Genomic DNA, 72,089 nt, shown 5'->3' on the forward strand with positions numbered 1-72,089 from the left:
AAGAGACCAAGACCCACCATTGTTTTTTAAAAAAGATTCTCCCGCCCCCTACTACTATACATTTCGTTTCACTATCAGTAGATCAGTACCTACTGCTTCGTCTAAAGTATCGAATAAGTGCCTGCGACTTTTCCTTTGTCGTCCAAGAAAAATAATGAGTATTCTCCACTTGTTTTGGTTGAAAATGAAATGAGGAAGTAGCTTCATCAGGAAAGTCATGAAATCAGCCATGTCAATGAAGAGGGCGCACGTATACTAGAAACACTTATGTATAACCGAGTATGCATTGCATAATCCTCTTGACAGCGTCACCGCATTTGTAGAGGAGGATGTATGCACGTGGTTACATGTACATGTATAAGCAGGGAGTATATAGAACTTTGATCAGTATGTGTGTGTGTATATATACACTTTAAATTTAGTACAAGCTTGCAATTTGAGGACTACAATAAACTTCCAACTTCTGCAAAGGCTGCCGTTGCTCTAGACTCATCACCAAAAAGTGACTCCTTTCCATCCTCCCTCTTTGAATATGGCAATCCTAGTCGACATTCGGCTTGCCTTATATCACCACTACCCAAATTAGTATCTGGGCAGGCGGCGCTAGAGGTGGCCTGATAAGCAGCCCATCGGACCGAAATTGCAGCCCGCCCGAGCATAATCGAAAAGTGTAAGAACCCGTCCCGGGATTTACATAAGAAAATAGGTATTTTTGTATTTTCACTAAGTTTGGGGATACCTTTCTTTTTAAAATTGTTTTTAAACCTTATTTGGTGAGCCCAAGGGGCCCACCCCCTGTTTTGTCCCCCCTGCCGTGACATCCTTTCCCTTCTTCTTTCTTCTTTTTCTTTTTCTTTTCTTTTCTTTTCTTTTGTTTTGGTTTGTCTGCACCTTTCTTTCTCTCCTGCTTGAGGACACAGCCACCATCATCATCACCAAACCTTAGCTCTCTCTCTCTCTCCATTGCTCACGGCGCAAAGAGGGTACGGGCACCTCCGGCGAGTTTTGGTTGTTTTTCCGGTTGGGTAAGCATGGTTTCTTCCTTTTTAGTCAAGTTAGATGTTGGTTAAATGTGGTTATTGAGTTTGGGTTCTTGATTTCCAAGGTTTTGGAGTGTTTTTGGCACGGGTGAAGGCACCCAAATTTCCGGTGAGTCGGGTGGGTTCCGAGGGCTTTTCCGGCCACCACAAGCCGTTTCACGGCGAACCCAAGGTATAAAACTACTCCTCTCGGCTAGTGCTTCATTTTGGTACCTAGATCGGGGTCTAGTTCGAGTGTTTGAAGTTGGCCGGAGCTATGGAAGCTCCGGTGTTCTTCTCCGGGCACCCAGGCCTTCGGGCCATTTCTGTTTCCCCGCGGGCCTTAGGCCTGACTTAGGTCTTTGGCCCAATACCCCCACCCTTTCCTTTTTTGTTTTTAGTTATTTCATTTTAAAAACCCAAAAGGCCTTAGGGCCTTGGTTGCAGCCCAAAACCCATTACCCTTTTTCTTATTTAAGGCCTTCGGGCCTGTTAGCCCCAAAACCCAAACCATTTTCTGTTTTTACCCAACCCAACCCACTTAAAAACCTAGCCCAAAACCCTAACCCAAAACCCTAAAGCCTGACCCGTGACCCGTGACCCATGACCCGTACCCGTTGACCCGTTTGACCCGTTGACTCTGACATGTTGACTTTGACCCGTTGAGTTTCGTGCGGGTACCCTCCTAGGCTAATTTCGACGTTCTAAACCCGTTTTCGATGTCCGTTTCCCCAAATTCAGTCGTTTGAGTAGAGTTTGACTAAATGTACCCTTTATGTGCTTAGGGGCGATTATCTGTGGCGTTTCCTTCTTCGCTAGATGGCGTGGCTTTTCGACGGCGAAGTACTGTGAGTGGACCCCTTCTAAAAATGCATGTTTTGATAGTATAAATGCATACATGAAAAGCATGATTTGATGATTATGTTTTATGAACGTTTTACGAGATAACATGCTTATCGAGGCTAGTTTGAATTATTACTATTTTTCCTATAACCCATGTTCTTATAGAATATCTGATGGATGACGATATGATATTTAGAACATGTTTAGAACACTTCTTTATAGTATAGATGATGGATGACTTTATACTATGAAGTTGATTTTCAATATACGTATGTTCACTGGTTTTGTACTTACCTAGTGGTTCTTTCCGCTACGGGACGTAGGGATAGATCCGGTCCGTCCCGGGCGACGGTTTGGTGTTGGCATAGGGCCTGAAGTGTGTTTTCCTCTGACTGTCTGCTCAGAGACGGGGAGCCGGCAAGGGGCCTGAAGTGCATTTTCCTCTGACTGTCTGCTCAGAGACGGGGAGCCGGCATGGGGCCTGAAGTGTTATATCGGACATTCACTAGTGTTTATTATTTTATACGAATTATGATTTGAGATATTGCACGACATGCTAGGTTTCGGAAAACCTATGTTTATCATTATATTTGTGTTTTCATAAAACCTGGGGGTTAGTATGTTGATAACTATTTTATTATATATATATATCAACTTGGTCCACTCATGTTTGTTTTGCGCCCCCTTCAGGACTTAGAATCGAGGCATATAATCCCGACGTCCAGGCACTTCTGCATCGGCATCTTCGAGTCCTCTCGGTGTAGGACCCACTCCTTTGTTTTATTCAATTTTATATTATTTTCTTCTAGTGTTCTAGATTAGAGGTGTGCTCTGAACATGGTCCTTATTTGCATATTAATTATTCTTTTATATTTATAAGCCTTATTTATCCCTTATTTTCAGAATTTGCACTTAATAAATGGCTTTCGTCACCCTCGGGTGTCGGCCAGCACGTGCTTATCCTGGTATTCGGGGAATATCGGGGTCGGGGCATGTCAAAAAGGGCTGCACCACTGCCTCCTACCTTGGGCAGAACAATTGGATCAGTTATGGCATTGTCTGTCCAGTAGAAGAGGAAGTTGTCGTTTGTGCTTCTGTAGGCCTTCAGGGTTGAATGCACCAAACTTGAAGGACTTGTTTGTGTAGCCAATTATGGCACATTGCCCCTTGAAGTCACAGAGTTTGTGGAAATTAGATGGCACTAAATGCGTCAATTGTGGCCTTATAGCAACACTTGAGTTCCCTACCTGCTCAAAATCATCATATGACTTAAGGGTCAATGTTACAAAAAAAATTTGGGTCATAATCGTCTATAAGATTTGAACTTAGAATCTCTATAACAAAGTAAATGACAGATTTGTTGGACTAAATGGTCAGTGGAAACAAAGAAGATAAGAATTTGATTTCTTATTATTATTAATGTGACTTAGGATTCCATTTGTACTATATAATATATGCTAATACGCACAAATCACAAATTAAATACCCTAAACTAGATGTGTTTTCATATTTTATGCCACTCACTGTGATATGTACCATTAAACCATCGTTCTGTTTGTGTTTATATCTTTTCGTGAGATACGTAATTGCTAGAGGGATTATACATAATACATTAGATGGGCACAAGAATTATTATGGAATTTCATTGTACCATTTGGACTCAATTATACATTAGAGATGCACTAGAAAAGAATTATAGACCTGTATTATATGGTTTGAACTCAATTATATACATTAACTAAATAGTTTTGTTTATATTTTAATACAAACGATATTCTATACTAGTCTACACTAAGATGAGGGGAAAATGTTTGAATTCAAGGCGTAGTGAGTTAAAGATGAAGACCCTAATCATTAAGGCAACCTACCACTACAATTATGTAATTTTCTTAATCACTAGTGTTACATGTACAACGCAATTGAGAGACAGAGAGAATAACCAAAACAAGAGCAATGTTACCTATGAACCAAAAACTGATGGATGCAAAAGTGTCTTGGGTTGAGTCGCGAACAATGTCGCTTTCTTTAAGACGTTTCGCGGCTCCACCCAAGCTGTGCAAGCAGTCTCAATGCCACGCCGTTCTCAGGATAAAACAACCCAAAAATTCCCTCTGTCTAGACCCTCACTTGCAAAAAGAAAGATCCAAAAACAATCACCCTCTTAGTTACTTAGTAAACTCAAGTTTTGGTAGCTTTTGTTTCTCAACCTTCCCTTATCTATTGACTAATGAAAAAACCCTAATATTTATAAAAAAATCTTGGAGTTTAACATTGGAAAGTTGAGGGAAAAGTGGCCAACGAATTAGGCCAACAAATGAGGAACTAAATCAACTAGTTGAAGAAAAATTGGTTTCCCACTTGAAAACAAAATTTTTTCTGTTGAACAAAAACGACTTCCCTAAAAAATAGGAAGCCAACGTCTTCCTCCAAAACTCAAAATATTAAACTAAGTTTGTGAAATAAACACAATATCCCAACAATCCCCGACTTGATTATTTAAAAACTTGTCATTGAGTAAAACATTATAAAGCTATGCATAAGTAAAGGTGTTGTTACAACTTGAACCATTGCATAGTGATATTGCTTTAGATCAACAAGAGTAACACTTGGTTTTGAACTCTACCTCTGACAACAATGCACATACAACTCTTCTTGGGTGATGTTCGAAGCCAACACAATTCGCGCATGTGCTTATATCCCAGTTTAGTGACAGTGGTAGATGTTTGCCCTAAAAACTTCATAGGAGGTGGCCTAACCTTCACCATCACAAAGGTGAAACTATCAAGGATATCCCTATAGCTAGACATCCCACTCTAAAAAAGTATAGTTTTCCTTAAGAGTTTAGTAACTCATCCTTTACAGATGTTATAGGATGTCATGTTTCCATAGAAAATTTAAAGATTACTTCTGTAAGAAGTATAACATGATCTCATATCACTTCATGACTTGTTATTACCTATTAAACATATTTCTCGAGATCTCCGATCCATAGGTTAGGTTACCATCACAAATGACTAAACTCATTAAGGGCTTTAACCTTATTCCCTTAGAGATTTTCCAAACATTGTCACGAGCTTACCCTTTTGTCAAAAGATCAGCAGTGCTGTAAACACGGAAATTCCTTGAAACAAGAACACGTGTACAAAATATATTTTGTATTAATGATTTTGGGGTTACAATCTCTTTGTAATTTGGTCCTCTGATTCGATCTCCGTAAGATGTTGGTTTGTTGACGTGTTATTGATCCAAGGATTGTCGAGGCTTGATCTTGGATGAACAGTTGGAAGTTTCTTCAAGGGCCGTTGGGGCTTGATCTTGAAGAACAGGGATGAATAGATTGTCTAGGGCTTTTGGGCTTGATCTTGAAGTTGTTGATCCAAAGGGCCGTTGGGGCTTGATCTTAGGATGAACAGGTGGGAGCTTCTTTAAGGGCCGTCGGGCTTGATCTTGAAGGTTGATGGATGAGTGGATCTTCAAGGTCTTTTGGGCTTGATCTTGAAGAACGGTTGGATGTGTGGATTTGTTGATATTGTTGATCCAAAGGGCCGTTGGGGCTTGATCTTGAGTTGGTGGAAGTTCTTCAAGGGACGTTGGGGCTTGATCTTAAAGGAGGATTTGACGAAGAATGAAGAGAGCTTTCTTGATCCTTCGGGATTTGCTTGAGAGCTTTAGAGTTTCAAAGCTTGAAGGTTTTGGTGTGATATCAATTCCTCTCATTCATGAATGCCTTGGCTTCCTATTTATAGAATTCCAAAACTTGATTTTTGGATTTAAATAATCAGATGAAATAAATCATTTCTTCCAGGTATTGACACGTGTCCTATTTGATGACTTTTCCTATTTATTTCGATTTTTCGTTAAGTCACACGCTACATATAAAATTTATGTGACACGTGACCGTTGAAATTTTATTTATTGGTCAACATTCATTTCACCAAAATTTCGATGTCTACAAATGTCCCCACTTCAAGGCGTGTCGCATACATGTGCTTAGTCACGTGTTGGAGATGCGTTTTGAAGTCCCTTAATGTAGATTTTGATCCAAGGGCCGTCGAGGCTTGATCTTGAAATGTACTGGAAATTTCTTCAAGGGCTTTTGAAGCTTGATCTTGAATTGGGCTGAAAGTTTTTTTCAAGGGTCGTCGAGGCTCGATCTTGAATGAAATTGGACCACAAGGAGTTTCACGTGGTAGATCTTTGTGCTTGTTGACTTTCTACAACTTTGATCTTGAACGGGGTTGGAGGATTTTCTAGTTTCCTCCAATCGTTGACTTTCCATAGGCTCATTCTTGAATTGGGCTGGGGGGTTTCTTCTGCTAGAGTTGCACCAAATGTCTGAATTTACTCCTTTTATCTGGAGCTGAACTTGATTCAATGGTGGTGGACATTTGATCTTGAACAGGACTTGTGATTTCTTCAAGGGCCGTCGAGGCTTAATCTTAAATGAAATTGGACCACGAGCGGTCTCACGAGTCGGACACATGGCAAGCAAGCGCGAGGTGGAGATGATGGCCTGTTTCTTTGTTCAATCTTTCCAATTCATATTGAAGAGGGTTAGGAGATGAATCGGCATGTGTTTTGTTGTGCTTGTCTCCACATGCTTCAATGTATCATTTTTGCTTGCCTCATTTGTTCTCCAGGCAGATGTGGTATCTTCTGCTGCCTTGTCTATTTCCCCAGCAGAGCGATGCTAGGTAAGTAATCAGGGAAGGGTTCCAAGCAGTTGGTTCCTGACTGGAAGTTTGACTTCAAGTTCCGAATGATTGCTCCCTTTCTCTTTATCCTGCAGTTAAGAACAAAGACAAAGAAAAGGACAGGGAAAAAAACACGATATGAGATACTCTTGCTTTCGAAGAAGTGGTGGTGATTTGACAGCGTTGCACAGCGAGGATTTGCTCTTCAGCGATGGTGCCAGCGAAAGGTTGTTGAAGCTTTTTGAGCTATTTGATTAGAGCAACGATGCCGAGCTTGGTTTTGACTTAAACTCCTCCATCTAGATTATGCCATTCTGCAGGGAAGGGCGTCGTGCTATAGTGATCTGTTCCAGCTCATCATTGATCATTATGCTTCAATCTCTTGCCGTATTTGTTCCTGATGTAGGAGTTGAATGCAATCTTTGCATTTAAATGGTGCTTAAGAACATTACTTCTCAGTGACGATGAGTACTCGAGAGCAATGCAAGGTAAGCAACCAGGCAAAGGTTCCAGGCAATCAGTTCCAGTCGGAAGTTTGATTTCAGGTTTCGACTGATTACTTTCTTTCCCCTTGTCCTGCAGGTAAGAGCAAGGGCAAAGGAAAAGATAGGGAAAAAGCATGATATGAGATACTTTTGCTTTCAACCTTGATGATATGTGATACTTTTGCTTTGGTGTCATTTGTTTGCAAGGGTATTCCCAGAGAGGAAGAAAATTGAGCATTTCGAGAAGCTCTGCTGGGAGTGTACTCTCAGAGGTGAAGAAGGGTTGGGCATTTTTTTGCAGGTCTGCCTTGCTGTGGAGGACGAAGGTCGACATATATAAGAATTTGCCAGTAGCCAGTAGTGGCGCTATTCCTTTACTTTTGTCGGCAACTGTTGGGTAATTGAAATAGTAAGATTCACGCGTTTTCAACTTTGTCAGAAATCTTTGACAAAGTTGCCCGTGATTTCTGCAAAGCTGAGGTTGCGTGTGGAAGGTGATGACAAATCTGGAAAAGCCGGTCTTTTGAAATTCGGAGAGCGGTGCCTTTTCGATCTCTGAACAAGTGGCCTTGGTGCCTCTTTGATTTCTTAACAAGTGGCCTTATTGCCTTTTTGATTTCTTAACAAGTGGCCCGGCTTTTAGAGAGGTGCCTCTTTGATTTCTGAACAACCATGCTGCCTCCTCGATTTTTGAACAGGCCCTGTTGCCTTTTTTTTTTATTTTATTTTTATTTTATTTTTTTTTTCTATAGAGGCATTAATTGTGTTCCAAAAACACACTTAGAGAGTTGATGTCTGTAGGAATTTCCCTCATTTTGTATTTCTAAGAACTCGATTTACACGACCTCTTCTTCCTTCATCATTCCTGCAAATGGCTTGCCTATCTGACCGTTGTCTTGATTTGAATGTTGAGGAAGACCCTGACATGTCTTCTCAAGACAACATATGGCACCTATCCTTCTTATCCCTTAGCGGTCCTCTAACAGTTGGGGACTCTGTGATGAAGAACAACATAACCGCCACGGTGGTTGCTAGAAATCTTCTCACCCCAAAAGATAACACGATCCTTTCCAAGCGGTCTGATGAGCTGGCTGTTCAAGACTCTTTGGCTTTCAGTGTTCAGTGTGCGAGCTCTGTATCAAACATAGGCCAACGCCTTCTTGCTTGAACTCGCCAGGTTGAATCCTTGATGGCTGAGGTGGCGAGCCTTAAGCAAGAGATTAGAGGGCTCCGGCACGAGAATAGAGAGTTGCACATGGTTGCCAATAGTTACTCAACGAGCATGAAGAGAAAGCTTGACCAGCTTCAGGAATTCGAAAGTCGGATTCAAGGTGACCATCAGATGTTTGTGGCTTTACTCTAGAGGCACTTATTGCCTTTGACCTCTAGAGTTTTACCGAGTGTTGAGGCTCCAAACAATCAACCTCCGGCGCCTTTTCTTCCTGGAGTTCCGCCGAGTAATGAGGCTCCACCTGATCAATGAAGGCTTTTTTTTTTTTTTTTTTTTATAATTATTATTTAATTATTATTATTATTATTTTATTTTTTAACTTATGTACATCCACATTTCTATAGTTTTTTTCAGAGATATCAGTAAATCAGCTTTTATTTGACTCAGTGTACATTTTTTTCTTTATTTATTTATTTATTTATTTTTTATTTTGTTTTTTGGTTATGTAAATTCTAGATTTGTTGTGAAAATGGATGGTGAATGAATGGTAAATGAATGCCCACTATGTAGTGGATGTTGTAGGTGAAGTAAGTGGATGATGTAGGTGAAATGAGTGGAGATTGTAGGTGAAGTAAGTGGATGTTGTGGGTGAAACGAGTGGAGATTGTAGGTGAAGTAAATGGATGTTGTGGGTGAAATGAGTGGAGATTGTAGGTGAAGTAAGTGGATGTTGTAGGTGAAATGAGTGGAGGTTGTAGGTGAAGTAAGTGGATGATGTAGGTGAAATGAGTGGAGATTGTAGGTGAAGTAAGTGGATGATGTAGGTGAAATGAGTGGAGGTTATAGGTGAAGTAAGTGGATGTTTTTGATTTGTCATTTTGCATCTTCATTTTCCTATATAAGAAAGACCAAATGTATGAGGAATTGTACATCTTATACATATATCTCTCTCTTGTCGTGCACATTGTCCTTGCTGCCGTCACCGTGAGTCTTGGTGCTTGGAGCTTGTTACAGTGCGCTACTTTTATAGTGTGGGGTTGTGCAAAAGACTGCAGCGAGTTTATGCTGTGTAGTGCCTTTTGATCAAAACTTTCCTCGGTGGTGACGTTGCCGTGCCTCTTGCTGCTGCTTGGAGCTTGTTACAGTGCGTCACTTTTACCGTGTGGGGTTGTGCAAAAGATTGCAGCGAGTCTATGCTGTGTAGTGCCTTTTGGTCACAACTTTCCTTGGTGGTGACGTTGCCGTGCCTCTTGCTGCTTGTTGTGGGCTCTTTGCCGCTGCTGTTTAGAGCTTGTTCCAGTGCGTCACTTTTATCATGTGGGGTTGCGCAAAAGACTGCAACAAGTTTATGCTGTGTAGTGTTTTTTGGTCACAACTTTCCTCGGTGTTGACGTTGCCGTGCACATTGACCTTGCTGCTTGTCGTGGGCTCTTTGCCGTTGCTGCTTGGAGCTTGTTCCAGCGCGTCACTTTTATCGTGTGGGGTTGTGCAAAAGACTGCAGCAAGTTTATGCTGTGTAATATCTTTTGGTCACAACTTTCCTCGGTGGTGACGTTGCCGTGCACATTGACCTTGCTGCTTGGAGCTTGTTCCAGTGCGTCACTTTTACCGTGTGGGGTTGTGCAAAAGACTGCAGCGAGTTTATGCTGTGTAGTACCTTTTGGTCACAACTTTCCTCGGTGGTGACATTGCCGTGCACATTGACTTTGCTACTTGTCGTGGGCTCTTTGTCGTTGTTGCTTAAAGCTTGTTCCAATACGTCACTTTTACCGTGTGAGGTTATGCAAAAGACTGCAGCGAGTTTATAATATTTAGTGCTTTTTGGTCACAACTTTCCTTGGTGGTGACGTTGCCGTGCACATTGACCTTATTGTTTTCTGTGGGCTCTTTGCCATTGCTGCATGGAGATTATTCCAGTGTGGGGTTGTGGGGTTGTGGGGTTATGCAAAAGACTGCAGGGAGTTTATACTGTGTAGTGCATTTTGGTCACAGTTTTCCTTCGGTGGTGCGTTGCCGTGTGGTGCTGTGCAAAAGACTGCATCGGGATTTTGCTGTGTAGTGCCTTTTGATCACAACTTTCCTCAGTGGTGACGTCGTCGTGCCTTTTGCCGCCGCTTGCTGCACCGCCATCGCTGCACAGATCGTTGCACACCATTGCACTGACCGTCGTCCTGCTGTTCATTTTTTTTTTTTGTAATAAGGCTTTGTAACCAAATCCTTCCTTTAAAGAGTAAAGTATTCATATTTTGAATTTGCTCTTTATTCTTCAAAGTGTTTGTGTTTTTGTTGATGATGTGACTGTACTTGAAGTTTTGAAGTTTCAAGTTGCCTACGTACCTTTGGTTGAGGAGGGATTAAGTCATGACGTAGTTCAAATGAGTGATGGTTTTGATGATCATTTTGCCGTACACAGTTTATGCTCTTGCGGGCCAGGAGCGTTTGTTGTCGCCTTTTACGCTCGTGTGGACAAGGAGCTTTTGGTGCCATTTGTAGTTTCAGCTCGTGCAGGCAAGGAGCTTTTGGTGCCATTTGGAGTTTCAGCTTGTGCAGACAAGGAGCGTTTGTTGCCGTTTGCAGTTTCATCTCGTGCAGGCAAGGAGCTATTGGTTGTCGCCTTTTAGGCTCGTGCGGACGAGGAGCTTTGTGAATTTGTCAAACGATCTTGGAGGGGTATTATTTGCAATCTTCATAGCAAAGAGTGTTGACCGAGTGATTGAAGAAGTCTTTGGGGAAGAAATCGCACATCGTGATGGCAATGGACGATCTTCGTGTCACAATTTCATCATCCTCAACACTTTCATGTGGCTTTGGAGGTTGACGAGAGCTGCTTTACCCCCTTTCCGATTGGTGAACTTGTGGAGGAGATGTATGCTTCTTGTGCATTTTCTTTTGACTGACATGAGTCCATCCTTCAACTTCACTTGACTTGACTGACATGGTTTTGGAGCATGCCCTCAACGGTTGAGGTGAAGATTTTGAGCCGAAAGAGCCAGAAGTGACGGTGGTATAGTTTGACTTTACCATATCGTCAAGATCTAGCTCGATGATTCCTTTCTGAGCCAGCTTCATGATGAGATCTTTTAGCATGAAACATTTTTTTGTCAGATGACTGATAAAGCAGTGGAATTTACAGTACCTTAGACTGTCAGTATGATTCATCTTTTCCGGCCATCTACACTCAGGTAGGTCGATCACCTTCTTGTCAAGCAAGTCTTTCAACATGGTAACCATATCAGAGTCGGGGAATAGATAAATCTTCTCCTCAAGCTCCTTCAAAGTGCGTCTATGCATCTTTTGATCGCGAAAAGCTTCGGTTTGAATCGCCTTACCTCGTGTAGAGATTTTGACTGGAGTTGTGTTGATTGTCATTGCTTCCTTGGTGGGTTTCCACACAGCCTTATCCACTTTTGGCCCCAAAACTTTGTCGTTCTGGTAGTCGGCGATCGATTCTTTCTTCCTATGATGGGCGATGCTTAACTCCATATCAAGGGCACGGGTGGCTAACTCCTCAAAGGTTCGTGGTTTGATGCCTTGAAGGATGTAGTGTAGTCTCTACTGCATGCCTTGAACGCACATCTCAATGGCGGAGGTTTCAAAAAGCCGATCTTTGCAATTCAGACTTAATGAATGCCATCTATTGAAGTAGTCGACGACAGGTTCATCCTTCTACTGTTTCGTACTGGTTAGCTCCAAAATGCTTACAGTGCAAAAAGTACTGTAGAAGCGGTTGAGAAATTCCTTTTCTAGCTGATCCCAACTGTTCATAGACTTGGGCTCGAGGTCGGTGTACCAGTCAAAGACGTTACCTTTCAGCGAGCGCACGAATTGTTTGACGAGGTCGTCTCCCTCCGTCCCAGCATTGTTACAAGTTTCAATGAAAGGGGCGAAATGTTGCTTTGGGTTTCTTGTCCCATCGAATTGCATGAATTTTGGCGGCTGATAACCCTTCGGCATCATCAAGGCATCAATCTTCTTGGAGTAGGGTTTCGAGTACAACATGGAGGTGTGTGAGCTCTATTCGTACTGTGCCTTGATGGTGTTAGTGATCATCTCCTGCAATTGATGGATATAAAGAGATCCCACAAGTGTTGCCACTTGGTCTGGCTCCTGTTCTTCTTTGACATTGGCTCATCTCTTTAGTGGATTAACCTTTAGGTCGAGTTTTTCGTCATCCTGCATCTCTAGTCGGTTGATGAGTACGATGATTTGCAAGTCTTTTTCCTCCACAGTCTTTGTGAGCCTTGCAATTGCTTCACTCATTTGAGCCAGTTGTTTTTCAACAGAGGTGACGCCGATGATCATGACTTGTGTAACCAATAGACACGACTTTCCTTCAGACATCCAGGGTGCTGACCATTGGCCATTTTGGGATGTCATCTTGTGTGCCTCAACAGCATGCTTTGGTGCCCCCAGCAAGGTCAGGTTGATGACCGACTCGTGCCTTTGATGCTCCTCTTGCTTGCTTAGCGGTATCAACTTTGAAGCGGCATGTTGAGGAGTGGTTGTGGCGCCAATGGAGGCTCTATTTGAGGCAGAAGTGCTCAGGCTCCTTCCCTTGGTGGTTGCAAGAACAACTTGTCCTTTACTTGATGCCATTTATTTTGGAGGTGTGCTTTGTTTTTCTTGAACGGAGAAAGAGATGAGAGGTAGAGATTGTCCCACCGGGCATGCCAAATTTGTAAACACGAATTTTCCTGACGATGAACAAGACAAGAACATGTGTACAAAGTAATATTTTGTATTAATGATTTTGGGGTCACAATCTCTTTGTAATTTGGTCATCTGATTCGATCTCCGTAAGATGTTGGTTTGTTGACGTGTTGTTGATCCAAGGGCTGTCGAGGCTTGATCTTGGATGAACAGTTGGAAGTTTCTTCAAGGGCAATCGGGGCTTGATCTTGAAGAATAGGGATGAACAGATCGTCGAGGGCTTTTGGGCTTGATCTTGAAGTTGTTGGTCCAAAGGGCTGTTGGGGCTTGATCTTAGGATGAACAGGTGGGAGCTTCTTCAAGGGCCGTCGGGGCCTGATCTTTGAATAATGGTTGTGTGAATTTCTTCAAGGGTCGTCGGGCTTGATCTTGAAGGTTGATGGATGAGCGGATCTTTAAGGGCTTTTGGGCTTAATCTTGAAGAACGGTTGGATGTGTGGATTTGTTGATGTTGTTGATCCAAAGGGCCTTGATCTTGGGATGAACGGATGATGAACGATGAACACTTTCTTCAAAGGTCGTTGGGGCTTGATCTTGAGTTGGTGGAAGTTCTTCAAGGGCCGTCGGGGCTTGATCTTGAAGGAGGATTTGACGAAGAACGAATAGAGCTTTCTTGATCCTTCGGGATTTGCTTGAGAGCTTTATAGTTTCAAAGCTTGAAGGTTTTGGGGTGATATCAATTCCTCTCATTCATGAATGCCTTGGCTTCCTATTTATAGAATTCCAAAACTTGATTTTTGGATTTAAATAATCAGATGAAATAAATCATTTCTACCAGGTATTGACATGTGTCCTATTTGATGACTTTTCCGATTTATTTCGATTTTTCATTCAGTCACACGTAACATGTAAAATTTATGTGACACTTGAGTGTTGAAATTTTATTTATTGGTCAATATTCATTTCACCAAAATTTCGATGTCTACAGTTGTCTTCAAACCTTACATGATTCACTCTAACAGCTCCAACAGAGAAAAACCCTTTGACTGTGCTCTGGTTACGACAATTTGTTGTCTCTTTCCACTGTAATACCAATTTTGAACCTTTGCAATAGCTGTTGTGCAATCACTTTGATGAGAATAGCGAGGATGGGCTTCTCCCATAGAGGAGAGTCAGACAACTGATCTTTTAACCATCCTGCTTCTTCACTAGCTGTTGCTAGAGCAATGATTTCAGACTCCATTGTTGATTAAACAAGTATGGTTTATTTATTAGATTTCCATGATACTATAACTATAGCTATATTAAAAATATAACCACTTGTGGCTTTAAAGTCTTTTGAAAGTGTATTCCAATCAGCATCGATATATCATTCAAGGACACCACGAAACTTCTCATAAAATAGACCATAATTGATGGTCCTGCTTGTAAACTTACATAGTACTCCAACTGTGTAAGCTATGTCTGACCTAGAGCAATCAGTAGTATATCGAAGGCTCACATACTCAGTTTTTCTAACACTGTCACCAATGTTCTTGAACAACTTTACACTAGAATCATATGGAGTACATACTAGTCTACATTCAAAGTAATTGAATTTCTTTAGAATCTTGTCTATGTAATGTGACTGATAAAGAGACAACCCTTTCTCAGTCTTGGTAATATGTATACCAAGGATAACATTTGATTCTCCTAAATCTTTCATAGCGAAATTGTCACATAGAATTTTTTTGACATTATTCACTACATGAATGTTAGACCCAAATACAAGCAAGTCATCAACATAGAAACATGTCACAGCACACAAATTATTTTCAGATGTAACACACATGCAATTTTTCAAAATTTGTCAAAGAAATCAACATTTTCTATTTGCCTAAAACCTTTAGCTATACTATCTTGGCCTTGAATTTGTCAACTATACCATTACACTTTAGCTTCTTTTTCAGCACCCATTTGCATCCACTTGTCTTACAACTTTGAGGAAGATCAACCAAGTGTCAAGTTCTATTTGATTCAAGTGAATCCATCTCATCATTTATGGCTTCTTGCCATAAGTTTGCATCAAGGAAGTCAAAGCTTCTTGGAGCGTTTTGGGATCTTCTCCCAGTGCATGAGCATGAAAGTCAGTTCCAAAGTCCTTGGCTACTTTTAGTTCTTTTACTTTTCCTTGGTTCGGAATCAATTTTGACCAAAACAGTGAATGTTGGTTCACTTCTCCTAGGTGGGTTCCAATGGAGTTTGAGGCCCCACTATTTCTTGACTTAAAAGGAAACTTATTCTCAAACAAATCAACATCATTTGATCAAGTAATAACATGGTTCTTTAAATCATAGAATCTATATGCTTTACTATTGTATGCATAGCCAACGGAAACACATTCGAAAGCTCTACTAGCTAGTTTTGACCTTTTAGGGTCAGGTTTACGCACAAAAGCCAAACAACCCCAATTTCTTAAGTAAGACACATTTGGCTTCTTATTTTTCCATATTTCATAGGGTGGTATTTTGGTTTTGAAGATGGGACTCTATTAAGTACATAGCGAATAGTTAACAACATTTCATGCCACCAAAATGAAGCACTACCCGAGTTGAGAAGCACAACCACAGTTAATTCACAAAGTGTCCTATTTTTCCTTTCAGCTTTACCATTCATTTTTGGGGAGTTAGGTGCAATGGTATCATGTGGAATACCTAGGTTTTAACTGTAAGCTGCATATTCATACTCTAGTCGCACATCACTTCGTAGCCTTTTAATCCTTCGATTGAAATGATTTTCTACTTCAGTTATGAATAGTTTAAACATGTCAAGTGCTTCACTTTTATTTTTCATACGGTAGACATAACAAAAATTTAAACAATTTCCATTTTTAATTCCGACAACATCAAATTCATGATGTGGTATAAACTAACACACAAATTAAACCCTTTGTTTGATAGTTGTAGTATATGAAAGTAGGGATCGTTCTAGGCTGGGGATTAGAAGGGATGCTAATCTACACTAATTTAACTCAAAAACAGAAAACTAGACTTAAACAACTCAAAACAAGCTAAATTGACTCAAATAACACAAAACTAAGTTAAATTGACTCAAAACATGAACTAGAGAGAAGTTTGGATGAAAATTAAACTAAAAAGACTTAGAATACTAAATGGGGATTGTTTTGACGAATTTAACTAAAATTAAGTAAATTGTAGAAACAAATTAAGTTTGCATGAAATTGGGTGAATTAAAGGGTGAAAGGCTAGCTAGAGGGTCATTCTCCACACATGACACATATGCATACAAATCGATTTCCAGTTATTATTCCTATAAACCATGAATGACAATGCCCTAAGTTAACCGTGAACTGCACAAATTAACTATCAGATTTTCCTAAATTCATTGAATTGGACTCAAAGACGCAATCAAATTATTCTTATCAAGTTCCCAATATGAATTGCATGATAGAGAAACATATCAAAGATCATTAAGTTCTATGAAAATCATAAGCATTGACAAGGCATTCGTAACTATGAACTGCATGATACTCCTGCCATGGATTCACTTAACACGATTGTGACTAGCAACCTCCGCTACTTAGAAATATAAGTTCATAACTATTAGGTGAAATTCTCTTATATTTTAGCATCTGATTCATGCATGCAAACTAAGTGTGCACCCTTAATCAACATTCAAGAATAAGTTATCAATCAAACAGATAAGTAAATCGCATTCATGTTTTATGAAACAATAATTGGATGTAATCAATTCATATCACATATATGTTCATGGCTTTGAATTCACCTCTAGCTAAAAAGAAATTAGTTCTACATGGCCATCATAATTGAAAACCAAATTAGAACAAACATTGGACTAAAACTAAGGATATAATACACCTAGAAACGCTTCAGCACTCCAATGGCCTTGGATGGCAGACACGGCTCCAAGCTTTTCTTCTCCTTCCTTCCTTGCAAAGCTGCGGCATATATGTATTTTTCTCTCTGAAATTCTCTCTAAAACTCCTTCCCCAAACCTGCGGCAAAGATTGAATATATATAGGCAGGGCACATCATTGTTTGTGGAGGAAAATGATTAGTTGTTTGCATAGTTTTAGGATTCCTTAAATCAGATAAGAGGTGATTTAATATGATAAGGAATCCCTCTTGCAGCTGGAGATAAGGTAAGGTAGGATTAGGATAGGATAAGATAAGATAAGGTTGAGATAAAACAGGACTGGATAAGATAAGGTAAGTTTGGATAAGGTTCATTCTTTTTAGTTGATTCCTTGTCTTCCAAGCTTCCAAATTTGTTTCCTCCAGATTTTAGCACATATTTAACATATGTAAAACACCAAAAACATCCATCCATTATGCTCCATACGCATGCTAACCAATCCAAGCACAAAATTGCTCTAAAATGCTCCAAATTGCCTTTTCTTGCCAACTTTGTCATTTGGACCTACAAACACACGCAAATGGCTTAAAACACTCTAATAAATAGAAACTAACTGAGTAAATGAAAGGAAATAGGCTAACAAAGTCGCATAAATATGCTCCTATCAAATTCCCCCACACTTAGCTTTTGCTAGTCCCCAAGCAAAACATAGAAAACACAACACAACCTAAAGTTTCCAACAATTGCCTCAGGGATTTCCAATGAAACATGACATGTTAAATATCACTACTCCCACATATTTTAGCCATCTTTACTCTTGAGTATACACTTAACTGCAGCCACTACTCACTAGCTCGCATTTAATCAATTAAAACAACATTTTGAATGTAGTAACATGCCTTAGAGAATTCACTCAATTCCTCACCGGATATACTCTCTATTTTCACACAGATTTTATGACTACACTCCCTACACTAGGTATATGTGAGAAGATTGATGTAAACATGTAGACTAGCACTCACATATGTTATAACAAAGAAAGCACTTTCTGGAATTTATTAACATGTATATGATCTCATGAACGAAATGCCACTGCTTAGACGCGAGAACCAGGGATACCATATGCTTGTACCAATTTCAAATTCCACATATTGAAACACACAACAATCAAGATAGAAGTCTAGGGTTGTAACGGGGCGAAGGTATTAGTTAAACAAAGACAGGTAAGGATAAATAAAGTTCTTAAAGCGATAGTAAGCAAAGTAATGAAATAAACACTTAGAATTCAACTTTTGATTGTAGAAATAAACTTTAAACATGAAGGGAAGATTCACACATCACTTAGGGCCAGATTCAAACTTTTGGACCTTTTCTTCAACCACCAATACTTGTGAGTTCATTCTCACTTATTTCTCAACTCTTTTTCTTCTTTTTCTTTCTTTTTCCACGTTTTTTTTTCGTGCCCTTTTCTTTCTTTGGCACACAAAACGTACATCCTCATAGATTTCCAACGAAAAACCTTATCCCGCACTTGTCTTTCTGCAAATTGTAGATCAAAAAGAATTCCCTCTAAGTTATGCTCCACTATTCTTTAAGAACAAGGGTATGGATAGTCCTATTCTAGGCTAGGTAAGGATAATGTGGCTAACAAAGAAAAGAGGCTAAATAAGGCTCAACGGGGTTAAACCTACAATACATATGCAAAGGGGAAGGCTCTTTGGCTCTGGTTTAACTAAACAACTTCATCTTGTTATTTGTTATGCAATCAATTTTATGCTTTGAATGAAACGGGTATGAGTTCTAGTATTTGGAACTAAAATGATGAAAACGCATTCTATGTAGCAACTAAGCAAAGAAATAATGAGATCATGCAACTACTTTAGAAAACAAAAACATCACAGATTAATAACTCTCCAAATAAAGTTTAGGCTCAAGTCTCTCAGGGTTGTAGCGTTAGTTTGAGTTCCTTCCTTCAAGCATGTTGCAAAAACTGATATTGTCCTTTGTGATTACATGTGAATTCATAAATGACAACTACAACTAAAAATAAACCAAAAAGCATATCAAACTTCCATCCATGTTTGTAACTTTCTTTAATAGTCATGCAATTAAAAACCAAATCCTCATCATTATGTTGGAAGGTACCCTAAGACACAAACAAACAAATAAAAAACGACTCTTTTTTTTTGGTATTTTCTCAAGCTTTTTCGAATTTTTTTTTTTTCAAAATTTTTGGATTTTCTGTTATAGGACACGTTAAAACACTTCAAAACACACTAAAAACACTTTAAAATAGTGAGTAACAGCTTTTAGAAGTGATTGGTGATAAAATTCGAAAATAATTCATGGAAAGCATTTTGTTTACCCCCCCCCCCCCCCCCCCCCCCCCCCCCCCCCCCAACACTTAAACCAAACATTGTCCTCAATGTTTCAAAATTAGACTCACATGCAAGCAATCAAACAACATAACTAACAAACATGACAATTATGGCAAAGTAAAAGCAATAAAGAGTAGGGTTAAGGAACGCAAATCTAGTTTTGGAGCCGGAGATTCCTAGGTCTTCTTTATTTGAACGCATGGGTTGCCTCCCAAGAAGCGCTTGCTTTAACGTCTTTTAGCCGAACAATACCTCATTTTGAGCTCCATTAGGGTCCACAGCATGGAGGGTTATTTCCTCCACGACATGCTCCTCAAAGTACACATGCATTGGATCTATGAACGGCAGGGGATAATGATCCTTCTTGATTTTGACGTTATGTTTCCAAAAGTCAACGTAAACTATCCCACCACCTTGGATTTAATTGGGTACCTACACCAAAGAAGGTAACAAAGGCTCAAAAGTAGCAGCATTGTTAACAAATTCACTAGGGATGCTCTTGGCCAGATTAAGTATTTTGAGGGTAGCGGCGTGTTCCTTGTGCTACACTTCAATTCCCTCTTTGATGGTGGTTCTAGATGCATCCTTCTTGATTGGTGCTGCTGAACGTTCCTGCCCTAAATTTTTAATCATATCTATGGAAAAAAAAGATTGAACATCATTAGGATTCTTAACAGATTCAGGAACATTGAATTTAATAATGTCGCCACCAAACTCCATTGTTAACGTTCCCTTGGCCACATCAATCTTGGTTTGGGCTATTTTTATGAAAGGTCGTCCAAGTAAGATTGGAAATGGTGGAAAGTGGGCTGAATCTTCCATCTCAAGCACATAGAAATCGGCTGGAAAGATCAAATGGTTAACCTGCACCAAAACATCTTGCAAAACTCCTTTCGGATATGCATTAGAACGATTGGCTAATTGGATAATAACTCCATCATTTTTAAGCTCTTCTAGATTCATAGATGCATAAACAGAATATGGCATGACATTAATGGAAGCACCTAAATCTAGCATAACATGTTCAAACCTTGAATTACCAATTACACAAGGGATAGTGAAACTACCTGGATCTTTGCATTTAGGTGGCAGCTTCCTTTGCAACATTGCAGAGACATTTTCACTTACATGTACCACCTCTTTCTCCTGAATTTATTTCTTTGTTGTACAAAGCTTCTTCAAAAACTTAGCATACTTCGGAATTTGCTTTATTGCATCAAGAAGCGGGATATTGACTTGCACTTTCCTAAATGTCTATAGAATGTCTTTTTCATTCTCTTCGTTCCTAGATTGCATAAACCTGCTAAGAAAATGCACATTTGGTGGAATAGGGTTAGAAACAATTGAATTTGAACCTACCTTACTTGTGTTAGACAACTTAGGGTCCTTAGGTGGCTGCGGTAAGGGTTGTTCTACCCTTGCATGACTTTGGCAATCTCCTCTTCCTCGAGCAGCAGCTTTTCGTCCTCATTTTGACTTGATTTGGATGTTTATGGGTTGGTTCCAACCTCTTTGCCACTTCTCAAAGTGATGGCATTGACGGTTTCAAAACCTCCATTTGGATTGATAATGGTTGAACTAGGCAGTTTGCCTTATTCCCTAAATTGTCCCATGAATTCCACCATCTGCCCCATTTGCTTCTTCAATTTGTCCACCTCTTTAGCTTGATGTTGCTTCTCTTTGGTTTGATTTTGTATTCCCTGTGTCAAAGAGGTGAGTAATTAAATAACTTTATCATTATCCAAAGACATACCTGAATTTGGTTGGGCCGAATGTGTTTGAGGTTGCATTGGTGCAAATGGCTTTTGAAATATCCTGGGGGTTGGCTGTTGAAATCCTCCTTGTTGTTGAGTTTGTTGAGGCTCCATCCACTTCATGTTTGGGTGATCTCTCCAGCCCAGATTGTAAGTGTTGGCATATTGATCGCCTTAATATCCTATGGCATTAGCACTTTCCCATCCTCCATTCTCTATCAATTTAGGACATTGATCATTGGAATGTCCTTGCATAGTGCACACGCCACAAATACTTGCTCCTTGCACTTTGGATCCATCAATAACCTGTAACACAAGAACAGTGAGATTAGCCAATTGAGATTGAATTTTGAAAATTGCACTTACCTCATTCACTTGAGTTTGCCGTGGGGGGGTCTCTTTGTCCAACTCTCTTGTATTGTTGTGCATTCAAGGCTCGATTGTCAACCAAAGCACCACCTACCGAAGCATCTAGCATTTGTCTTTAAATTGGAAGGAGTCATTCGTAGAAATATTGAATTAGAAGCTTTTCCTTCATTTGATGTTGTGGACATGATGCAACTAGAGTCTTGAAACGCTCATAATATGCTGAAAAGGATTCTCCTTGGCTTTGTTGAATTCCACTAATCCTTTTCCTTAAAAGAATGACTCTTGAATTTGGGAAGAATTTCTCTAAGAATGCTCTTTTCATGCTTTCCCAAGAAGTGAAGGTTCTAGGTGCTATAAGAGAGAATGGAAAGGCTTTCATCTTCAAAATATTCCCATCCACGTTGGTTGGTGTCATGCTTGAGCATACTACTTCAAATTCCTTAAGATGCTTGTTTGGATCTTCCATGGACAACCCATGGTATTTGGGAATGTGATGAAGCAAGCTAGACTTCAATTCGAACTCATCGGTCTTGCCTTGACCCGCCCTAGGATATTTCATGCATAAGGGCACGACATTGTCTAGTCCCGAGGCTGAAAGTTCCTTGATTGTTCGATTGTCCACAATCATGTCTTGTTCTTCCTCTTCATCTTCTTCAATTTCGGATTCAGAGCTAGAACTAGGTGGATTGGGTTTTGGTTACTTCCTCTTCCTTCTCAAAGTTCATTATTGTCGTCAAACTCCAATATATGTGCACGAACAAGTTGAGAACGTCGAGTCATAAACTAGTACCTAAAACAAAGTAAACAAAACAAAACAAAATAAAAAACACAAGAAAAGCAAAAACAGAAACAAGGGGAAGATTAGCAATTTTGCTAATCCCCGACAATGGCGCCAAAATTTGATGTGGTATAAACTAACACACAAATTAAACCCTCTTTTTGATAGTTGTAGTATATGAAAGTTGGGATCGTTCTAGGCCGGGGATTAGAAGGGATGCTAATCTACACTAATTTAACTCAAAAACAGAAAACTAGACTCAAACAACTCAAAACAAGCTAAATTGACTCAAATAACACAAAATTAAGTTAAATTGACTCAAAACACGAACTAGAGAGAAGTTTGGACGAAAATTAAACTAAAAAGACTCAGAATACTAAATGGGGGTTGTTTTGACGAATTTAACTAAAACTAAGTAAATTGCAGAAACAAATTAAGTTTGCACGAAATTGGGTGAATTAAAGGGTGAAAGGCTAGCTAGGGAGTCCTTCTCCACACATGACACATATGCATACAAATCGATTTCCAGTTATTATTCCTATAAACCATGAATGACAATGCCCCAAGTTAACCGTGAACTGGACAAATTAACCATCAGATTTTCCTAAATTTATTGAATTGGACTCAGCGACGCAATCAAATAATTCTTATCAAGTTCCCTATATAATTGCATGATAGAGAAACATATCAAAGATCATTAAGTTCTATGAAAATCTTAAGCATTTACAAGGCATTCGTAACTATGAACTGCATGATACTCCTGCCATGGATTTACTTAACACAATTGTGACTAGCAACCTCCACTACTTATAAATATAAGTTCATAACTATTAGGTGAAATTTCCTTATATTTTAGCATCAGATTCATGCATACAAACTAAGTGTGCACCCTTAATCAACATACAAGAATAAGTTATCAATCATACAGATAAGTAAATTGCATTCATGTTTTATGAAACAATAACTGGATGTAATCAATTCATATCACATATATGTTCATGGCTTTGAATTCACCTCTAGCTAAAAAGAAATTAGTTCCACATGTCCATCATAATTGAAAACCAAATTAAAACAAACATTGGACTAAAACTAAGGATAGAATACACCTAGAAACACTCATGCACTCCAATGGCCTTGGATGGCAGGCACTGCTCTAAGCTTTTCTTCTCCTTCCTTCCTTACAAAGCTGCGAAAGATATGTATTTTTCTCTCTGAAATTCTCTCTAAAACTCCCTCCCCAAACCTGCGGCAAGGATTGAATATATATAGGCAGGGCACGACATTGTTTGTGGAGGAAAAGGATTAGTTGTTTGTATAGTTTTAGGATTCCTTAAATCAGATAAAAGGTGATTTAATATGATAAGGAATCCCCCTTGCAGCTGGAGATAAGGTAAGGTAGGATTAGGATAGTATAAGAGAAGATAAGGTAAGGTTGAGATAAAATAGGACCAGATAAGATAAGGTAAGTTTGGATAAGGTTCCTTCTTTTCAGCTGATTCCTTGTCTTCCAAGCTTCCAAATTTGATTCGTCCAGATTTTAGCACATATTTAACACATGTAAAACACCAAAAACGTCCATCCATTATGCTCCACACGCATGCTAACCAATCCAAGCCCAAAATTGCTCTAAAATGCTCCAAATTACCTTTTCTTGCCAACTTTGCCATTTGGACCTACACACACGTAAATGGCTTAAAACACTCTAATAAATAGAAAGTAACTGAGTAAATGCAAGGAAATAGGCTAACAAAATCGCATAAATATGCTCCTATCAATTCACAAATATAATAGTGGATTAAATCAAGTAGTTCAATTTCTCTATGTACTAATTTATGAGACGATCTCGTGATCTTGGCTTCACTACAAAACTCACATAATCATTTAGTAATAGTTCAGGTAAAACCCCTAAGCTACTCATTTGTTTGGTTTCTTGTTTACAAGACACAGTCTTGCATGCCAAACACTAAATGAACACAACATGTAGCATAAGAAGAAATTTTATTCATAACATCAACATTCAACTTAAAGATTCCATTAATGGCACACCCCTTTCTCACAAAGGCACCATTCTTTGTGAGAGTATACATATCAGCCCCAATAGTTCCACTGAACCCAAATTTATTGATAAGGTAACCAGATACCAAGTTCTTCCTAATCTCTGGAACATGCAACACTTCCTTCAGAATCACAGCCTCCCTTGAGGTGAATTTTACCTCAACTTTACCAATTTGAGTGACAATGTTGAGTGAGAATCTCCCATCATAACCCTCATATTTTTAGCCTTAGAATAGGACTTGAAAAGTCCACGATCATAGTAAACATGGCGTGCAACTCCAATTGCACCCACCACCACTCAGATCCATCAACTAAATTGATCTCAAACACAATAGCAACAAGTTGATCCTCAGTTGGGTTTGCCTGAGGAGCAACTCTTCACTTGTTGCGACAGTTTTTAGCCAAGTGTCTAGGTTGGTACAATTATAACACAAAATGGCTTCAACTACTTCATCTCGTGAGGGGGTCCTTGCCTATTCTGAATTCGTTTTGAATTATGTACCTTCAGAGAGTTTTTGTTGACAAAGCGATTCTTGGTGGGATTCTTCATATTCTTACCAATGGGTTTGAGCACAACAGCTGTAGGACTCTTGTTGTAGTTCTTCTTTTTGTTGTTGGAAAAAACCAGCACCTCTTCCCTCATGTCTTGCTTCTTGGCTTCTTCCTCGATACAAAGATGAGTGATCAAACTTTCTAGTGAGAACTCCTTAGTCTTGTGTCACAGGTCCTTGAACTCCTTCCAGCTCGGTGGTAGCTTGTCAATGATCGCAGCAACTTGAAATTGTTCATCCAGATTCATCCCTTCAAAGATGATTTCATGAGCATTCTTCCGTAGCTCGTGTGATTGTGCCTCCACTGACTTGTCATCAACTATTTGAAACTATAGATACCGGCTACTTGCAAACTTCTTTGCACCTGCTTTCTCAGTATCATATTTCTTATGGAGTTCATCCCAAAGTTCCTTAGCAGTCTTGCAGGAAGAATAGTTGTCATACAAGTCACCCCATAATAAACCATTTAAGATATAATTTTTGCAGAGAAAATCATTGTCAGGTTTGAAATAACTTGGATTGTTCAATAGTGGGTTGATCAGGGAGTGATGACATTTCATAGGTATAGTTAGAGGCAAATTTCTTGGTGATTAAGAAAAATAGCATCTTTTGTCTCCAACGTTTGAAGTGGAGTCCTTCAAACTTGGTGGGTTTGTTCACATCATTAACGAAAGAGTTAGTTTCAATATCCATGGCAGAAAGAATGTCATCTTAATATAACCAAAATAAGAACAATGTTACCAGTGAACAAAAAACTGATGGATGCAAAAATGTCTTGGGTTGAGTAGTGGACAATGTCGCTTTCTTTAAGAAGTTTCGTGGCTTTGCCCTAGTTGTGCAAGTAGTCTTAATGTCATGTCATCATCAAGATAAAAAGCCCAGAATTCCCTGTGTCTAGACCCCCCACTTGCACGAAGGAAGATCCGAAAACAATCACCCTCTTAGTTACTCAGAAAACTGGAGTTTTTATAGCTTTTGTTTCTCAATTTTTTCTTATCTGTTGACTGATGAAAAAGCCCAAATAATTATGACAAAAGCTTGGAGTTTTACATCAGAAAGTTGAGGGAAAAGTGGCCAAAGAATCAGGCCAACAAATTAGGAACTAATCAACTAGTTGAAGAAGAATAGGTCTCTCACTTGAAAACAAACTCATTTTTGTTGACCAAAAACTGCTTCCCAAAAAATAGGAAGCCAACATCTTCCTCCAAAACTCAAAATATTAAAACTAAAGTTATTAAAAATAAACACAATATCCCAACAGTAAAAATATCACTTAAGAATGCTTTGTCAACCAGTGAAGGTGGAAATAGGAGATCAGTGTCATAGTACTGGTTTGTGGCATTTCATCCTGTTTGGTCTTGCCTATATATTCTAGCCAAACAGGTTATATGGGCTGCTTCATTTCAGTTTCAAGCCATAACTAAGATAGTGTTTGAGAAGCAGTAAGCCATTGTGTGTGTGCAGCATATCATTACGGACCCAACAGTACGATCTCATTCACTACTATCCTCACAAAATATTGGCAAAAGCTTGTAATATATTATCCATAAACATTTTCTACCCTTAAAATGAAATGTGTCATGCAATTATTGGCTTTGTCATTAATGTGCCCAGGCTTTAAGCTTGTTAAGACTTATAATTCCACTACAAGAAAATTTTGATTTCAGTCCAGAAAATTTTCATATTTCACCGTAGGTCAATGGATGCTTGATTTTTTTTAATATAGGTCAATAAAAGGAAAATTCATCTTCACTTCACATTACTACCATTCGCCAAAGTTTCCAGAGTCACTAGTTTAGGCCTAGAACCCCAGCTTGCATTCTTTTACTTTCGCTTTCATTATTTAATAAATTTTGGAGATAGGAGATGGGGTGATCGTTTTATTGGGGAGTTAAATCGCTTTGAGTGGAAAAGAAGTAGCATATTTTGTAGTTGATGACTTATCTTGGAGAAAAAGACTTAGAATAAGAAGTTTGGATCCACAAAAGTGTGCTATAGGCAGTTCCTTCAATGAGCACAACAGAATGAAGAGGAATTTGTAGTCTTGGTTCTTTCAAACGGCCTTGTGTGAGTTTAGAGGGTAAGACTACTATTGTAATCCAACGAGCAAACCTTATGTGTAGTTTGACTCCTAATCCCTTATCATCCTTTCAATTAAAAAAAAAAAAAAAAAAAACCTTTGACTAAAGCATAAAATGTTTTTCGTTTTTTTTTACCTAAATTCAAATACCAATTATATATTTTATCTAGACATATACATGTTTAAACTAAAAGGAGAGTTATTATTGATAATCAGAAAAAAAAAAAAATTCCTTCGTGTTTTCCCCTTATATTTATGGCAATAGATATGAAATATAAGACGCAAGCATTATCACCAAGTGGGTCCATAGCTCAGTGGTAGAGCATTTGACTGCAGATCAAGAGGTCACCGGTTCGAACCCGGTTGGGCCCTTTTATGTTTTTTATCATTCATGTTTTTCAAGTTAACATTTTTCCAAATCGTTTAGCTGCAGCTGAGTTTGAACTGAATAATCAAATAAAAATATGTTTTAACAATAACCATAACAGATTCCTTGTCAAATTTCATGGAAACAAAAACATTAAAAATGGCTATGGCGGTTTCTATCTTTCAGTACCGATTATTTTTTAATCTTATAAACATTTGGTCTCTAGAGACAAGCAAGCTAAAGATATCTGATAAATAGTTTCAATTAAAAATTATTAGCTAACCACTGCCAATAATATTTAGATTATGACATCCTTCCTTCCTTGTACAGATAAAGTCTTAATAATTAATCAGCCCCATGGGAAGGCAAATGGTTTTGGATAGGATTCACCGGTGGCCTCTCATAAGTTACAACAATATTCTCATCCCCATGCTCGTACTCTTTGAAGCATGCAATTCTCCCCAACTCTTCAACTTCCTCGATCACATTATCCAACTTTGCCACCGTCTCCACCAGCAGAGATGCAAAAGCGGCAAACGGAAGCGCTTCCGAGAACTCAAGACTGGTGATGGCAATTTTACTCAGCTGTGGCCTCAAGAACTTTCTCTCCGGCTCCTTTGCCTGGTCATTAGCCCTCTTTGTTTTCCACTCGAGCAGCGCTGAACTGTCGGTTTTCACGCTTGATAATGAGACTCCTTGCTTTTGTTGTGTGGCGTGTGCAGCTGCTAGGGCAAGCATGTTGGTAGCCTGGTTGCTGTTGGAGCCTAGGAACAGTCTTGGTTGTGATTTTATGGCTGTGTTTAGGTCTTGGAGAGCTTCATGGAGGTGATCGGATAGTATTTCGGGAGAGCAATGGCGGCGATTTCTCATGCTGTTGGCGAGTTCCATTAGTGCTTTCGATACTTCTCCAGCAAGGCGAATGCATGGGTCCTTGAAGAGTAACCTAACATATCTTGGGGTCTGCAACAGAAATTTAGTAGAAAAAAAAGTACCTCAATTATTAAGAAAAACCAAAGCCAAAATTAGATCCCCTTTTGTGTTGATGCGTGTGAAATTATTTTCCAAATCTGCGATCTATCACAACAAGAAACATGTGACCTATATTCTTGTTCACTATGAACAGATTATGAGGTTTCTCTGGCACATAATCATAACTCTCGTGACAATCATCATACTTCATATGTTTTTTTCTCCCTTCTCTTCTAATGAATATTAACAAATAGGGCAACTGTATTAGGATACGTATTTTACCTGAATTTCAGTTCCTAGACATCCATGTAGAGCTACAATGGTGTATCCAAAATGTCGAAGAACGTTTCCCAATTTCACGTATCGCTGCCATGGAAATCTGTGACAGTGTCTTGAATGCCTTGGTTCCCAACTTGCATGTAAGGCCTGCTCAAATTGCAACACCAAAGATTTCACGTATCTGTCAAGTTGAATATCAAATATAAACGAAAACAAAGATTTCCAAGAAATACAATCACCATGGTTTCATCCAGAGACTTGGAGTCCAACACAGCCTTATAACCTTCATATATGGGATCCTCTGTTGATTTGTCTTGGTTTAGTTCTGTTTCTTCCCTAAAGTACTCATTCACACAAGCTGCAACATCAAAAATCCCAAAATACTTCGAATCATGGCAGGTTTAGTTATTGATATTATTATTATTTTTATTTGAACAGTATTCTAATCTAATCTAAAATACGTGCAGGGAGATTGAAACTTGGATGCAAAGGTCAAAAATATGATCACGATGATAAGCAACCTTGCATATACCTTCAATAGCTCTAGCTAGGCCTTCAAGCTTGAACACTGTGGAATTGTGGAGCTCTTCTCCTGACCAATTAGGAAATACCAGTAGACTCATCATTAGGCAGATACCACAGCCTATGGCAATGGTGTAGAATCTCTCATGCGCAATCTTCAGGACATTTTCGACGCGGTAGCTTGACACGGTTATTAGGTTGAAGGTTAAGAGAAATATCACAATTCCATAGTCATAGTTCTTCCTAATATAAGGAAAAAACCTCATGTATGTGGCTGCAGCTCCTGCCAAATCAAAAAGTGACAACATAGCAAAATATTACTGAAAATTGTAGTGGAGAAAATTGACAAATTAGGCTAAAGAAATAACTTTAAGTTAACATGAAAAAAAAAATCTTGGTCTTTTCTTGCACTAGAAAATGTCATCAAAGATTGTTTAGTGAACACAAATGAGATTACCAATCAGAAAGACTGCCGCTCCGATGAAAACTGCTCGGAAAGTCCGACCGGATTCAGTTGCAATATACTCTATGAAGAAGGCCAATGATCCAGCTAACAATGTCCCCAGTCCTCGGTTCAGTCCTTTGCATAAAGTTGCCCCTATTTACAAACAATAATAAAAATATGAAACAACTTTTGTTCATCACATATGTGTATATATACAAGTACGTATTATTTAAACAAATCATAGGCTAATCAATCACCTGCAGTGAACTCAAGCACAACAACCACAGTCATGACAGCCCAAATGGCATTCTGTCCAATCCCAACAAACAGCGGCTGTATCAGATACAACAAGGAAACCAGTGTCAAAGACAAGCCAACTTTCAAAGCATGGATCACCCTTCTCGGGTCATCCCGTGCGACGGTCCACACCGTGCTCCAAACCAAACCCGGAAATCGTTTCATTCTATCGGCAAAAATCTGCAAACGCTTGAATGCATTCCCTCCATTTTTACCACAATCCTTGACCATGTCCATTTCCATACCTGCATGAACTTTGGGAAACATACAGGGACACACCCTCCCACCACAAAAAAACAAAAACAAAAAAAAAAAAAAAAAAAAAAAAAGGGAAAAAAAAGAGGACACCCACAAACTGAAACTGGTGGAGGGGTGATCAGATCATTAGAGTTCTGATCACTAGAAGTTTGGTATATATATGTATGTGTATGTGTGGATATATATATATTCAGTTTGAGGAACAACACCATGCAGCCATAATAGGGGAAGTATTAAAATAGTGCTGAGTATTATGATGTGCCTTGCTGCTGGGAGTCTTCGTTGTATACAGGAAACCCCAACTCTCTCTCTAACATAGCTTAGGGTTACTTTATATGGAGTGAGAAAATGAGATTGGTGACTGTTGCTACATTTCACATGCCTAGCACAAAAAAGGGGTTTCATATTAAATATGGGTTGCTTTCACAATTGTAGAATATGAAAATAAAGGTCTTTCCCGCAGAAGATTGTTTTATCTAACTATTTTAAATGTCACAAAAATTGAGCTGCTGTCACTACTGACCAGCCACCGAAAAATAATTATTAGACCGACTTACACTTATCTAAAGTCTACGAAATTTTATATACAGATACTAGACACATAGAGCTACACTCACACAAATTTTTGGGATTTTTGGAGTTGATTTGATATTTAAATTAAATCGAACAAAAACAAGACAGAGACAGATTTTTAAGTAATTCACAAATTAAGAAAAACGAGTTAGGGGAATTGCTATCCACTACCAAATAATCATGCAAACATGTTATGTTTCATTCAAATTCCTTTCATTTTTCGGATGAAGACGCTCAAGTTGGCTCAATGTTAGAACCCAACCTATTACTCTTTTTTATGTAGTATGTTAAGAGAATGGCGTTTTCAACTTAACTTAGTCCCTAACATGAAATCTAGAAGGGTGTGTTCATAGATTTAACAAGTAGAAATCATTAAGAACGAAAAGAGTTTGAGTCATCACAAGGCATCGTAAGTACTGGTGTTGTCTTATTTATCCTAGAAATTGGTTCACATGTTAATCGCAATTAACAAGTACTACTCTGGAACATATGTAGGTCCTCATTTGACAAGGGCAGGCACACACATATTCATAGCATTAGAATCCTAGATATGCTTACTAAGTATGCTCCGTAGAAAACACGTAAAGAATTCATCAATGAGACAAGTAGTGAACCAATTTTCATCCATTATAAAAGTAATTCAAATGAAATGTCATAACAAACTTGCAATCATATTCGGGGCTTCAAACAGCCCCTAACTACTAAAAATTTAGTTGCACAATCCTTAAGTTAAAACAAAAGATATACATGAGTTTGAGAAAATAGAACCGAAAGAAATCGCCTGAGGCTTCCTTTTCTCCTTCCTTCCCCAATGCTACTTTTAAACCAATTCTTGCTGCATCATTTTCTTCTCCTTCACTCACCCACTAATAGCCATTTAGTGATGACAATAAGTGAGAGGAAATGCTAAAACAATTGTAACTCTTTGGGTAGCCTTTATGCCAATTACTCCCTCTTAATCCTCATCTTTAATTTCATTTCCTCTGATATTTGAATAGGTGTCAGCTGGCTTGTTCTTGGCTGCATCAGTTTTGGCTGTTAGTTTTATGGGATTTATTGCCTGCAATGCTTTCTTGTCAGTTACAAACTGCTCAGCCTCTTGGGAACCTTTCAGTGTTAAAACGGCCATAACTTCTTCTAGAAAAATAATATTAACAATCTGTGAAATGCTCCAGAAAATAGACATCCGTAGCTTTCCAAGAATATAAGGCTCATTCTCTAATTCATTCTGAGCTGTCCGCAACTTGCTTCCAAAGTCAGCTGACCTGCACAGGCAGTTTTGACGAATTTATTACTTAAAATTCCACTTGTGTTATTTTTCTTTTCTTTACTTGACAAATCCTACAAAACACAAAAACAAAGTAAATAACTCAAAAATATAAGGAACTAACTAAGAAAAGACAAGTGAATTTGATATAAAATATATATATAAATATAAGCTTATCAGTAATCACATCCATAACAGGTGAATAAGTTTTGTCATAGTCAATCCCTGGGATGTTGTGAGAAGCCTTGCGTAACAAGGCAAGCTTTGTAACACATAATTTCGTTCTTCTCATTATGCTTCCGAACGAAAACCCACTTGTAGCCAACGGGTTTCACATGTGGAGAAGTATGAGCTACAGGTCCAAACACCTTACATTTCGCAAGCGAATCGAGTTCAACTTGGATTGCTTGTTTCCAGTTTAACCAATCAGCTATATGTCGACATTCATCAACAGAACGGGGTTCAATGTCATTGCTCAACATGATCTTAGTAGCTACTGCATATGCTAATGCATCGTCGATGATCATCTCATTTCTACACCAAACATCATCCTAGCTAGCATAATGGACTGAAATCTCACGATTCTACACCAAACATCATCCAAGCTTCCATAATCTAGAATTTTCTCATGAGTTGGATAGAATGAGTGGGTGACAATCAGATTCACGGTAGGCTCAGAAGGACCCTATGCCATGGGTTTCCTCATCTGAAGGTGTGAATCCTTTGAACCAAATGGTATGCCATGCTTCTGTATAGGGGCAGATGATTGGCTAGCCACCAATGTATGTGGATCGACCAAAGTGGTGTCCCGGGCCTCCATCAGGGAAGTTCGTCGTACATTTAGTACATCCATATTTGTAGGCACATTCGCAACTGGAATATGTGATCTTGTCACTCGCGCTAAATCGGTGAAAGCATCTGGCGTGCTCTAAACTATGCTCTGGAGATCTAATATGTGCTGCACTTCAATTTCAGACTGAACGATGCAGGATCTAAATGAGACAAAGTGGGAGTCACCCATGATAATTTGCATCGTTCTTCAGGAACGTTGACATTCTTATCTCCCTCTAAAGACGGGAAGACTGTCTTATAGAAATGACAATCTGCGAAACGAGTGCTAAATAGATTGTCTGTCAAAGGTTCTAAGTAATGAATAATTGAAGGAGTCATATCCGACATAAATTCCCATCCTTCGTTGAGGCCTCATTTTTGTATGTAAGGGTGGCGAAATCGGCACATAGACCGCACAACAAAAAACGCGCATATGTGATATGTCAGATTCGTATCCGGTAACCAACTGAAATGTGTTATATGGTTGGGTTGCAATAGGCCTTAGGCAGACATACATGGTTGCGTGCAATATTACATAGCCTCAAGCTACAATCAGGAACTTGGTATGTATAACCAACGATCGAGCAATCATTTGTAAGCGCTTAATGAATGCCTCTGCCAGGCCGTTCTGGGTGTGAACATGGGGTATTGAATGTTCAAGTTTAACCCTAACCAACATACAATAGCCATACAAAGTTTTAGATGTGAATTATCCAATGGAATAAATTGGACCAGAAAATCAGGGTGGTGAGCCGTGAGCATGATAACCTGAGCCAACAATTTAGAGAATGTAGCGTTCCTTGTGGGCAACAAGCACACGTGTGACCAACGTATGAAAATGTCAACCAAAACCATAAAATATCTAAATGGTCTGCAAGGAGGGTGAATCGGTTCACAAATGTCCCATTGAATCCTTTGTAGAAGAATATAAGGATTCGAACAAATCTTGTCATAAGAAGGCTTAATAATAATTTTTCCCATGGAGCATGTTTAACATGCGATTTCTTGAATAGAACCTAAACTTTGGGATAGTGGATGACCATGTGATGATTTGAGGATACAACGCATCATTGTTTGTCCAGGGTGTCCCAAACGATCATGCCAAAGTGTAATTTTGTGTGTGGTTCGAAAGGTAGGGCCGACCACATAGTGGCTTTTTATAGGGCGTATGGTCATAGTATACAGACTCGGCATACGCTCCATCTTCTCTAGAATACACTTCTGGCCATAATCATAGGAAGTTATGCAGAAATTCAGCTCCGTTTTCTACATAGATTTCAGAATGGTAATTATTATTTCTAATGTCCTTGAAACTCAGCAACGTTCTTTCAGAAGGCAGAGAATAAGGTACCTCATCAATGGTCAAGATTGTACCATTGGACAACATTAAATGTGCCTTACCGTATCATTCGATTAGGTTGGATGGGCTTGAGAGGGTTGTCAGAGGTGCCTTCTTAGGTATGAAGTTAGTGAAATAGATGTGTTCGCACAAAACGGTGTGCGTGGTTACACTATCTACCAGACAACTAACTTTCCCAGTAGTCATACCTAGAAATAAAAATGAATTTGAATCGGTCACATGCATAAAAGTTCTAAAAACAAATATCCATTCAAAATAATATAATTATTCAAGGGTAGTAATTAATTAAAAACTTAATATCAAAAAACAAATTCAACTAAAAAAATAGTTTATGTCCAAGATTCACTAAAAAAAAAAAAAAGTTTATGTATAAGATTCTAATCTTCCATTGGGGTGGCATCCTCTTGAAAGTTAGAAATCTCCATCTTGGTTATCCAGTTCATCCACTTGCATAAAGTTTGATTCAAACTTCTTACGATGAGAATGATATTCAACTACAACCTTCTGGGGAACATGGTGTATGCCATGTATCCGGGAAGTACCAAATTGTATCACATTATCCGTCCGTTCTTCTACTGGTATGGGATGAAACGGGATATGGCAGAGTATGTGTATAGATGTTTTATTTGCCAACAGGTGAAGGCGGACTGACAAAAACTTGAAGGGCTAATGCAGAATCTCCCTATACCAGCGTGGACGTGGGAAGACGTCACCATGGATTTCGTGTATGGTTTGCTGAGCACACGATCGAGGTTGGATGGCGTTTGGGTGATTGTGGATCGATTCACCAAGACTGCTCATTTCTTACCTGTTTGACAAACCTACACACTGGAGAAGTTAGCACAGTTGTTCATTGATAATATTGTTAAACTTCATGGTGTGCCCATCACCATTGTCTCGGACAGACATCCAAGATTCACCTCCAGTTTTTGGAGAGCATTCCATGACGCCATGAATACTTAGCTGTTGTACAACACTGCCTATCATCCACAAACCGATGGTCAATCTGATAGGACGATTTAGACTTTGGATGACATGTTGAGAGTGTCTGTTCTTCAATGGAAGGGTAGTTGGGATAACTATTTGCCTTTGATCGAGTTTTCCTACAACAATAGCTACCACTCCAGTATCGGTATGGCATTGTTCGAGGCACTGTATGGGAAGGCATGCTTGACACAGTTGTGTTGGACTGAGGTAGGTGAATGGGTGTTAGTAGGGCCAAAAATTGTTGACACCACTAATACTAACATCTAGTTAATTAAGTGGAATTTGAAGTCGGCACAAGATCGGCGGAAGAGCATCACGGGCCAACATTCTAATCCAAAATTGTGTACTTGAATATCAAACTTGATATGTTTGATTTATCCAATATCAAGGCTAGAGGAAAAGGGGAACAGTTGTAAAATGAGAAAAGAAAAAGCAAAAGACATTCACTTACTGAGAATGAGAATTAAAATGAAATCAATCTGAATTTTAAGTTACAAGCATTTACTAAAATATGAGTATTAGTGCAACGCGAAAAAGAATAAATCTACCATAAAGTAGTACAAAACTTTAAAATTTATTTATGGAAAATTAATAGATAACAAACATAATGTCTAAACATTTTATTTATAATGTCCCTTAACCCTTGAATTCCTAGGAGTCTTATATTTAGAATTAAACAATTAACAAAATACAAAAAATACCTTAAGACTTAAAACACTGTAAATGATGGAATTTGACCCAAAAGCGCATATGTCACAACAAAGTAGTGTGCTTGATGTGCAACTTCGTTCTCTTCTAAACGGGGGGTCATGGGCCCAAATCATACTCGAAGCCTAAATATGCAAACCATTTTTCTTGTTGCCCAATTTGCATCATTCAACTTGATCTTCAATTCATTCCACCATTTGATTTACATTAGAAACAATTTTGTTAAACCCCACCCCCAAACTTATTGTAATTTCACAATTTCCCTAGAGATTTATTGATTTTACATTTAAGTCCCCCATCTATTACCCTATCCGGATCCCCTTATTAGATTTTCCCTCACCTTCTCCACCTCTCTCTACTTGCCACGTGGCAAGCACTCACCCTCTCTCTTTCTTTCCCCTTCCCTGAGTTCACCACCTCTCACTCTTTCTCACACACTCACTCTCATCTCTTTCTCGGACACTCTCCTTCTCCCCCCTTTCCTGATCGATACACCTACCCAAAGAGACACCCCAACGTCGACACCACCACCACCACCACCATCGTGGACCTCCTCTTCCTTTCTCTTCATCTCTATAAAGCTCCGGGACACCCAACCCAAGTCCGGCGAGTACCAAGAATTTGAACCCAGATTTCGGCCACCTTCGGCCACCCCACGACGAATTAAAGGTATCTAATCACTCCCTTTCATCTCTAGCTTCATTTTGGTACCTAGTTTGTAGCCTAGGGGTTAGTGCTGACGGCGACCGGAGCTCGAAAGGCTCCAGCCTTCTTTCCCAGCGAGAAAGGGATAAGGCCCTTGGGGCGGTATAGAACCAGGCTTTTGGGCCGTTGAGCCTAAGCCCAAAGCCTTAGGGTAGCCCAAACCCAAATCCCTTGAGTTAAGGGCCTACGGGTCGTGACTAACATCGGGCCTTTGGCCTGCTAAAACCTCAACCCTAAACCTTTTCATAACCTAAACCTAAACGTAAACCCCTTGGATTGAGGCCCTTGGGACATTCAACTAAGGCCTTCAGCCCCTAAACCTAAAACCTAAAACCTTTGGATCCTAGGCCTTTGCGCCTTGAGAACCCGGGCCTTGAGCCTGTTGACCTTAAGCCCATGAGGCCCAAACCCGATCCAACCCAGCAGCCTAGCCTGCACGTGAGCCTGCGCATGGCTGGCATGTGGAGCACGCAAGTCCCCATCCACGACGGCACTGGTGAATTTTTCGACGACCCACGGCGGCGCGTGGCAGCCGGATCCGCCACCTTGTGACGGCACGTGAGGGTGCTTGGGACAGCGCGTGGGGATACCCGAGGTCCCTCTGTATGTTTTTTGACTTCCTGAACCTGTTTATGACGTTTGTTTTCCAAAATTCAGTCATTTGAGTATAGTTTTGTTAATTGTATCCTTTATGTGCTTAGGTGCAATTATTAGTGGCGATTCCGTCATTCCTATTTTGTACGACTCTTCGAGACAGAGTATCTGTGAGTGGACCCCCTTCTAAAATGCATGTTTTAATAATAGAAATGCATACATGAAAAGCATGATTTAATGGTTACGTTTTACGAAATGTTTTATAAGTAAATTAGATTTACACTTTATGATATCATGCTTACCACGAATATTTTGGAATACCACATTTTACCGAACTTATGTTCGTTGTAGTATATATGATGGATGACTATATACTGCTTATGAACTTGTTTACACTTCTTTATAGTATATATGATAGATATGCTATGAATATGTTTTTGAGATATATGTACCTATGTTTGGAAAGAGTATATTCAATGTTTTTGTACTTATCTAGTGGTCCATGTTTTGCCTACGAGCGAAGATAACTGTTGGCTGAGGGCCTAGAGAAATAATCTTTGGCTTCGGGCCGAGAGATATAGTTGTTGGCTTTAGGCCGGGAGATATTGTTATTGGCTTCGGGCCAAGAGATATAATTGTTGGCTTCGGGTCAGGAGATATAATTATTGAACACCACGGGTGACTAGGATGCCACTATTTAGCACATCATATGATATATGTTTCATGAAAGTTTTCATGGCATGCTAGGGTTTCGGAAAACCTATCAAATATTTTGCTATCAGTTTTCATAAACATTGGCGGTTAGTATATTGAATAACTATTTCAGTATTTTATATATATCAACTTGGTCCACTCATGTTTGTTTTGCGCCCTTTCAGGACATAGGAATGAGGCTTACGATCCGTGCTACAAGGCTTTCCCCTACCAGTGAAATCATGCCATAATCTTTGTTTTGACATCATTGTAATAACACCTTCTATTGTATTCTGAATTAGATGTATGCTTTGAACATGTCATGCATTATCACTATCTTCATGTAGGAATGAATAGTCGCCTCTTATTATTTTGCTACAATTCATAAACATTATATCGTACCCTAGTAGTTCTTTTCCAAAGATATGTGTTGAATATTAATATATGATTTTATGTAGTTCCAACGAAATTTATACGCATGATTTACATGTTCTTAGCATATGCATTCATTAAATGGCTTGCATCACCTTCGGGTGTCGGCCATCATGTGGCCATCCCGATGTCCCTTGGACAACGGGATCAGGGCATGTCAAATTGGTATCCGAGCATACTTAGGACTTCATTCTTATATTTGGTAGTCATAAGCTTTCTTGTATCCATAATCTTTCGTCTTTCTAAATCTTGTTTGCGTCTTATCATAATTATGGACCATCCTGGTGGGAATGTACCTCGATGACCTCATTTTGGCATAGTGAGAGGAATTTAGCAGTTAACCTCCGCTTTACAGAAGGCTTTTCCTGCTAGTAGCAGGCCTAGTCATACATACATGGAGATTGCTCGTAGCCATGGCGTTATGGACCTTAGGGTAGTTGGAGTCTGCCAGGAGGCTGAGGATTGGTTTGAGAAAATGGAGGATACTCTAGAGAGCATGAAATGCCCAACATTTGAATGGGCAAATACCGCTGGTTACTTCCTTTAGGGGGACACAAGGTTTTGGTGGAAGTCAGCGAGGGGCTCTCGTCCACCTAATTCTATGATGGCTTAGGCTACATTCAGGAGACTTTTTAGCGCACACTTTTTGAGCTCTAGTTATCACTTAAAGAAGAGACATGAGTTCCTAGAGTTTCGCTAAGGCGATCTGAGCATTACAGAATTTGATAGCACTTTTCGGCACCTCTCGAGACACCATGAGGGAACCTATGAGAATCAGCGGGAGATGACGATTCAGTTACTGATTGCAATAAACCTAGACTATCGCAAGCTTCTGGCATCACAGAGGCATAGATCCTACTAGGATATGATTGAGACGACCTTGAGGATTGAACAGACGAGATGGGACAGTCTTAACCAGGATTAGCCTCAGAGTCAGAACCAGCCTTGGAGCCAGAACCGACCTCGGAATTAGAATCAGCAGGGTCGTGGATTCCGATCCTAGAGTATGAGGGATCCCTCTACCTCTTCTTACCCCTTCGACCCTAGACACTCTCATTCGTTCAAACGACAGGGTTAGGGTTCGAGATTATCTAGTGAGGGCTCAGGTAGTGAGTCGACTAGACAATCTTTCAGCCATTTCAGTCCAATAGTCACGACTTGTACGTAGTGTGGTTTGCGCCATCGAGGAGATTGCAGGGTGAATTCTGCCATGTGTGGTGGCACGGGGCACTATATCCTTGATTGCCATTCGGTACCACCACCAGAGAGTTATGCGTTTGGTTTAGGTTACGGTGGTAGTAATAATCCGAGTACTTCAGGTTACGGTGAGGGTGACTATTTGACTAATTAGAGTTATGGAGGTAGTGGTAGTCATAATACCTAGTTTTCTGCTCGGCGACAGCTATAATACTCTGGAGTAGCTTCGAGTAGTCATACTCAGGGGAACAGAGTGGGCCGTAACAACCAGGGTCCTAAGACTGGAGGCTATCGTAATAGTGGAGCGAGATGTCAGGTCTATGGGCGTATCAACGCCATGACTCAGCAGGAGGCGAAGCAGGACCCCAATGTCATTACTAGTACATTACTTGTGTATGGTAATTAGGCTAGAGTTCTAATTAATCCAGGAGCCACTTAATCATTTGTCTCTCCATCATGTGCACAAGTTGTAAACTCACAACCTACACCGCTTGATTTTGATATGCTTGTACAAATGCCACCCAAAGATCTTTTCTGTGCACAGTGGGAGTATAGGGATTGCCCGGTCATAGTTGAAGGGGAACTCATGGAGACTAATTTAATTCCCTTCAAACTTGCGGAGTTCAATGTCATCTTGGGAATGGATTGGCTATCCAAGCACCATGCTTAAGTTGGTTGTAGGGAGAAATTTGTGACATCCAATTGGCCTGGACGATCGTCGATCATGTTTCAGGGTGAGGGATGAATCATTCCAAATAGTATTATTTATGCCATCCAGGCGACTAAGTTATTGCATAAAGGATGTATGAGATTCTTAGCCCATGTGGTTACACGGGGTAAACCTTCTTTGTGTTCTGAAGATGTGCCAGTGGTGAATAAATTCACCAATGTGTTTCCTGAAGATTTGCCAAGATTACCACCTATGAGGGAAATCAAATTTAGCATTGATTTACTTGCAGGTACCAACCCTATCTCCTTACCAACATATCGTATGGCACCAATGAAGTTGAGGGAATTGAAGATTCAACTCTAGGAGCTTGTGGATAAGGGTTACATCCAGCCCAACATGTCACCCTGGGGCGCTCCTGTCTTGTTTGTCAGAAAGAAGGAATGGTGGGTTGATGAGACTTTACATTGACTATAGGTAACTGAATTGGATAATGGTGAAGAACCGTTATCCCCTGCCTTGAATCGATGACCTGTTTGACTAACTGAAGGGTGCTCAGGTATTTTGTAAGATCGATCTTCATTCGGGTTATCACCAGTTACTGATCCGGGATGAAGATGTGCCGAAAATTGCCTTCCGCACTAGGTATGTACACCATGAGTTTTGTGTCATGCCTTTTGGGTTAACAAATGCACCTGCAGCATTCATGGATTTGATGAACAGAGTCTTCAAACCTTATCTGGATCGGTTTGTGATTGTGTTAATTGATGACATCTTAATAAATTCCAAAAGTAATGTTAAGTACATGAAGCATTTGAAGCTGGTGTTGGAGAGGCTGAGAAATCATCAGCTGTATGCAAAGTTCATTAAATGTCAGTTTTGGTTGAACCATATTTGTTTCCTCGAACATTTGGTCTTTGTAGAGGGAATTAGTGTGGACCCTTAGAAGGTTTAGGCAGTGTCTAAATGGGAACAACTGAGGAATGTTACTGAAATGAGGAGCTTCCTTAGGCTGACAGGCTATTATCGACGCTTTGTGCAGGATTTCTCAGCAATTGCCCTACCTCTTACTAAGTTGACTCGGAAGGGGATCAAATTCGATTGGGGTGCTGATTGTGAATGAAGTTTCTAGGAGCTTAAACAACGTCTTACTCAGGCTTCCGTCCTTGCTCTTTTGAGTGGGATGATGATTGTGAATGGGTTGTGTACTGATGCAACATGGGAAAGTCATCGCCTATGTTTCCAAACAACTCAAGAATCATGAAAAAAATTACCCCACTCATGATCTGGAACTCGACGAAGTGGTATTTGCTCTAAAAATCTGGCGACATTACTTGTACAGCGAGAAATGCCGCATATTCACTGATCACAAGAGCCTTAAACATGTCTTCATTAGAAACAATTGAACTTAAGGTAGAGAAGGTGGATAGAGCTTATTAGTGACTATGACTGCACTATCGAGTATCATCCTGGACACGTCAATATAGTAGCGGATGCACTAAGCTGAAGATCTCATGGACAACTTGCCTCCCTTCAAGCTATCCATGTTCTGCTAATGTTTTCTCTTCGAGAAACTGGTGTTGCAGTGAAGCCAGACTCACAGAGGGCACTATTGGCACACTTCCTGGTTAGGCCTATCTTGGTGGATATGGTTAGGGAAGCCCAGGAGCTTGATCCACAATGTGCAAACCTAAAGAAACAGGTACTGGATCGGATGAGACGAGATTTGAAAATCCGTAGAGACAGATCACACTATCTATCCATTCTATTACTGGTTTAGGATGAAATGGGATGTGGCAGATTATGCGAAGAGAAGCATTATCTGCCAACTAGTCAAGGCAGAGAGACAAAGATTTGAGGGGCTAATGCAGAATCTCCCTATACCACCATGGAAGTGGGAAGACATCACCATAGATTTCATGTACGGTTTGCCAAGGATGCAATCGAGATTTGATGGCATTTGGGTGATTGTGAACTGACTTACCAAGACTGTTTACTTCCTACTTGTTTGACAAACCCACTCACTAAAGAAGCTGGCAAAACTGTTCATTGATAATATTGTCAAGCTTTGTGGTGTACCTGTCACTATCTTTTTGGATAGAGATCCAATGTTTACCTCCAAGTTTTGGAGAGATTTTAATGCCGCCATGGATACTCAATTGTTGTATAGCATTGCCTATCATCCACAGACTGATGGTCAATCGGAGAGGATAATTTAGACCTTAGAGGATATGTTAAGAGTGTCTGTTCTCCAGTGAAAAGGTAGCTGGGATAGTTATTTGTCGTTGGTTGAATTTGCCTACAACAATAACTATCACTCTAATATCAGCATGGCACCATTTGAGGCATTGTATGGGAAGACGTGCCAGACATTGTTGTGTTGGTCAGAGGTCTGTGAACGAGTGTCAGTGGGGCCAGAAATTGTTGGCATTACTAATACTAACATCCAGCTAATTAAGAGAAAGCTGAAGATAGTACAAGACTAATAGAAGAGCATTATAGACCGATATTCCAAGACCGCGAGTATAAGATCGGTGACTTTGTCTTCTTGAAGTTGTCTCTTTGGAATGGTGTGTTCGATTTGGTAAGCGAAGGAAACTGAGCCCTAGATATGTTAGCCCTTACTAGATTACGGAGATGATTGGTGCAGTTGCTTATAGATTAGAGCTACCACCAGAGTTGGCACAGATTCACAACGTTTTTCATGTTTCCATGCTTCGAAAGTATATGCCAGATCCCTCTCATATTATTCAGCCGGAACCACTGGAAGTGAATCAGGATGTGAGTTATGTCAGAAGCCAGAGTTATGTGTCGAATCCCCTTATTATATTTTCCCTCAACTTCTTCATCTTTCTCTGCTTGCCACGTGGCAAGCACTCACTCTTTCTCTTTCTTTCCTCCTCCCCGAGTCAACCTTTTCTTACTCTCTGTCACACACTCTCATCTCTCTCTTGGACCCTCTCATTCTCCCTCATTTGCCCCTGGCGCTGACAACACTACCACGACCACCATCGTGGACCTTCTCTTCTTCTCTTTTCATCTCTGTGAAGCTCCGGGACACCCATAAGACACCCAACCCAGGTCTGGCAAGTCTCGAGACTTTGAACCCATATTTTGACCAACTCCAGCCACCCCACGACAAATCAAAGGTACCTAATCACTCCCTCTCGTCTCTAGCTTCATTTTGGTACCTAGTTTGTAGCCTAAGGGTAAGTGTTGACGGCGACCTGAGCTAGAAAGGCTATGGCATTCTTTCCCGTCAAGAAACGGACCAGGCCCTTGGGGCCATGTAGAACCGGGCCTTCAGGCCGTTGAACTTGAGCCATAAGCCTTAGGGCAACCTAAACCCAAACCCTTTGAGTTAAGGCCCTTCGGGCCGTGACCAACATCGGGCCTTTGGCCTGCTAAAACCCCAACCCTAAACCCTTTCGTAACCTAAACCTAAACGCTTTAGATTGAGGCTCTTAGGCTATTCGATTAGGGCTTTTGGCCCATGAGAACCCGGACCTTAGGCCCGTTGACCTTAATCCCATGAGGCCTAAACCTTTAAGCCCAAGAAGTGAGCCTGTGCGTGGGTGCTTACCGGTGCTGGCACATGGAGCACACACGCCACCGTCCAGGATGGCATTGGCAAATTTTTTGGCAATCCACGGCGGTGTGTGCAGCATCGCGTGGCCGCTGGAGCCAACACCTTGCGACGGCACGTGGGGGCACCCAAGGTCCCCTTTTATGCTTTTCGATGTCTCGAACCCGTTTATGATGTCTGTTTACCAAAATTCAATTGTTTAAGTATAGTTTTGTTAATTGTACCCTTTATGTGCTTAGGTGCAATTATTAGGGGCGATTCCGTCATTCCTATTTCGTACGGCTATTCGACGACGGAGTATTTGTGAGTGGACCCCTTCTAAAATGCATGTTTTAATAGTATGAATGCATACATGAAAAGCATGATTTAATGGTTACGTTTTACAAAACGTTTTATGGGTAAATTAGATTTACACTTTATGATTATCATGCTTACCACGAATATTTTGGAATACCATATTTTTCCGAACTTATGTTCTTTGTAGTATATATGATGGATGACTATATACTACTTATGAACTTGTTTTTACACTTCTTTATAGTATATATGATGGATGGCTATATGTTATGAAGATGTTTTTGAGATATATGTACCTATGTTTGGAAAAAGTATATTCAATGTTTTTGTGCTTAGCTAGTGGTCCCTGTTCTACCTACGAGTGAAGATAATTGTTGGCTTCGGGCCAGGAGATATAATTATTGAACACCATGGGTGACTAAGATGCCACTATTTAGCACATTATACGATATATGTTTCATGAAAGTTTTTATGGCATGCTAGGGTTTCGGAAAACCTATGAAATATTATGCTATTAGTTCTCATGAACTTTAGGGGTTAATATGTTGAATAACTGTTTCAGTATTATATATACATATCAACTTGGTCCACTCATATTTGTTTTGTGCCCCCTCAGGACATATGAACGAGGCTTATGTTCCATGCTACGAGGCTTTCCCCTAGCAGTGATATCGTGCCATCATCTCTGCTTTGACATCATTGTAATAACACCTTCTATTGTATTCTGAATTAGATGTATGCTCTGAACATGTCATGCACTATCACTATCTTCATGCAGGAATGAATAGTCACCTCTTATTATTTTGCTACAATTCATAAACATCATATCGTACCCTAGTAGTTCTTTTCCAACGATATGTGTTAAATATTAGTATATTATTTTATGTAGTTCCAACGAAATTTATACACATGATTTACATGTTCTTAACATATGCATTCATTAAATGGTTTGCGTCACCTTTGAGTATCGGCCAGCATGTGAACACCCCGATATCCCTCGGACATTAGGATCGGGGCGTGACAATTTTCATTCTTAACTTCTGTGATATCTATTAAAACATATGAAATCCAAAAAGTGTGGATATCTCTTTATAGTTCACAGCCCAATACCTGCAAATCAGCAATATGATACCAAATAGATATTAAGTAATCATATTCTCTTTTCTTACTTGTTTATTTAAGTTCTCCAATTTCTTCCTTACCTCATGGATATTAAGTAAATATGCTATTTGTTTCATAGAATTCCTATGTTTCTCCCTCTTCCTTTCCATCACCCTCCCTCCATCCTTCCCCGTCTCTATTTTTCCCCTTATGCTTTCCCTCTATCTTTAACACTAATAATAAAACCTAAAACTAAAATGGAATTTAATCAAAAGAATCCTTTTGACTAATTTAGCAAAGAAAAAAACAAAAAATTATTAAAGTTCTTCTGTCTTCATGAAAAAACAGGTACAAAGATCGCAAGCACCGTACCGATGTTGACATACAAGAAATGAAAGAAATTTTTGGTTGGGTCAACGGTGCAACGTGAGTTGACCCGGAGATTGCAAATAATGCAACTGAGGGTCCGCAAAACTTGTGTGGAAACAAATTTGTGGCATTAAAAAGTGCAGCTAGTAGCAGTTCTCTTCAGGCTCACGGATTACAAGTTATTACAGAGCCAACTTTTGATGGAAGAAATATCAAACTTGCTAGAAAAGGAAGTAAAGCTTGTTGTTAACCTAACACCATGAATTATGAACCACTTTGTTGCATGGGAAATTTGGCAGTTGGGCATATATAGCTGTTGTTCTCAAACAGCTGTATTGCTTGATCTTTTGTGTGAAATAACATCACTCGTGCTCCCGTGCATCTCAACTTCTCAATATGAAGCTTAGCTTTCACCACTTGGCAACTTCCTTCCTTGTCCAACTGTGGGTCTTGCTGTCGGCCTATCAGAGCTGCTGGTTGCTCGTTTTATATATTCTCCCTGTATTTTTCTTTTTTTTACTCTATAAGGAGTTGGTCCAGCAAAAAGCGAGCAGGGTTTAGAACTTCTAACTCGAGTTTGAACTTCTATGGATGCATTACTTGAGGGCAAACGGCTCTGCTTTGGCATACCATTTGACGCAGAGACCAAAAGTATTGCCGCCCTCATTGTATTTTGGGGTTGTATGGGTCTACCATCAATGTGTGGCGGCATACCCCCTTATTATTAAAAAATTAAGATAAAAAGAAAAAAAGGGAAGATTGTAGCAAGGAGCACAATTTAACCAATATTCTGTAAAGAATATAGTTTTTTTAATTAATTATGTTCCAATCCATTCAAGATTTTTTATATAATAAATACTTTTTTATTGCAAGCGATATTACTACAGTAAACTACATTAAAAGGAGAGAGAAAGTTTGAACTTTAGATTGTAGTGGATAGAAGATGAAAACCATATTTATCAGGGCAATTCACCACGTATTGAGCTCAGATGTGTGAGCTTTGATTTCGAAGAGAGGAAAGTCGAGAGAGAGGTGAGAAGAGTGAGCCCTGGGTTTTTGGTTGAGCTCTAGTCTCAAACACAAGGATGTCGAGAGAGATGTGAGAAAAGTAAGGTCAGGGTTTTCGGGTTTGAGGTCAGATCTCTGAGCTATGTGTGTTATTCCTCCATAACCAAACACACCAAATTCTTCCATCCTTAAGGATAGGACATTTGTACCATATTTTCCATTTTGGCTAGAAAGTTTCATTTTTTCCAGGGACTGAAGCTTCGGTAGGCATATTTGGGCACCTTAGGCATCTGCTCGGTTTGGAGGCTAGTAAGGTAGGGTGTTTAATTCCAAGTTCCTATATCAATGATTTATGGAATATATAGGTTGTTTGTAAAGTGAATTTATATTTGGAAGTTCAATTAAGGTTTGTGTTTCATGTTGGGGGCTATGGGTTGTGGAAAAAACTTTATTTTTGACGTGCTAGAATATTGGGTATGTTTCGATTTCTGTTTTAAGTGTCCAATTGTAGAAATTTGTGAAATTCGAGAAAATTTTCCCATAACATGAGAAGCGGGAATGTTCACTAGTTATGACGCACATATGTTGTGCCCCGAAAATTAGCGAGTATGACCACAACCTAGTTGTGGCCCGGCCTTGGTGAAAAACAAAATTAAGAAAAAGGTTAGAGGACGTTAAGGGTCATGCGTGTCCATAAAATAAGTGACACCGAGTTTCATGTTTTCCACGTGCCCGGTTAAGTGGTGGTTGATATATGGAACAAGACTTGCAAATTGTCATTGTAACCTTATATATGTGATCGTTATGGATTATGCTGTAATTGTATCCACTATATGTTACCGTAACCTTATATATGTGATCGTTGTGGATTATGTTATAGTTGTACGCACTATAGCAATAACATGCCGTTAAATTGTCTTATAAATGCCAAAAGTAGCTATCTACCCGATCTTTAGTTTTGTGCATAAGATCTGCATGTAGTGTACATATCATGTGCATATAGTGTACATATCATGTGCATATCGTATGCATACAATGTGCATATTGTTTACATACAGTGTATATAGTGAGTATTTTCATATTTGATAGTCTTCGCATTAAGGTAGTTTAGGACATGGTAGGTGCCCAAGATAACAAGGATACATAGTTCTCATGTTTATTATCATATAATAACAAGCAAATACATTGTACAACTATGTTATATTGCTTAACATATAATTAAACATTTCAAGTCAACCACAAGCAGGTTGTGCTTTCAAATTTATTCTACCATAGCTATTAACCATAGCCCTCACCAACGATCACCGATACCAAATTTTATTAAAAGATTTGACCTCCTACATTGTTATAGAATCCCATTGTGGTTCATTTGGTTCCTTTTCCTTCACTACTTGACGAAAATCTTCAAACCCTTTGTTGCGTTCCTCCTTCATTTTGGCATTTCCCTCCCCGGAATGCTTATAACACTCAATATGGTTGTGACGCTTCTGCGACAATTGAAAATTTAAGAATGGGATCCTTTCTCCAGACGTGGTAGCCTTCGTTTTCTGCTTGCTTGCACGATAAAGCGCTTCGTTGGCTTTACTGTTGAGGTCCACAAGCTCTTTTTCTGCCTTCATCAGCTTGTGCTTCCACTACTCGGCAACACCGTCTCGTATCAAGTCTTCCATAGACCTGATCTATATTTTTTTGTGGCATCTCTGAGTCAACAGAGCTAAACGATGATGTAGGATTTGCCTTGGGTGACCTCGAAAGTGAGGAGGTTCCACGTTGTACAAACTTGATGTTAAAACCCTCAGTTTCATGTCTGAGCTTGGACATGTATGTGTTGTGAATTGTTTTTGGCTATCTGAGAAGTAGAATGCCTTTTTTGCTATGGAGTTAATGGTTGTGGCAACTAAGTGTGAAAAGCCTATTTATACAAGTGTAGCATGATGTGTGTTGGAACCAAATTCGCGCACCTCCATGAGCGGTGGTCGAGCGCAAATTCGAGTAAATTTGAGCAACCTGCAAAATAGTACCCAACAATGAGCCAGCCTAAGACCCGAGGGAAGGGGGAGATGATGTGTTGGCCAAAGGCTTTTTGATAGTCAAGTTAGTGAATGATTTTAGAATCAAGCAATGGCAAGAGAATGCAAGTGTTTAGATTGCGTTACCATAGATGAACCTTAGGTGGGTGTATTCATACTGTGGGGAGAGAAACCCTTTTAGGATAGAATTCTCGTTCTAAGCTCAGAGAATCCTAGAGGAAATCTAGAAGTAGATATTGCACCCTCTTGTGATTACTTATGGTGTACGCCAATCCCTAGTTTGTAGGAACACCATGACTTATAAGATCTAATTGTGTCCATATTCGGATTAGATCGCGTGTCTTGTAGGATAAGCATGGTCATCTAGACTTTGCCTAATGTCCCGGAGTAGAGTGATGGTGGCACCGCTACTCTGTCTGATACAGCTCCGCTCATAGCTGGTGAGTCCATGATTGGACTTCTGAGGTAACTGTACTTGGATCAAACTTACTCCGGCCCTAGAAAATCATGGTCCCACAATTGCCCCTAACGATCCGTCTGAGAGGCAACCCATATCCTTTGACGATGGATTGTTAACTAAAGACCATATCTTTCGGAGTAAGCTAGAATGCGTACCATTTGGTCTTCAAATTTTTGCAAATGATACAACTTTTGGATCTGAAGTAGCGACGTCTTCAGTTTTGAATGGGCTGCCTTGAACTCCATCCCTCAGACCCCGTAATGATGATGCATCGCACCTGTTGCGTGTGCGCAAAATACAAGAAATCGCCTTCGATATCGTACCCTAAAGACACAAGAGTCGAGTCAATTGATCTTGAGACGAACCAATCCGTATTTAACGGTAGGATGATTTGAAATATCTTCTTTAACTATATGTCGTACCACTACTTTCACTCTTTTCCTAAATTCCCAAATCTTCGTCTCACCCAAAAGCACTTCAATTTTACATTTGTCGTTGCTACCCTTCTTGTATTCAAACAAAATCATGGCCGCTAGTTCCTCTGCCTAACCTACTCAACCTGCTGTTCTAGGTAACCCCAAACATGGTCAGGGTTCATAATAAGGGTGAGGAAGAAGCCTTTCTCGCGGGTCGTAGTCATCTCTTCAACGGGTGTCGTGTCGAGTTGGAAGACACCAATGAAATGACTTACAATCTTCCCCCACCCTTGATCCCCTTCGTCCTTATACCAGGATCCATCCTTGTTACCTTGATTTGGGGTTGAGATTTCCCTTGTCGCAGCTATGGAAGGAGATCCTTCTGCATTTACAAATTGGTCGTTGCAACCTTACTCTTACTTTCGTCCGTACTATCTTCTGCTCCGAATGCTTAAATGAGTGGTATCATGCCAGAGTGGGCTTATTCGAATTTCGCGTTCTCTACACATCCGAAAAAGCATTAATACTCGTTACTTCTTTCAGTCTCGATCTACTTTTCGGTGGCTTGCTTACATCACCGACTGTCCTGGTTAGGACAAGGATTGGTATAAGGACGTTCTCTTGGTAGAGGGGAACTGAGAGGGCGATATATCTGAACCGAGAGTTCCTTTTAAGCCCGGAATTGCCCTCAAATATAAAATGGATTATCATAATCCCACCCGGTGTCGTCCTAAGTTATTGCTTGCTCGCACAGCACAAAACTAGGTCATTATGCATCCCTACCACAATTAGCTCTTCTTTCAAACCATTGAACCTCATAAGTATCTTGAAGACCGGAGTTAGCGCCTTTTACAGACAGCGGCGACAATCTGGAAAGATTTTTTGGCCTTTGAGGTTTATCAGTGTGGCGGCCACTGGCATTTGATTACCAATTTGAAGACACAGAATTCGGCCAACGAAATAAGGATGGGAGAAGAGAGTGAACCAGTGCTTGCTTACACACTAACTTTGGGAACCAAACCCATTATCACTATCGATCAAATTTAATGACCGATTTCGTTTTGTTGAAGGTGACGATCCTATTTAAGTGATGGATATGATCAGATGCGGTCCTCAAAGGGACGACAGGGATCTACTCCTCCCTTGGTTAGCAGTATTACATCTCATAGCGGCCAAAAAGAGATCCGACTAACTGATATCTGGTTCTTATCCAAACGATACAAGATAAATGCCTATAAACTTAAGACGCGCCACATATTACATATGTTTAGAATGTAAAGAACAAACAGAATTCCCAGTTTTTTTATACAACTAGGAATCTAGAGAGAGAGAGAGAGAGAGAGAGAGAGAGAGAGAGAGATGCTACAAAAGAAAACTACCAAGACAAACAAAGAAGTCCTGCTTCATTCGAACTAAAGATGGTCATTTCCAACAGGTAACGAAAGTATTAATGGCGATAACTTTCCAATATACATTTTTCCCACTACAAGTGTATTCTAACCTGGTGACAAAATAGTAACAAGTGACGAAATACACAACATAGAGCAAATGGGGCATTGACACATATTCATTGGTCACAACCAAATTAGTAACACGCACGGGTTATTATTGGCATGAGTGATCAAGCAAGCGATCATTTTCAGAATAGCATTTTTGATAGATACATTGACAAGGGATCTCCTATCATTCTTTCTTTTCATCGAGCAAAGAAATAATTTGTATTGCATAACAGTTGATTACATAGAGGTCATCCTAGATAATTGATTCAACCCACACATGGCCTTGTTCAATCCAAGCTAAAAAACAATGACAACAGCAAAGCAAGTATAAGAGAACATTACCTAGGCAACGACCATACTTAGCATTGGATGTACACTCAGTGCAAAGGATGGTACATAAACCAAGGTCCATGAAGATGGAAAGGAACCATTCTGGGCAGGCAAACAAAATACGACATGCATGATTAATCAGTAGGTCGCAACTCCAAAGCCAGTACTCTAAATTGCTTATTCATCCCCCATAGCTAACTCCAATGCATAATCATCTCTTTCCTGCATCATGAACATATTGTACAATTAAGATACACTAGTTTCTTGGCATTGCCTTAATCATTGTTCTTCTGTTCCCCACACGAGATCTGTTTTCAGTCCGAGGTCTCCCCATGAAATGAATCTTAATGTTTTTTTTAAATACCTCATGATATCAGTCTTAAACTTGTTATTAGAAATTTGAAAAATTTTAGATAATGAGGAGGAACTCACAATTGGTCCCCGAGCAAAATATCTGCCAAACTGAAGCCAATATACCTGTAGTTACAAATATTTCAGATTTCTATAACCAGATGAATGGAAAGACAATTAGAATAAATAATCCATGCACAATTCAGGTGGTTGACGATGATACAATTTTTTTCACGATCAATCATACAGTGCAAAACACCATCATATACCAAATAATTCCATAAAAAAGAAAAGAGAACAAACAGTAGTTGCAAAAGATAAAGGTAGAAGAGTTCTAGTACTAAACCACATACGGTGACAGAAAAATGACTCAACAATTTTCATTAAAGGAGGAGTAAACTTTATATGGTATTTACATCTCAATGACATAGATTCGAACTTTTTGACTTCCAAATAGGATCTTTACATTTCCAGAGAGAGAAAGGTAGATCTCAGTAGATTACCTCATCCTCATCTTGCGTTTCTACTTCAAGATCAGATGATGGATAACCCACACAGAGAAGTGCATAGCCCTGCATTTCAGACAAAATTACAACAATTCAAGACTACTTTATTCATTATTATTAGTTTAACATAATGTGACATTGTTGGAGGCAGATGCATCAACATCTTCCAAGCACAAAAGGACTAGTTCCCAAAATGTTTCGAAAGATCAAAGACCCCATAAGTTTCACATTTTGTCAGCAATTCGGAATGCCGTTTCGCAATATTATTGTTTCCAATTTCAATACATTAACTTAGGACGACACTGAAGTAGTAGTTCTGAAATTCATTTCTTGTTTTCTATAATTTCTTCACAGAACAAACCCAACCTTCAAGTAAACTCGAAAACATAAGTTTATTATCAAAGAACAAATCTTTGATGCAAAACACATTGATTAAACTACTAAAAAAGCCACACAACTACATGCCTTTGATTTCAGTTCGGTCGAAATTCCTAGTGCCTCAGGCTGTCTAAGTTCTCCAGATTTTACGCGTACCGCACAACTAGTACAACAACCTGCCAAGTAAAAACAATCGAGATTCTATCATAGAATGAATTGGAAAAAGAAGAAAAGAAAAAAAAAACACAAACCTACTTCAAATTATAAGAGATTGAATTGGAAAATCTCCACATCACTTTATAACATATCCGGGATGAATTTGGCTACGATTACATGCATTTACTTAATCCATTCACCATTAACCCTAAATCAGATATACAACGGAAAAGAGAGAATATCATACATGACTATATATGACCGATATAGTAATTGTGTCGATTACATGAACCTTAGCCAGTCCCGAATTTAATCCTCTTGAAGAAAATTATTACTAGAAAATGATTGAACGAACAGTACCGTGCCTGCAAGCGAATGGAAGCGTGATGTCCTGCGACTCTGCTGTGTGCAATATGTACTGGTCCTGAAATTATTCACTTAATTTTCAGGAGAAAATAGATAGAATTTTCTAGGCGAATTTCTCAGCAACCAAACAAAGAAAGAAAAACAAAGTTAAGACTCGGATAGTTACCTCGGGGACGCGGAACTGGTGGGAGACTCCTCGTTGTCTGTCGTGAACGGTGACTTTGTGTGTGGGAACTGAAGGAGAGTAGTCACCGGTTCCGTCGGTGACAGCCACCGGAGTTTGGAGCTCGGAAATCGTGTTGCGGCGCCATTTGGTTATGTTGGAGTGGTGGGTGACGGTGTTTGGCCAAGTGATTTGGCGGTAGAGTGGCGGTTTCCGGTGGATAGAAAGGGAAACGCAGGGATTGCAGGGAATGGCATGGTCCATGACACTAATTCTGGTTGACAGCATGGTCCATACGCTGTTCCCGACAGTATGGAGCAACCGTGCAGAATGAGCACCAAAGCGCTTGGATTATTCCAAGATGGCGCTTGTAATAACTAAATAAGAAAATTCACAATTCTAGAAAATAAAATTCATGTTGCGGCCTATATTTAACTGATAGGGAGAGGTGCCAGTGGCACAGAGAAAATATAAAGAGGTATGTGTTTGTAGGGTTGTATAGAGGATGTGTTATTCCCCTTACGCAATGCCTTTATTTATAGTAATAACGGAGGGAAGAAATATTTTTCCTCTAAGAAATACAAGTCCTAATAGGGAAAAATAACTAGAATTAAATCTACTCTAAGATTTACACAATCACACTTAAATAAGAAGTTCATAACACTCCCCCTTGAGTGTGTAAATACTCAAGTAGATTCGGCATCATGTAAAGTTGACGAGATCGACTCGTGGACACTGATTCTAGGAACACGCTATTCTCAAATAAGGTAGGAACTTTCATATGGAACTAAGTCTCACAAAAAACCTATAGCTATGGTAAAAGCCCGAGTAGGGACAAAATCCATAGGCTAAGGAAAAATGTGTGAGAAATGCAAAGTCAAATGAAATATCTACAGGATGTCATTAGGGATATGATCAACCAAGGTGGGTGCCTAGTCAAAACCTCATTAGGTAGCAAAAACCCAGTGGGAAAAATGCTCCTAATCGTAGGGAAAAATAGTACATTAAGATCAAGCAAGTATACTTCAGGTTACTCCCCATAAGTTTGACATAATTCCAAAGAGAACTAGCAATGTTACAACTCAGAAAGTTTACGCATACCTATTCCTTGAACAAACTTCTAAAACGTCGCCTTCGGTAATGATTTGGTGAAAAGGTCAGCCAGATTGTCTTGTGAACAGATTTACATGACTTCAATCTTCTGATGCTCTTATTGTTGATGTAAGAAGAATAACTTTGGAACAATGTGCTTGGTGTTGTCTCCTTTGTTGTAACCCTTCTTGAGCTGTTCGATGCATGTTGCGTTGCTTCATAGATTGTCGTCATGACGTCAATGACAGGGTAAAGATCTCAATCAGAAGTATTCCATAGTTGCTTCGGGTAGGGCAAGAATTTCAACATGGTTAGATGAAGTAGCAACTGAGGTCTGTTTAGTTGACCTCCAAGAGATTGTGGTGCCTTCAATGGTAAAGACATACCCGTTTGAGAGCGTGCCTTGTACGGATTAGATAAGTATCTTGTATCGACATAACCAACAATGCAAGAATCGACTCGAGATAAAGGGAGTGCGACCTCACTCGAGGATCCGTAAAGATAGAAGAAGCCCAAATCCGTGGTACCCTTAAGGTAACGAAAAATGTCTTTAACATCAGTCCAGTGTTTGCATGTTAGTGCATTACTGTATCTTGCCAAAAGATTAACAGCGAAGGAGATGTCGGGTCTAGTGCATTGAGCTAAGTACAATAAAGCGCCTATCGCAATTAGAAAAGGAACTTTAGGCTCCAAATCTCTTCATCATCTTCCTTCAGATGGAAAGGATCTAGTTTTGCATCTAGTGATCGAACGACCATAGGAGTACTCGAAGGCTTCGCTTTATCCTCGTTAAAGCAACAGAACACCTTCTGGGTGTAGTTCGATTATGACAGTATCGAGTCTTTCCTAGATCTTTCATCTCAAATTCCAACTTAAGGTGCACATAAATTCTCTCGAGCTCTTTAGGAGTTCCGATGAGGTTCATGTCATCGACATATACTGCAACGATCACAAAACCGGAATGTGACTTCTTAATGAACACACGACTGCATAGTTTGTTGTTCACATATCCCTAAGTAGTCAAGTACTCACTCAGACAGTTATACCACATTCTTCCATATTGCTTCAAACCGTAAAATGAACGCCTCAGCCGAATTGAGAACGTATTCCGAGGTTTGGAAATATTTGATCCAATCAATGTAAGTCATTGGGTAACTTTCATATAAATTTCCGTATCAGGATTGATGAGTATATTTTATATTATATATTTAACCCTATTCTTAGTATATTTTGGTTAATAATTTGGAAGAATTTTGATACTTTGAATTATGTTTCCAATATAGGATTTTCGACTTCCTCTGGAGCAAAACATGGTCAAATGGACGAATTTTGGAATAATTCCAATTGGAGGACGTTCGTGAGTCACTTAGCTTGATCCTGTCAAAATATCAGTTTTTTCTACCAAGCGATGATTTTTTTTGGCAATAAAATAAAGGAGTCATGCGCAGTGCTGGAATAGTGACGTTTTGGGCTTAACTTGCGTTTTTGGAGCCCAAGATGACCTCGGATGGGTTCGTGACCTTCTGGAGATGTGTTCAGAACGTTCTTATCTTTAAAACAAGCTATCTTGGGCTGGATTTGAAGAAGATTTGAGGCTAAAACGTGGCTGAACAGTTTCTGTGCAGCTTTTCCTAGTTTAATTAGGAATTTATTTTCTATTTTATTTTATTATTATTTAGTTTCTCAGTAGGAATAAAATACTTGATGGTTAGGGTTTTTGTGTTGGCTGGAGGGAGATATTAAAAGGCTCAGCCGTTCTAAATCTTAGGAGGCTTTTCTTTTATGCAACTTTGGGGATACAGAGAACTTGACTAGGGTTCTTGGAGATTTTCTACTTTAAGGTGTTTTCATTCCTTTTATTCTTAATAATATGTTCTATGATTTCAATTATGAATATGCGTAACTAATTCCTTTTGCTAGGGTGAAGCCGTAAGCCTTAGCATGAATATGTCATTTTTATTTAATTGCTTATGATTGATTGCATGCATACTTTGAATTATTGATCACCGTGATTAAAACTATCTAATTGTCTTAATGCCTGATCACCATTATGATCTTTAGAAAAGTAATTTGATGCAATTTTGATCGGAAGGTTCCCTGAAATTGATGCTGGCTTCTTGTGATTAATAATTGTAATTTCACTTAAGATGAACACCACATCTTAAGAGTTGCATGGTTTTTCAAAGAGTTTTCATAAAGCATAATGAGTCTCTCATGTTCAGATTTGATCCGAACGTCCGGACGGGTTGCATGTTAGATATACGTTCTATGTTGGAGGTTCCAAGTAGAATATAAATTAGGAAAACCTAACCTTCAAAGTGGCATGTATAGATCATAAGTAATTGATAAAAATACATAGGATTGCTAGGTGATGGTGAAACCCTAGTGTTTTCTTAATTTGATTTTTCCAAAACAGTTTTATTTCCCTTTCATCTTTAATATTGCATATTAGTTTATTTTTATTAATTAAATTCGTTTTAATTTAAGTAGGTTATAAAACCAATCAACTCAACTTTCTGCTTTACAGTAATTAATTGAAATTTAGTTTGTTTCGAATTATTTAATAATCCCTGTGGAGAACGACCTTGCGAGAACCATTTATACTACAATAACCTTGTCATTCTTGTAAGTAATATAGGAGTTTTTAACCCGTTTGCGTGTGTGGTAAAATCTCTATCAAGGATCCTCATAGAGATACGCAGTTACTATGTTCATCAGCTGCATACTTGGTTTTTCGAAAACTATCAAACTGATAAGGTAGCGAAAAGTAATCACATCTATAACTGGTGAATAAGTTTTGTCATAGTCAATCCCTGGGATGTTGTGAGAAGCCTTGCGTAACAAGGCAAGCTTTGTAACACATAATTTCGTTTTTCTCATTATGCTTCCGAACGAAAACCCACTTGTAGCCAACGGGTTTCACATGTGGAGAAGTATGAGCTACAAGTCCAAACACCTTACATTTCGCAAGCGAATCGAGTTCAACTTGGATTGCTTGTTTCCAGTTTAACCAATCAGCTATATGTCGACATTCATCAACAGAACGGGGTTCAATGTCATTGCTCAACATGATCTTAGTAGCTACTGCATATGCTAATGCATCATTGATGATTATCTCATTTCTACACCAAACATCATCCTAGCTAGCATAATGGACTGAAATCTCACGATTCTACACCAAACATCATCCAAGCTTCCATAATCTAGAATTTTCTCATGAGTTGGATAGAATGAGTGGGTGACAATCAGATTCACGGTAGGCTCAGAAGGAGCATATGCCATGAGTTTCCTCTTCTGAAGGTGTGAATCCTTTGAACCAAATGGTATGCCATGCTTTTGTATAGTGGCAGATGATTGGCTAGCCACCAATGTATGTGGATCGACCAAAGTGGCGTCCCGGGTCTCCATCAGGGAAGTTCGTCGTACATTTAGTACATCCATATTTGTAAGCACATTCGCATCTGGAATATGTGATCTTGTCACTCGCGCTAAATCGGTGAAAGCATCTGGCGTGCTCTAAACTATGCTTTGGAGATCTAATATGTGTTGCACTTCAGTTTCAGACTGAACGATGCAGGATCTAAATGAGACAAAATGGGAGTCACCCATGATAATTTGCATCGTTCTTCAGGAACGTTGACATTCTTATCTCCCTCTAAAGATAGGAAGACTGTCTTATAGAAATGACAATCTGCGAAACGAGTGCTAAACAGATTGTCTGTGAAAGGTTCTAAGTAATGAATAATTGAAGGAATCATATCCGACATAAATTCCCATCCTTCGTTGAGGCCTCATTTTTGTATGTAAGGGTGGTGAAATCGGCACATAGACCGCACAACAAAAAACGTGCATATGTGATATGTCAGACTCGTATCCAGTAACCAACTGAAAGGTGTTATATGGTTGGGTTGCAATAGGCCTTAGGCAGACAGACATGGTTGCGTGCAATATTACATAGCCTCAAGCAACAATCAGGAACTTGGTATATATAACCAACGATCGAGCAATCATTTGTAAGCGCTTAATGAATGCCTCTGCTAGGTCGTTCTGGGTGTGAACATGGGGTATTGAATGTTCAAGTTTAACCCTAACCAACATGCAATAGCCATACAAAGTTTTAGATGTGAATTATCCAATGGAATAAATTGGACTAGAAAATCAGGATGGTAAGCCGTGAGCATGATAACCTGAGCCAACAATTTAGAGAATGCAGCGTTCCTTGTGGACAACAAGCACACGTGTGACCAACGTATGAAAATGTCAACCAAACCATAAAATATCTAAATGGTCTGCAAGGAGGGTGAATCGGTTCACAAATGTCCCATTGAATCCTTTGTAGAAGAATATAAGGATTTGAACAAATCTTGTCATAAGAAGGCTTAATAATAAGTTTTCCCATGGAGCATGTTTAACATGCGATTTCTTGAATAGAACCTAAACTTTGGGATAGTGGATGACCATGTGATGATTTGAGGATACGACGCATCATTGTTTGCCCAGGGTGTCCCAAACGATCATGCCAAAGTGTAATTTTGTGCGTGGTTCGAAAGGTAGGGCCGACCACATAGTGGCTTTTTTTAGGGCGTATGGTCATAGTATATAGACTCGGCATACACTCCATATTCTCTAGAATACACTTCTGGCCATAATCATAGGAAGTTATGCAGAAATTCAGCTCCGTTTTCTACATAGATTTCAGAGTGGTAATTATTATTTCTAATGTCCTTGAAACTCAGCAACGTTCTTTCGGAAGGCAGAGAATAAGGTACCTCATCAATGGTCAAGATTGTACCATTGGACAACATTAAACGTGCCTTACCGTATCCTTCGATCAGGTTGGATGGGCTTGAGAGGGTTGTCAGAGGTGCCTTCTTAGGTATGAAGTTAGTAAAATAGATGTTCACACAAAACGGTGTGCGTGGTTACACTATTTACCAGACAACTAACTTTCCCACTAGTCATACCTAGAAATAAAAATTAATTTGAATCGGTCACATGCATAAAAGTTCTAAAAACAAATATCCATTCAAAATAATATAATTATTCAAGGGTAGTAATTAATTAAAAACTTAATATCAAAAAACAAATTCAACTACAAAAATAGTTTATGTCTAAGAAAAATAGTTTATGTCCAAGATTCACTAAAAAAAAAAAAAGTTTATGTATAAGATTCTAATCTTCCATTGGGGTGGCATCCTCTTGAAAGTTAGAAATCTCCATCTTAGTTCTCCAGTTCATCCACTTGCATAAAGTTTGATTCAAACTTCTTACGATGAGAATGATATTCAACTACAACCTTCTAGGGAACATTGGTGTATGCCATGTATCTGGGAAGTACCAAATTGTATCACATTATCCGTCCGTTCTTCTACTGGTATGGGATGAAATGGGATATGGCAGAGTATGTGTATAGATGTTTTATTTGCCAACAAGTGAAGGCGGACCAACAAAAACTTGAAGGGCTAATGCAGAATCTTCCTATATCAGCGTGGACGTGGGAAGACGTCACCATGGATTTCGTGTATGGTTTGCTGAGCACACGATCGAGGTTGGATGGCGTTTGGGTGATTGTGGATCGATTCACCAAGACTGCTCATTTCTTACCTGTTCGACAAACCTACACACTGGAGAAGTTAGCACAGTTGTTCATTGATAATATTGTTAAACTTCATGGTGTACCCGTCACCATTGTTTCGAACAAACATCCAAGATTCACCTCCAGTTTTTGGAGAGCATTCCATGACGCCATGAATACTTAGCTGTTGTATAGCACTGCATATCATCCACAAACCGATGGTCAATCTGAGAGGACGATTTAGACTTTGGATGACATGTTGAGAGTGTCTGTTCTCCAATGGAAGGGTAATTGGGATAACTATTTGCCTTTGATCGAGTTTTCCTACAACAATAGCTACCACTCCAGTATCGGTATGGCATTGTTCGAGGCACTGTACGGGAAGGCATGCTGGACACAGTTGTGTTGGACTGAGGTAGGTGAACGGGTGTTAGTAGGGCCAGAAATTGTTGACACCACTAATACTAACATCCAGTTAATTAAGTGGACTTTGAAGTCGGCACAAGATCGACGGAAGAGCATCACGGACCAACATTCCAGGGATCATGAGTATGGGATTGGTGACTTTCTCTTTTTGAAGTTGTCGCCTTGGAAAGGTGTAGTTCGTTTTGGTAAGCGGGGAAACTTTAGTCCTCGATATGTCGGCCCCTACCAAATCACAGAGAGAATTGGTACGGTTGCTTATAGATTGGAATTACCATCAGAGTTGTCATAGATTCACGACGTATTTCATGTTTCCATATTTCAGAAGTATGTATCAAATCTTTCTCACGTTGTTCAGTTGGAACCATTAAAGGTGAGTCAGGATGCAAGTTATGTTGAGGAACCAGTGGTGATCATCGACCGACAGGATAAAACTCTGGGGAACAAAGTCATTCCATTAGTAAATGTGTTATGGATGAACCATGCAGTCGAGGAAGCGATGTGGTAAACAAAAGAACTGATGAGGTGTCAGTATCCGTACTTATTTATTTGAGATTGTAATTTCAGGGACGAAATTCATTTAAGGGGGTAGATTGTGAAACCCCGTCCCAAATTTAGTGTATTTTCATATTAACGGACTCATGAAATTACCATTTTGCCCTTTTGTTGATTTTGTTTGATCGTCTCGCTGAAACGCGTAGTTTTAATTTTATTAAATGATTCTTAACGTACTTATCGCCACGAATGCATAGGCGTGAACGGATTCAAAATCAAATTTGTAACGAAGATTCTACATTCGAATGTCAAACATTGTTCGAATATTTTGTGTATTGTCTTATACGTTCCTAAACTACAAACCAAGGGGACCCACTTAGGATTTTTGTCCCCCTTATCCCTGCCAAATGATCCCCTTTCCTTTTTGGATTTCCTTGTCCTTATCTCTCTCTCCCCCTTCACTTTATCACTTTCTCTCCTTTTCTCTCAAACTCACTCCGAGCTCTCTCTCTCTCACTCTGCAAGAGCTCCTTCCCCTCTCTGAAAATCACACACACAACAACAACCACCATCACCACCTGGACTTAAGACCTTGAAAACCCTAGGCTAACTTGGTGCTCCACCGTGACACTCACGGTGCACACTCCCTCGACGAACTTCGACATGTTTAGTAAATTTCCCGATGTTGGTAAGTTTCTAGAAACCCTTGGGATGTGATGTGTTTTGAGGTTAGATCGAAACTTGTTTTAAGTTGTACATACGTGTTAAATGTAGAAAATAGCTTAGAGTAGCTTTTCCCAGTTTTCCAGCGAGCACCGCCACTTTCGAGGCGATTTCTGGCCAAACCACGGTGCCGTGCAAGGTACCATTCTCTTCATCTCATTGAGTACTACAACTTTCATTTTTGAATCACTCGATTTGGTTGAATATTGGAAACGTTATGAGTGTTTGAAAACTTGCCCAGAAACCGGCCAACCCTCAACTTGAAATCGGGTCGACCTGACCCGATAACCTTCAACCTAAATTCCTTTAGGCTAGGTTACCTAGCCTAATAGGCCCAAGCCCAAAACCCCAAACCAAGAACCCAATTGGTGCATGTCTTGGCCAACGCGTCGAGCACACATACCTCCATCGGAGGTACTGTGGACGGCAGCGCCAGCGACTTTTCTGGCCAACTTTTCAACAACCCAAATCAGCGCGTGGCCGTTTGGGCCACCGCCTAGTGGCAATGCATGAGAGCATGTGTGGCAGTGCGTGGGGGTCCCTCCTTATGTTTTTCAAACTCCTAAATTTGTTTATGACATCCGTTTTCTGAAATTCAATCGTTATGGTAGAGTTATATTAATTAGACCCTTTATGTGCTTAGGTGTGTTTATTAGCAGCGTTTCCGTCTTTCTTATTTCGCACGGCTCTTCGATGACTGAGTATCTATGAGTGGACCCCTTTTAAATGCATATTTTACTATTAGAAATGCATACATGAAAAGCATGGTTTAATGGCTACATTTTATGAAACGTTTATGAGTAAATTGGTTTTACACTTTATGATATATCATGCTTTAATGAATTTACGTTCTTTGTAGTATATATGATTTATGATTATATACTATGAACATGATTTATGATATGATGCTTGAGTTATTGAGCTCCGTTAAGATATATATTTTGAAAAGATTATGTTCAATGATTTTTGTGCTTATCTAGTGGTCATTATGTGCCTACGGGTGAATGATACTTATTTATATGCCTTTGGTTGGGTGTAGGTTGGTGACTTCGGCCAAAAGATACTTATATATGGCTTCGGCTGGGCGTAGGTTAGTGGCGTAGGTTGGTGGCTTCGGTTGGAAGATACTTATATATGGCTTTGGCCGGGCGTAGGTTGGTGGCTTCGGCTAGAAGATACTTATATATGATACCACTATTAAACACACTATATGATATATGTTTTATGAAGGATTTATAGCATGCTAGTGTTTTCGGAAAACCTATTACATATTATACTATTGAGTTTTCATAAACTTTGGGGGTTAGTACGTTGATGAATAACTGTTTTAGTATTACATATACCAACTCAGTCCACTCATGTTTTGTTTTGCGCCCCCTCAAGACCTAGGAATGAGGCATATGATCCAAGCTACGAGGCATTCCCCTACCAGTGATATTGTGTCATCCTCTTTGCTTTTGACATCACTTGTAATAGCACTTTCTGTTACACCTTCCACTTGTATTCTGAATTAGATGTTGCTCTAAACATGTCATGCATTATCACGATCATTTTATTGATGGCTAGATATTATTATATTATTTTGGTAAGTTTTGTATACGAATATTACATTGGGTAGTTGGCGCAAAATTTATATGCATGTTTCTCATGTTCTCGGCATATGCATTCATTAAATGCCTTATGTCACCCTCGGATGTTGGCCAACACGTGGCCATCCCGATGTGCCTCGAACATTGGGACGGGGGCGTGTCAGTAATGGAGAAAACATTAATCCATTCACATAAGAGTAGAACATTGAGGTTCTAATAGACATGTATTGGTTTAAATTTTCATGAAAAAAACTTCAGAGATGATGTGTTTAAAGAAAACTTTAGGTTTTCAAATAAGGCATGTTTCTAGAAACTTTAGGTTTCAAAACAATTATGAACTTTAGGTTCAAATGTTCTTACAGGCAAACAAAAATATATATACAAAAATATGCAACAAAAAATTATGCAAATAAATTTGTAGGTCTAAAATTATAATTGACTTAATTATTTGGACATCGGGCCAAAATTAAAGTGCAGGTGAAAAATTATAAAACCCAATTGTCTTAAAAAATGAAGAATTAAGCCTCGGGGTCCAAAATATGGACCAAAGCCCATGGGTGAGCTCATTAGATTTTCATGAAAAAAACTTCAGGGGTGATGTGTTTAAAGAAAACTTCAGGTTTTCAAACAAAGCATGTTTCTATAAACTTTAGGTTTCAAAACAATTATGAACTTCAGGTTCATATGTTCTTGCAGGCAAACAAAAATATATTTACAGAAATATGCAACAAAAAAAATATGCATATAGATTTGTAGGTTTAAAATAATAATTGACTTAATTATTTGGACTTTGGGCCAAAATTAAAGTGCAGGTGAAAAATTATAAAACCCAATTGTCTTAAAAAATAAAGAATTAAGCCTCAGGGTCCAAAATATGGACCAAAGCCCATGGGTGAGCTTATTAAATTTATGTCGTGAGGTCCAGGACCAGAAATTGGGTTGGAATGGGTTGATCAGGCCTCAAGGAAATTTAGGCTCTGAGCCCAATGGTAGCAAACGGGCTGTAGAAAAAGCCCAAAAAATTAGGGGCCTATATGGGCGCTGATCAGGTGCAGCACGGTGCAGGTGCACGGATGCACTAGCTACATGTTGGGATCACGTGTATGCGAGAACACAGATGCACCAGCATGGGGCTGGAATTCGGTGCAACGTGGGCGTAAGGACACTATAGCCTTACGGGCTGGTGTCACACTTGGGTCGAGCCATAACCTTGGGTTGCATCAGGTGAGCCCAAAGACAAAAAAAAAAATTCTTTATTTTTTGCAGGCCGAGAGGCCAGCCAAGTTGGGCTTAGGTTTCAACCAAGAAAAACACCTCAGCTTCGCTAGGTGTGGTCGTCGGGGACGAAGGTCGACACCGCTTCTTCAGGCGGTTGTGTTCTGGTCATAAGAACTCGAAACAAGTTATGATGTTTGACATATAACCTGGATGGTGTGACGAAGAAGGTCTCAATGTCCAAAAACCAAAAAAACCTAGAATTTGAATTTGGGTTTTCGAAATCCAAGGACATTCATACAAATCTCAGCCAAAAACAAGGTCGATGCCGATTGCAGGTCGTTAAGATGGCAACAGTAGTGGCTGGGCATGGTTGTAGGCCATGCGTGTGATGAAATGAAGGGTGTTAGGGTTTTTGGCTGAGTTCCAGAGGCTTGGAGCTTTGGGCTTCGACTGTGGCTCGGGTTTGGGTTTAAAGAACCCTAGAAAATTTTTTTATTTTTTATTTTTCTTTATTTTCATATTATAATTCAATGCATGTTGAGAAATAATTTAATGTTTAAGCAGATATATGATGCAATTCATGGAAAATATCAAATTCACATAATTCAACAATTATGGATATAATGCATACACAATTTATGTAGAATCTAAAATTCGAAAAGCATAAAGTTAGGTCATGCATTATGGTGAATACTCATGCTATCAGGGCTATAAAAATATCAAGATAAAAACCGTTGTTTTGGAAGAACCTAATTGCGTGATGATATTGATGAACTAGTTTGATGCAAAACACTTCTACGTCAGATTCCTAAGTGTAACAGTAGCTAATAATGTGTTGTGCCCTATATTTAACTGACATGGAGAGGGCGCCGGTGGCACAGAGAAAATAAAGAGAGATATGTGTTTGTAGGGTTGTGTAGATGATATGTTATTCCCCTTATGCAGTGCCTTTATTTATAGTAATAAGGGAGGCAAGAAATCCTTCTCCTCCATGGAATACAAGTCCTAATAGGGAAGAATAACTAGAATCAAATCTAATCTAGGATTTACACAATCACACTTAAATAAGAGGTTTAGAACAATCTGTCTTTTTAATTTTTGTTATTTTAAAATTCTTTAGTAATCTTAAATTTCTTCATCCAAACAAAGTCTAATATCGTGATTATTTTTTATTTTGTTTGGTTCAGTTGCCATTTAACATGCGCTTGTATCAAACTAGCATATGTCTTAGGGGTGGGTTCGGTTTTATTCGGTTCGGTTTTTTGCCAAAACCAAAATTTAACCGAAACTTCGATTTAGTTTGGTTCGGTTTGGTTCGATTTTCTTTCGGTTTGGTTTTGTTCGGTTTAGTTTTGGTACGGTTTTAGTTTCTTTTATGTTATAAAACTTGATATTAAAAAAAAACAATGGAATTTAGAAGAGATGCTTGAATTGGTGGACTAATAATAAGAAAATGGGAAAAGTGAGAAGGTGGTTGTACATATACAAGATTGTATAAACCAATCATATTCAGTCAACAACCTCAATTGCAAAGAAAAATGATCATTGTATCCATTTCAAAAGCAAACAAATAGAGAAGCTCTTCCAAGTTCTAAAGCCTTCCAAAACTTTTTCTATAACCAATGGAATGTCCTCCCTAATTGAACCAAGTATGCTCCTTGAAAAAGCCCTTGGTTTAGTTTCAAATTCAGCAACAAAGTTTCACAAAACAAACTATTAACCAACATATGTCGGCAACAACTACTATTTGTAGAGCCTTGTCGAGGGTGTATGTAGGATACTGTGAAGTAATGTTGAAAATGGTCAAGACTTGTCAACTAAGGTATTTCATTAGCACACGGTGCTCGTAATAGAGTCAATCGTACACAAGAAGTGATAAAAGGGTATAAATATGATAGAAGAAAATAAAAGAGATAGGAGATGGAGGTTGTAATTTAGTTTGCCTTAGTTGTTTATAGGGGACAAATACAATTCACAAACAAATATACATGGGATTTTTGAAGTTGTTGGAGTTAAGGATAACCAATGAACCCATATTGGCTCCGCCACTGGCAATAATTATAATGTTCTCACATGTTTACAGTGAATCTACATAGCAAGACTTCTAATTAGATATGAATAACATCACCCTTCATCCATAAAAAAAAAGATTTTTTTTTTTCTCTATGAGAGCGTCTTAGGATTTTTGTTAGAATTAGCATGTAGGAGAAATATTACGTGATGGTTAAGGTTTGATTATTGGGCGTGGGTTTATTAATAAAATTTTATTGTTATTATTAACTTCATCTCGTACTTGATTGTAATTCTGTAATAGGATAATAAATACTTCGTATTTAAAATTTAAGTTTGATGTAGAGAGAGTTTATATGGGTTTGAATAAAAGTTTCCTTAAATAAATATTCAGCATCGAACTCTTAAATTGAGGATTTAAATTATAAGGAGAAATTAGGTTCCCATCCTTGTTTCTTCTATTGCATTGATTAAGACCTTATTTTGAGTACATCGATATTTTTATACTAAGGGGATGGTGAGTTCGGCTAATCCACACAATGACCAACCTAATTTGGTATCAAATTCGCCATCCACGATATTCGAGCATAAAACCTCTCACTTCTAAATGAAGAGAAATACCATCAAACTGTAGTACTAAATGACAATTAAAACCTTATTTCTTTTTAATTTTTTATCCAGGTCCCTAGCTTTTAATGAATGTCTTTATTTCAGTTATAAATTATTTACATATCAACATAATTAGATTTCTAAAATATATTCATTTAATATTAGAAACGTTACATTTGGTATATTTATATTTATGGTTAAACTTTATATATTTCTATTATAGGTTTGTACCATTTTTAATTTGCAATCCTTTTCAATTTATACCAATTTTCTTTTTAGTTTTAATTTTGTACCCATATATTAATTTCATTTTGTTCCAATATTTTTAAAACTTTTATTTATACTCATAATTTATTTGTAATGTACCATTTTTCTATATAAATGTACCGCTTTGTTATATGTTAAATGTACCTTTTTTTTTTCTTTTTCCTTTTTTTTTTTTTGGGTAAATGTACCATTTTTTATGTAAAATGTTCCCAATTTTTAATGTAAAATATTTTTTTTTAATTTATAATGCATACATATTTTAAAAATAAAAAATATACTCCCTTTTCAATTTTTTTTAACACTATGGGCACATTCGTTTAACATTTATTATTTCGAAGTTGTATTGTTATCTGTTTCTATCTATTTATTCAATCAAAATTTTTTAGTGTCTTTTTTTTTTTATTGTAATTGTTTTTAATTTATATGCCATTTAATATGAGATTTTAAATCCCCATAACATGTCAAGTAATTAATATCAAACATTGAAAATACATATTAATAGCAATAATGAGGTATATAAAGTCAAGGGACTTTGAACAAAAATGGAGTACCATTAAGGTTTTAATCAAATAATGTTAGTGACTAGGTGTGACAACCCGTTCCAAATTTTACGTTTTTATGTTATTTTAAAAGCGTGAATTTACGAAAATGCCATAGAGCCAAAGATTTTGACTTATGTTGACCATCGTCTACAGAGACGTATGACTTATTCTTTTAACATATTCTCGTAGTACTCGTGGATGTGAACGCATAGGCGAAAGCCATTTACGAGTTCAGATTATTACGGTATAGTTATGGACGTTTGAAAATGGCTATTTAAAGTTTAGTTATAAATTATTTGAATTCCCACCTTGTGGGAAAGTGGCCAATCTGATTTTAGGCACAAATAGGAAGGAACCAATTAAATTAGAGGGAGAGGATGAGACCCAATTAGAAATAGAAAGAAGAAAAGAAAAAAAAAAAAAAAAAAAAAAGAAAGAAAAACTCCCAGCTTTCCCGTGGGTTTTTCCACTCGCGACCACCTAATTTCCAAGGTCGATTCCGGCCAACTCCGGTGGACTTTTTCGACGCCACCACCACCATCTTGAAGCTCTCATTCCCCTCTACAAAACCCACCCAAGAACCACCTTGATTAACCATGGTATGTGGCAGTTTGAGGCCACGAAAGTCGACGAAAATCAACGGTGCTCCGGCCACTCTTTTTTATTTTCTGGCGAATCGGCAAAGTGATGGCCGATGCCACCACTTGGGCTTTGTAGCCCATCATCCCAAGAGAAAAACCCAACCAACCTTGACCCCGTTGGACCACTGTAGAAGACGAATCGACACCGGGAAGTTTTAGGCACCTGCCGGCTTTGTGGGCAAAATTGACCATCTTCCGTCCACTTTTGGACTTCGTGGCAAGTATGAAAGTTGCTCCACTCACTGAGATCTTCATTTCTGTACAGTTTGAGAATTTTTAGAAATAGTTGGATTTTCCGGCGAGTCCGGGCAGCTGAGCGCCACCCGCGGCGGCGTGTGCGGCGGCGCGTGGCCAGTGAGCCACCAATGCTATTTTTAGGCTATTTCGAATGTCTTGAATTCAATTTTGTCATTTGAATGACGTAGGTTGATCGTTGGAACCTAAATTCGTTATGATACGTTACTTGATAAAAATGTGAATTGACGATCCGACCGTTGGATCGTCACCAAAATTGGATACATTATAATACGTAATATTTAAAGATCATAGGAATTTATGGATCAGGAATCTGCCTTACGGATCTTCCTGAATTGGATTTGTAAGTTAGTAAAATAAATGTTCACGGCCACTTGTTTTAGGCAATTGGCGAAGATCTGACCGTTAGATCATAATGAAATTTTAAGATGTTATTCTAGAAACATACTGTAGATCGTTGGGAGTTTCGGATTGGAAATCTGATATGCGGATCTTCCGGGTCAAGTTATACAGGGTTGTAGACCCTACTGTCGATCTTTGATCGACTGTTGACTTGTGGTCAATGGGTCTCAAACTATTTTAGAATGCCGTTGAGGTTGTGTTTTATGTGAATTACGTATTCTACGGATAAGAGTTCTGAGATGTGATTTGATAATTGGTCACAGAGACCAATCATTCAGGACGCCTCGATGCGTGCGCTAGAGAATCATAGCGTGGACTCCAAGTGAGTGGATCTTTTCCTTTTTATCGTACATATTATTGAGAGTTCTATCGACACTTTTAAATTGATTAGGTATATTGCCTTCATATAATTATTGTGAAAGCTTGAAGTACCTATATGAACTACAAATGGCTTGATCCCTGTTTTGGGTACGTAGGCAGTCTAACAAGACGTTAGATGCAGCCATAATATATTTGAGACAAAAGCCTTATTTGGGAAATTGATTAATGCGAAGGAAATTGGTAAAGGCAAGTTTTAGTTTTGTGAATTAGTTAGTTAAAGTTAGTGTTAATTGAGTTGTCATGGATAATTATCCCTGAAAATAAGTAGTTCAGGAGTAGGGCGTTATTGATTGTACACTTCACACCGTATTGTTTATAATTGAAAATGCTACGACATGGTTGAGTATTAGATTGCATCATGGTATATCCATATGTATATTACTTGCATATAATTATTGGGAATGCTTTCAAGTGCAAAGGTGAACACAGAACACCCATGTAAGTTCAGGTGAGTTTATGGTATTAGTTGAATCAATTGCGTTATAGCATGACTACAGTTATGTGTTAGGCAACTTCGATACTGTCGTACTGGTTGCCATGAGTTGCACATGTTATATTGAGATGCATTGAGAGCTCATAAACCTGCACCCCGGTGTTAGTGCTCCCACCCGTGGCCAAGGCACAATCCTTCACGTGATGTTCACCTCCCGCACCTTACGTTCACCTTGGATCCAAGGTAGGTGCACAATCTTGTCGTATAGACCACTTTAGGTGGTTCCGACTCGTAGGTGACCCGCGATTATTTGCACAGTCTTCACGTGATCGTAGCACTTGAGCGTATTTATTTACACCCAGTACTGTCGTACAGACCACTTTAGGTGGTTCCGACTCGTGTGCAGGTATACTTATTGAGCTATTGGCTAGCCATGATTGATGAGATATGGATAAGTCGTACAGGTCACTATAGGTGACTCTGACTTATATGCTAGCCATGATTGATGAGATATGGATAAGTCGTACAGGTCACAAGAGGTGACTCCGACTTATATGCTAGCCATGATTGATGAGATATGGATAAGTCGTACAGGTCACTATAAGTGACTCCGACTTATATGCTAGCCATGATTGATGAGATGTGGACAAGTTGTACATGTCATTTTAAATGACTCTGACAGATATATCATTTTGTATTGATTAAGTTCACTTGGCCTACTTATTAATGTATGGTGGAGTTGATGGTAAACCGTGGTTTTGGTCATTTCTGAGTATGGTTTGGATATATGTATATATGTTGTACTGTCCTATAGAAAACGATAAGGGAATTACAGTGAGGGGTTATTACTGTTAGAAAGGTAATAGTTTTGGGAAGCTTGGTTTTACTGCTTACTCACACTTTCTGTTTTGTACCCCTTCAGGTTTTAACTGCTGAGTTCGTATCGACGAGGATATATAGCTAATCTTAGTATTGGTGGCTACTTTTAAGGGTATGATTCTTACCCACACTATTGTACCTTACTTATGCTATGGCATCACATGTGAAATGGGTTCACTCCCACTCGTAGCGCACTCTGGTATTTAGACACTTTTAGATTCAAATTTATTCACTTTTTATACACTATCACACTTTATGGCTTCGTCACCTTCCAGGTGTCGGCCAACACAGCTCGATTTGGGGTCCTAGTGGGCATTCCGGGTCGGGGTGTGTCACTAGGGACATGATCCAAAGTCTCCCAAAACATCTCATAACTGAGCTTTTCACTCCCCACAAAAATATGGAAATTGTGGATGCAAATTTCTTCCTCCTTACTCTTGGAGAAAATTGCACCTACAAAACAAATAACACCTTAGGTCAAGGCCAAGAGCCTCATGCACCCACGATGAATGGGGGGGGGGGGGGGGGGTAGGGGAGGGGGCTTTTGTCACATCCCGGCCTGGGTTGTGTTGGGGGCCCGGGCAGGCACGCTCCAATTTTTGGATCGGGGTGTATCAGCTTTGGCCGAAGAACCTTCGATGCCAAAGTTAGAATTTTGAGGGAAAAATGTTTGGAGAATTTAGAGAATTTAGTAAGAGAATTGGAATTGGGATTTGGACAGAATGAGAAGGCTTTATAGGGGTGTGGTCGGCCTCCTTGGGTGAGAGAGGACCGGCCACTTGGCTCTCTTTGTGGGCTGGGTTCTTGATTTGTGTTTATTTGGGCATAATTGAATAATTAACTAATTAATTAGCCAATTAATAGAATAATTGCCTAATTGATTAGCTAATTAGTATAATAAAAAGGGAAAGATTTGGGAGCTACTTTTTGGAAAGGATTTGATGAGGATGGATGAAATAGGTTTTCAATTGTTACCTATTTTGGGCACTTTTGACTTGGTTGAAGGATGATTGCCCGCTACTCGTGCGTAGGAATCCAGATGTGCCTCAAGGGTATTGTTGTCCTTTTATTATCCAAAGATCCACGTGTCACATTGTGATTATATTTGGCTCCACAAATGCCCTCACACCTGTTGGGCCGCTTACAGGAAATGGTAGTAGGTGTAGAGATCTTCTTGCTTGAGGAAACATAAAATTGTTTCCTATTTTGATGTTGATTCCCTCTTTAATAGGAAATTAGATCCTTCTAGGAAAGGGAAATAAACTTCACTAAAAGCCTATTTAAGTCCACCTTAAGTGGGTTATTAAATCAACTTTGGAGAGCGATTTATTCTACCCTACAAGAGAAAGAGCTAGCTAGAAGAAATTTATTCCCCCTCCCCTAGCAATCTTCTTCACTTGCCCATGCAAATAATCGTCTTTCGATGCTTTCTTCGTCTTCTCCGCACCGCATCGAGGTAAGAAAAATTTAATTTTCCTTATCTTCTTCTTGGATAGTGCTATCACAGGGCAGTCGTTTAGGTGGTATGGCATGTCGGCTGGCAAGGGCTAGGAGTCGGCTCCGCATAGGCCGAGAAGGTGTTGTGGCAGGGACCACTACTTGGGCTGCTCGGCTTGGCTAAAGCCAAGGGCAGCTTGTGCAGCTAGGACCACGGATTGAGGTGTTGGGGCTCAATGCTAGGCCAG

The 72,089-nt window shown here is 39.2% G+C and overlaps 2 protein-coding genes, 1 non-coding gene and 1 pseudogene across 3 annotated transcripts; 1 reads left to right on the plus strand and 3 right to left on the minus strand.

Moving 5' to 3' along the window:
- Positions 1 to 418: 418 nt before the first annotated feature.
- LOC103967460 lies at positions 419 to 12,211 on the minus strand (annotated as a pseudogene).
- Positions 12,212 to 27,003: 14,792 nt separating this feature from the next.
- Positions 27,004 to 27,075, plus strand: TRNAC-GCA. Its single transcript has one exon. It is a non-coding gene; the product is annotated as a tRNA-Cys (tRNA).
- A 222-nt stretch (positions 27,076 to 27,297) lies between these two features.
- On the minus strand, positions 27,298 to 30,132 carry LOC103965724 (aluminum-activated malate transporter 12-like). The gene is made up of 6 exons (XM_009378791.3): positions 29,543 to 30,132; positions 29,298 to 29,438; positions 28,851 to 29,123; positions 28,558 to 28,676; positions 28,322 to 28,465; positions 27,298 to 28,030 (listed from the first exon to the last, which is right to left on the minus strand). The coding sequence occupies exons 1-6, from the start codon at positions 29,847 to 29,849 to the stop codon at positions 27,416 to 27,418; spliced, it is 1,599 nt and encodes a 532-aa protein (XP_009377066.2). The 5' UTR covers positions 29,850 to 30,132; the 3' UTR covers positions 27,298 to 27,415.
- Positions 30,133 to 50,814: 20,682 nt separating this feature from the next.
- On the minus strand, positions 50,815 to 53,194 carry LOC103965725 (ferredoxin C 2, chloroplastic). Its single transcript, XM_009378792.3, has 6 exons — positions 52,874 to 53,194; positions 52,702 to 52,765; positions 52,273 to 52,361; positions 51,805 to 51,873; positions 51,383 to 51,427; positions 50,815 to 51,172 (listed from the first exon to the last, which is right to left on the minus strand). Exons 1-6 carry the CDS (start codon positions 53,156 to 53,158, stop codon positions 51,128 to 51,130), a joined length of 597 nt encoding a protein of 198 aa, XP_009377067.2. The 5' UTR covers positions 53,159 to 53,194; the 3' UTR covers positions 50,815 to 51,127.
- Between the last annotated feature and the right edge of the window lie 18,895 nt (positions 53,195 to 72,089).

Source organism: the organism of the source record quoted next, unplaced genomic scaffold (assembly GCF_019419815.1).
Source record: "Pyrus x bretschneideri cultivar Hongxiangsu unplaced genomic scaffold, Pyrus_bretschneideri_v1 Contig69, whole genome shotgun sequence".
NCBI lineage: Eukaryota > Viridiplantae > Streptophyta > Magnoliopsida > Rosales > Rosaceae > Pyrus > Pyrus x bretschneideri.

Bases quoted from the DNA above. Each gene is read 5' to 3' on its own strand.
- LOC103965724 (XM_009378791.3), bottom strand. From the start codon at position 29,849: ATGTTTCCCAAAGTTCATGCAGGTATGGAAATGGACATGGTCAAGGAT. The intron at 29,439-29,542 runs GTGATTGATTAG...GTTTGTAAATAG, and splicing joins TGTGCTTGAGTTCACTGCAG to GGGCAACTTTATGCAAAGGA. The intron at 28,466-28,557 runs GTGATTGTATTT...CAATTTGAGCAG, and splicing joins AGTCTCTGGATGAAACCATG to GCCTTACATGCAAGTTGGGA.
- LOC103965725 (XM_009378792.3), bottom strand. From the start codon at position 53,158: ATGCTGTCAACCAGAATTAGTGTCATGGACCATGCCATTCCCTGCAAT. The intron at 52,362-52,701 runs GTACTGTTCGTT...TTTACTTGGCAG, and splicing joins TCCATTCGCTTGCAGGCACG to GTTGTTGTACTAGTTGTGCG. The intron at 51,173-51,382 runs GTGAGTTCCTCC...TTCATGATGCAG, and splicing joins ATTTTGCTCGGGGACCAATT to GAAAGAGATGATTATGCATT.